General features: G+C 39.0%; 1 protein-coding gene across 1 annotated transcript; it reads right to left on the reverse strand.

The window, feature by feature from the left end:
• Positions 1 to 15,701: 15,701 nt before the first annotated feature.
• Positions 15,702 to 52,816, reverse strand: slc6a11b (solute carrier family 6 member 11b). The gene is made up of 15 exons (XM_084736843.1): positions 52,515 to 52,816; positions 51,455 to 51,682; positions 50,435 to 50,569; positions 50,000 to 50,140; positions 49,402 to 49,483; positions 43,963 to 44,095; positions 38,572 to 38,706; positions 29,408 to 29,511; positions 28,848 to 28,972; positions 27,694 to 27,806; positions 26,979 to 27,116; positions 23,231 to 23,333; positions 22,473 to 22,573; positions 21,941 to 22,111; positions 15,702 to 19,236 (listed from the first exon to the last, which is right to left on the reverse strand). The coding sequence occupies exons 2-15, from the start codon at positions 51,663 to 51,665 to the stop codon at positions 19,093 to 19,095; spliced, it is 1,836 nt and encodes a 611-aa protein (XP_084592969.1). The 5' UTR covers positions 51,666 to 51,682; positions 52,515 to 52,816; the 3' UTR covers positions 15,702 to 19,092.
• Positions 52,817 to 62,521: the final 9,705 nt, after the last annotated feature.

Raw genomic sequence — 62,521 nt, forward strand, 5'->3', positions numbered from 1 at the left:
TAAAAAGCACATTATGGGTGCACATTTATACAACAAATCAAACCAGTTTGGTGAAGTAAAGCCAATTACCAAAAGCGTCTACATTTTCATGCAAGCGTCTACCAGCATATATCCAAACAACAATGACATTGAGCAATGTCTTTTCAATGGGCAACTCTTCTTGTGTGTGATACACTGCCTGAACTATATGTAACCCTTTGGCACTTACCATGACATGCTGACCTGAGCAGTGTATTGAGAAGAAGGACATGTTGGCTGTAATTCTGATTTATAAAGGAGCAGTGGACTTCGACAGTCTTTATATTAATATGGTGCAGAACATAGCTCAGTGTTTAAGAACACTGCCTCTCGCCATGGTCACATGAGAACATGGATATTTTTTGTTTTGTGGTTGAATTCAGAACAATCACATGTAGTACAAGATGTCATTGATATATTTAAAGATCCAGGAAACATTTAATCCCAAAATATTTCTATAAATAAATCTGTTTTTCAATCAGCCAACCTATCAGGTTTCTGAGCAATATCAGCTCTCACACAGAGAATAAATAAAATGGAGTTCAAATAAAACCATCAGATCAGAACGTTCATCAGAATCATTTTAATAAACATGACCTCTGTCATTCCACGTTCTCTGCATTGTTTTATTCTGTACTCTTGCATTTTAAAAGTTGACTTCATTTCATCATGCTGCCACTTTCTTATAGAATGTTGAAACTTTTTGAGTTTTTATAAAAGAGTTAAAGATTAATAAAGCTGCATTTTCTGCAGATTCCTCCTTTGCTGAGCTGTTCTTTCTTGCTTTTCTTGATCATAACTGAAAATAGGCTGGTAACCTGAGATGGTTATCATGGCAACATTCGGGTGGAAATGGGTCATGGTCCACCATGATCCTGTAAAAAAAAAAAAAAAAAAAACTCTAAGGCTTTACAATGCATCTTTACATCCATGCTTAGAAATATTCAGGCTTGGTGAGTATTGGATTACATGTGGCGGAGTTACACAATCCACCAAGCCTGGTAGCATTATTACTGCATCTTGAGGGAAATGGAATTTTTACAGTCTAAAAGGTAATTTATGTATTTTGTTAAGTATTTTATTAGTGTGCATCTAAGTTGAAAGTTTAAAATGTATTGGGTGCCTTACAATATAAAAATAAAAAGAGAGGTACAGGTTTACATTTTGCGAGGCCCCACAATGTCTGTCTCCATCTGCAATAACAACTATTTGTACAAACCTGGTTTCAACTGTTGTCATCGATCAGGTTTCCCTGACAGACACATAGATGCCATTTAAGCAGTAAGAGGTGGGCAATGGTGGCACTACAAGTAAAAAGAAATCTGGAAAAAAAAGTGTGATGAGTGGAAAGAATGATCGTAAGATTTAACAGTAAAACAGTGGGAGAAAAGCCTGTGGAGCGGTACAATCAGCTCTGACAAACATAATATGATTTTAATTTGTACAACATTCATAGTGATTGTCAAATGTTAGTGACATTTTTTCTGATGTCAAAATGTCTTAACAAAACTAATGTTAGAGCTACATGGCCATAAGCATCTGATGTACTGTACATTGTATGATTCATTATTTAAAAGTTACTTGGACTAATAAAGAAGGTTCTAGAAATAAACCTAAAACCAACATTGATAGTGCGCATGCATCTATAATTATATATGAGACTATAAAATATATATTTATTTTGGTGTGACAGATTGAGCATTACTATGCACTGTCTGTATACTGTATATATACTAATCAAGAGACATTGAATCAAATTCTACTGTAGAACTGTTTTCTTCCCTATCATAACAAGCTCCATGGTTTTGTGTAAATTAGACTCCTTAACAACATTTAAAGAGACCAGGCCCAGAGGAATAAGCATTGTTCTCCCCAGCCTTCACTGAAGCACCACAGAGCTGGTGTCCCATCTAACCAGTGACCCATTCAACCAGTCAACATTACTTGAGTGAAATTGGAAACGTTGTCATTGGCTGGTCCCTGAATGGAGACCTATTAACACTGAGCGTGTGCATGTATGTGTGAATGTTGTGGATGGAGCGTGGTGGGGGTGGATGTATGAATGTGAGTGGTACGGTAGCTGGGTATGTATGTGGTGACTGGTGTGCATATGAATAAATGTGTGGTGTGTCGGCAAAATTGCTTTGTAAATTAAGCTGTTGTTTCTGTTTGCTTGCTTCCTTTTTGTGTGTATATAAACGGTATGTAGATATATGCTATACTGTATGTGTGTGTGTGTGTGTGTGTCTTACAAATGACACCTGCACAGCTGAAGAAGAGTTTTCCAAGGTCAGGGATAAATCAACAGAAATTACACAGCTGCCAAAACCTATTACTGCAGAACCATGCAACACAGGGCCTACCCAATGGGCATAGACCACTCATTGAGTGTACTAAGCAAACACACATGAACACACACGTGTGCATGTGTGTGTGTGTGTGTGTGTGTGTCTGTGTGTGCACAAACTAACACACAGTACAAAGCGGACAAATTCATAATCACACACTAGAACACACAGGCATGGTAACTATAACACATTTCATGTCTGTGCTCATCATTTGTAGCTAATATATTGTCTTCATGCCTCACAGTGTTTATTGTGTAACTCTCTGCCTGGGGATCTCAGGCAGCCGAACTCAGTGACCTCTTTTAAGTTTCTTCTTAAAACTCACTTTTATCTTATGGTGCATTCTTAACTCATGGTATCTGTTGTAATTATTTAAATTATTTTGTCTTTACTTTCATGATTTTTTACACTTTGAAACTTGAAAGGCGGTATATAAATACAATTATTATTATTATTATAGATCTAATTTTCTCAGTCAGATAGTGCTCTCTTCATTTCCCTACGTGATTCAAACTAACAACTGAAATATAAAATATAATTGATTCTCCTCTCTAACCTTAGAAGTTGAGATGAAATGAAAAAGGTATTTTTAGCCCTTCTTGATCATATATTTGCAGAATATTGTTCTATATTCTGCAAATATATGCAAAAACAACCCTTGTATTTTGCTGATCAAATCATGGAAAACCCAATCATGTTTTCTTCCCGTAACACAAAATTTCAACCAATAATATCATGACATCCACCTGCCAGTCTTCAACTTTGAGCAGTGCAGAGCTAAGGATAATCGTTTTAGCTAGCAACAGTATGGTTCGTCTGTGTGTTTTCTAAGCTGTTCACCACCTCAAAACTTGTTAGCTATGTTGATGTAACGTTAGCTACATGGAGCATGATGGACTGGGGGCCAGACATCACTGATTAACGTCACTGTTTGAAAGCACAACCTAGAAAAACTTCACATTACTCATCTTAAATGACTGTCATTATATCATATCATCATATTTTATGGAGGAAATGTTTTATCTCTGATGTCCTCCAGCTGCTCGGCTTCAACTCTTTATTACAGCTTCTGCTAACTTACCTGACATTAGTGGGCAACAGAGCCTGGCACAGCAGCCTCCCAGCCTCCAGACCAACAGGGAATACAGTACCAAGGTCATTTATGGAGTTTCCTGATGAAAAGGTGACTTTACTTGCTGCTGAAGTAGCTAACTGCTAACTGCTGTTAGCTCAGTTGTAATGTTGCAATGTAGCTAAGTTAGCTGACTCAGTCCCAGGGTGCCAAGAGCCAAAACTGGCCTGCAAACCATCTTTGTACTGTAAGCAAATCCCCTATTCCCTGTTAGCAAATCTCCGTCTGTCTCAGAGACAGTATTTGGTCCCAGTCTCATTGTGTTTCCTGAGATCTCCCAGTCCAGCAACAGTCAGCTAGGTTAATGAACCACTGTCTAGCTGCATGGCTTGGGGGCCATTGAGTTAATGCTTATTCAGCACTATTGACCATAGCAACTAGTCCCTCCGATTTCCCTCTAATTTCCCTTTCATATGGACTTAGAAGAACAACCAAGACAAATCTAATTCAGTACTGATGGACTATGAAAACCTTTAAGTAAAGTTAAATTTACTTAAAGTGGATCTCAACCAAGCATTAGACAAACAAAGCTTTCTAAAAGGTGTTCAGCCCCACGGCCATGCTTCCTCTGACCCACCTCAATTCTCTCCTTCTTACCTTCACACAAAGCTGAGTTTGACCTTTCAGAACAGCCACTTAGCCATTTCACGGTCATTTATCCATGCTAGCTGCACACAGGTAGAAAATCAAGGACCAGCTTTTGCAGCAGATACCCATATCAAACTATGAAATTGTGAGGATGGTGACAAAGCAGCAAACACTACATAGGTGAAGAGATAAGGGTAATGAAAACATGAGCGTTCAACCCTCTGTATGGTACTCAAGGCTTGCAGAAAAAGTGGTATTTGCACGACTGTGTACAGACAGACGTTAAACTGATAAAGCAATGGTTCAAACAGAAATTCAGCTGCTTGACTCCCTGACTGAATTTATATACGTTTTAGGTGAACAGTCTTCATCAGGCATCTTCATACAACACATAACAATAAGCCTGCAGATGTATACATGCACACAGAGAACAATCAGGCAGTCCTAGCAATCAAGTAATCAACAAACCCAGCAGCCAAAACACCTAGAAGGTCACAGAGAAAGAAAATACATTAACAAGGCTAATTAAGGCAAATTCCCTTCAATTCTAGCTGTTAAAAATTTTAAAACAATTATCAGTGGGTAATTGAAAAAAGTAAGAAAAACAATACGCTCACAAAACAAAACAAAAAAAAAAAACCCAATTACTCCACAGAAAAGAAGCTAATATTGAATACACCTCTGGACAAAAAATAGGATAGATTGTAAAAATTCACTCAAAAATCTTTGAATGAAAATAATTTAATCAAAACAATTGCTTTATTTCAGTATTAAGATATTCTATTGCTCCAACTTAATGTACTTGGGTTACTTAACTAGGGTTGGATCCGACTTAATTCCATAGGGATGGTCAAACTAATTCTTCAGTAGTAAAATGATACTAGTAAATGAAGAATCCAGGTAAATCAAGTTGGCCCAATTGCTTAATGATGCAAGAAAGCCATTTAATCACATGAAAACAATTTCTCTTTCACTTTTTTACCTTTATTTATTTTCAGTGGTATTTACAGATACATTTCTGTTCCCCTGAGCTTTCTATTTAACATACAACATTTAACTTTACATGCTTTTACATGCACGCAACAAAAGCTCATTGTTTAGACTCTACTAACCACAAAAATCCTAGAGGATCCTTAACATCTATTTCAGGCAATTTATACAAAAACGCTACTGGTAACCAGAGTTATCTAATGTGCTAAAGTGGCACCAAAGTGAGATTGGAAAATTCATCCAAATAAATATCCAAAACTGCTGCTACTGCTGAAACTAGTCACTGGGTCACCACTTTGCTTGGTTAATAAACACTTCCTGATTACATTAAAGACGCTGGTAATGATGCTGATGGATGATGGTAATGCAGAGTTTTTCAGGCTACACTTCATTTGCTGCCAAGTGAAGAGGAGAGGGAGGATGATGGGGAGAAAGAAAGATGCCAGGAGTGTCCTCGGGCGTCTTCTCCTTTGACCCATGCACTGAGAACTGAAAGAAGGTGCCGAGTCGGGTCCCATTTGACATCCTTACCCCTGCAACGCAACCCCCCCAAACACACACACACACGCTCACATAACTGTAATGTGTGTTGCACTGTCATTATACAGAGAAAATGTTGACATGTGGGTCAAGGTTCACCATGCAGTGTAATAGCTTTTCATTGACTGTTTATAATGTCAGTGAAAATGAATGTGTCATTTAGGAAACAAATACAGGCAGCATAGGAGAAGCAGATGAAAGAACAGTGTAATTATTTGAATAATCCAGTACATTATGTCAGAGTATTTTAAATGGTTCCACAGTCATAGTACATCTGCATGTGCCTTCGATATTCCAAGACAATGTCCTGGAATATTTGTTATCTCTCAGTGTGCAGAAACCACATTGTGCCTTTTCATGAATCGTTTTAAATGTAGAGCACCAACACGTCCTCATACCTACATTGTCATGTATGTATGAGGACGTGGTGAATACACTGAGCGCAAAATGTACAACCTCAATTCACAAAAACATGGGACGTCATGTAAAATGTAAATAAAAACAGAATGCAATGATTTGCAATGTTCAAAAAACACCTGTGTGTAACATTTCACAGGTAAACAGGTTAATTGGTAATAGCTGGTAGTATGGGTCATCCTCCAAAGGCTCAGTCATTCACATGTACGGGTGGGGTCAGGTTCACCACTTTATGAAAAACTTTGTGGGCGAACAGTCCAACAGTTTAAGAACATTTCTTAATGCACAGTTGAAAGGAACTTCAATTTTACTATCTACAATCCATAATATTCTTAGAAGATTCAGAGAATCTGCAGAAATCTCTGCACATGAGGTTCAAGACCAAAAACCAATGTCCATGACTTTTGACCTCTCTGGCAGCATTGGATTAAAAACCGATATAAATCTATAAAGGATATTATACTACAGGGGCTTGAAAACAGGAAACAACACCTGTATGCCAAGACACATTGTGCATGTGATACACTGAAAATGTGTGGTGCGTTATGAAACGCAAAATAAGACAACAGAGACCCTGGACTGTTGAGCAACTGAAGTCATTTATCAAGCCTACCTCTATCCCAACCTTTTTGGAACATGTTGGAGACATCAAATTCAATATGAGTGTATATTTACAAAATGACAATAAAGTCTATTAGTCTGAACATTAAATACCTCGTCTTTGTACTGTATTTAATTATATATAGGTATAAAGGATTTGAAAGTCATTGCATTGTGTTTTTATTTATGTTTTACACAACATTTCAGCTTTTTTGGAGTTGGGGTTGTACATATGCCAGACACGGAGCAAGATTTGAATTTTCTCTTTTTGTTTCTTTTCAGCATTTTAAAGCTGCAGCAGGCAACAATTCAAAGCCTTCTGTCTGTCTATATGCTGCTTTGTTTGACTCCGTTAAGCCCCTCCTACCAAAAGCACAAGTTCGAACAGCAGAAGTACTCGCCTACCCTGCGAAACCTCACGCCACAAAGGGCTTAGTCTACACAGCTGAGTCTCACCAAGACCCTGGTCCCTCTCACCACAAGTTGTCCTCTGAAATCCTTGCCTCCGGCACATTGTGGCCCTGGGGCAGAGCGCTCCAGGCTTCAGAGGCAGCTGCAATGCCGTCTGATCATGGCATGAGAGGCTAGTACACAACAGACACATATGCACCACTGCCCTCCTCTGAAGTTGTTTTCCACTCTTTGTCATCATGTCTCTCTGCCACTTGTTGATACAAGCACCATAGCATTGAACATAATAAGCCTGAATCTTTGTGTGGAGCTGGGACGTGTTCACAGACGTTTTGTATATGTGCAGAGGTCTAGTGATTCTACAGTCTACATGAATTACGGTATGCTGAAAGGTTATTATAGAATTTTGACAATTTTGAGTTGCTGAAAGAAGCAGAGAGCAAACTAAAACTTCACATCCTTTCAGAACTTCTCCTCAAAAACACTTGCTCAGTTTGGAAAGGATTGCAACGTACTATGCGATCTTAAATTGCTATGTGGTGACCACCAGAGAGGTGCGGTCTAAGATAACCCTCTATAGGATGAACGATGCCCTTGACAAGATACTGTGGGATGAACAAACAGGATTACACAAGTAATCTTGTTATAGCAGGACTCTCCAGTGTTATAATGGGGTATATTTTATTTACTCTGATTGATTTTGAAATCTTTGATTGATTTGATAGATTGGGTCATGCTCTTGAGTCATTATGGGGGCATTATACATGCTTTGTACAATGGAAGAGAAATGACAGAACCTTTTGAAATGAAGACCCGGTTCAAGAAGAATGTATTGTTTCTCCTTTCTTTCTTGTGAATTTAGATTAGATTCATAGTCAAGTGAATGGCTAAAACAGGACCGGGATTCTCATAACTCTCCTAGAAAACTTGACGACCTTGACTTAGCTGATAATTTTCACGCAGTACCACTGCCGTACAAGATCACACACACATGCGCCACTGTCTCTAGAAGTAGGCTATCAGGTCTGGCACTAAGACTCCCAGACTATGAGGATTAGTTCCCCAGACATTATCTGTGGAGGACACTGAACGGGTTCATGTAGCTAACTAAATTTGATGATCAAGCAATGAGTAGAAAAATGCAACCTTCCTTCTTCAAACCAGTCGTACACCTCTGCAGGTACAAAGCAGAAAATCTGGTAACAAGACTGACAAAGAAGCTTGCTGACAAACTCCAGGCAGTTATCAGCATGGAAACTTTTTTTTTGTTTGTTTGTTTTGTTTTTCAATATGTTTGTTTCATCTGTTTCTGGTATGTTATTTTTTGAAATTTTATGTTGCTCACATACAGAAAAGCTCTGGTAACAGTATAATCTCTCTCTTTTAAAGTCATATTTTAGCACTGATGATTTTAATTCTCTCATGGCCCACTTTTATGTATGGGTGCAAGAACAGAGAGGAATTGCCATGTTCCACCATATACCTCTTTTTCTCATTCTGTTTTCAAAACAAGATATCCACCAAATACAACTGATGGTATGTTTTGAAGGCTTGTAAATTACAAACAATACCTTATTTACAGACCAAATCCTGTATCCTATATAGAGACATTCAATAATGAGCTTGTTTTTCCAAAAATCAACATCATATACATTAACTTGATATTATTTGTCGGAAAGCAACAACGCTTGAAAGAAAGTCTTCTCAACAGCTGGAATTTTGAGATTTGTCTGTCCATTTCATACAAAGGACAATGGACATTGTTACCCTTTGTGACCTCTGAGTTTCCTGTCTGCTTCCTGCTCTCACACCAGGTAGAGAAACCATTTTCTCTGTGTTGCCTCCTTTCATTACACACCAGATTACTCTCACTCATGCCCCTCCCCTCTCCATTTCGTTTCCCCATCCTTCTCTTTCCTCTCGTTTTTGTCATTTCAGTTCACCACTATATTTCCCAATATTGGTCACCTACTTTCCATCTATCAGACTCTTATCTCTCTTTTTTTTTGATGAGGTTGAGTTCCTTATGATGAACATGATTTCAGCTCTCACTGAAAGAGATACATGCGTGTGCAGACAGTCATGACATGCATGTGCAAAGACATGTTCATGATGACACTGAGCTATTTCATTTTCGTTTCAGGGGAGAGAAGGTTGTCAGCATCAAGCGTGCAAGGATGAAATTTACCTGATAATACATGATGCCGTGTCATGCACGTGAGCATGCAAACCATTAATTCAGCAGTAATGACATAGAGACATGCGCACAAATGCTGCTTGAACAAACAAATACTTCACTGTGAGCAGAAAATGCAGTGCACAAACAGAAATACATGCACTCATGTTCTCACACCTACTCATAAAAAACATTTGCAGCCACATGCAGAAGCAATAGCACAAATGACAAAAATACACATTTTCACTGTGGTATTTTCACCTGGTGTTGAAGCTTGTTCAGTCATGGTAGTTTGGAATTTGCTGCCCCCTGCTGAAATTAAAAGAATAATCCAGCCTCATGTCACAGCAGCAGGGGATCAAAAGGGAACAAAAACTGATTAAATTTAGTGTCGAAGTGTGCAGTCTTTTTAAAGCACTGAACCAATACCACGACCTCTGACTGATTTTAGGCTCTGAGCCATAGTTTAATAAAAGCTGTATGCAGTATATGGGTTGTTCTGTGAACTCCTGTTTTATTTCTGCAGATTTGAGGCTATTCTTAATCACATTGTCACACTTTTTTTGATTCAGTCTTAACACAAAATGTCTCACAATAGTCTTATAGTGGTCTTGTGCATTCATTGACCTCTTATTAGAGTTTTCTGCTGCATTGGCAAGCCTTCAAAGGATTTTTTGATCACGCCCCTTTGGGGAAGAGGCAGAGCAGATGAGTCATATTCATCTATAGTAATTTGGCTACATCTTTTACAAATTATATGCAGTTATTAAGATATTCTATAAGTATGTGGTATAATGCAAAGTTACAAGTTAGAAACTTTTTTCTACCATTCTTCAAAGCTCTCTGTCTTTTCCAATCAGCTTCTGGTCTTCCTTCCGTCCTTTTATTTGGCCCTGTGACCCATCCATCCTCTCAGTTTGCTCTCTGCCTTTCAGTTCAGTATTTCCTTCCTTCTCATAATCATTTGGCTGCTCCTGTGTCCTGCCTCTGGGCACTTATCAGCAGTGCAGGATAACATTTGCATCAGAGTACAGCCAAGAACAACACACACATACTCATAAAGTCATCGTGTCAGTAGCAGAGACGTGTTATAATACCTGTATCGAGGCAGGAGGTTTGTTTTTTTTTGGTCAGACTTGGTACAAATGACATGAAGCGATACATAAATGTTATTTGCCAAGAAAACTAAACTGAGCGGACTTTAATGGCAGCTTAATTGCCACAACATTATGAATACACTGTGCTCCTTTAAGTAAATCTGCCTCACAGTTCCTCAGTGGTTATTTTTTCCCCCCAAAAGATAACTGTTAACTGTGTCATCTATATATTTACAGTGAAGAGATTTTTCTTATTTTCCTTCCTTGCTCCCTATCAAAAGATCAGGATAAAAATCTAGGTTGCTATGATCTTTAGGCAAGGCTGACTTTTGGCCATGGTGTGTTGTGTTTCTATCTTGGCTCTGTCCTGAAGCGTTGCCCCAGAACACTGTGCGTGAGTCAACTAATCTGTTATGCCTTCTCCATAACCGCAGGGAAGAATGCTGCTTCTCTCTTCTCTCTCTTACTGACTGTTCTTGTATCTGCTGTCTCGTATTTCCTCATCTGCCATGCAGCATCTGCATCAGTCTGTCTCGCCATCAGTTTTGTAAATTTGTGTCTGTTTTAGGCAGCCTGTTTGTGCTGTATGCACAATATAATTGTTACTGTATTGATACAATGGCATGTGTTTGTTTGCTTGTCTTTTATCTTGTTTGCCTCTCTGTCACCTGTCTTGCTCTGACTGCAAAGTTACTGCACGTGATTGTTTCTCTTCATGTTATTGTTACTGGGTGAATGACTGTGGTGTGTTTATCTGTATGCAAACCTCTGTTTTGAACATGATCATGAACTAAACCTGTATTCATAAATGTTGATATTAACATTGAAACAAATGAATCTATGGATTGTGAAAAGGTTACTCATTGTACAAAAATCATTGAGAATTCACATTCTTGTTAGCTGCTTTCAGCTAATTGTTTTCATCTATTGTAATCATCAATAGACTCACAAGTCAGTCTCTGAATGCTTCGCTCAATAGAGACTGAGGACAATCTCTCAGTTTGCATTGTTAAAATTGGATGGAAACAATTAGAGAGCTATAAAAAAAAAACTGCATTGCAGAACCAGTCCAAGAAAATGAGAAAAGAAGTACATTACATCACTATAGGACATTCTATGCTGCAGACTTTAGTGTCAATTCTATTGAAGCTTTTTGGAGATTCAATGTCAATCATGCTATTTGGAGACCAACGGCAAATGGATGAATGCACACATTTGAAAAACTCATTCAGTCTGTTATTCTCTGAAGGGTTTGTCATTTTTGAAAGAGGCAAGTCTTCATGAAAGGTCAAGCAACATAGATATGTTGGGTTTCAGTGTGCTTCCCCTATAGGCTTCTCTAGAGTTGGCATTAAAGTCTGGCACCAAGCAGAGCATTGAATGTTCTATAGTGACATAATTCCTTCTTTTTTAGTTTCCTGGAACCAGTCCAAAGTCTTTAGGGTCCTTCATATTGGGGTGGTGACACACAGAAGTTGTGTATAACTTTGGACAATATGTGAGAGCATTAAGGTGTGTCTTTCAAAAAATGTAAGGAGTGTAGGTCTGTCAGCAGTTGTACTGAACAGAGAATAGCTGTTTAGTCAACTACCTTGCATTTATAAATCTCAGATCATTGGTAGGTGAGGAGATCTCATATTCCCTGGTATCGAGAGACTATATAATCAAATGTACCATATGCTACCCCCAGACAAAGTTAGCAACTAGCTGTCTAATACCAGCAACAACAGTCAACAGTCCGGGGACTCTATTTGCGCTTCATAATGCACCACACTTTTTCACTGGGAGACAGGTGTGGACTGCAGGCAGGCCAGCCTAGTAGCTGAACTCTTTTACCATGAAGCCACAGTGTTGTAACATGTGCAGAGTGTGCCTTGGTATTGTCGTGCTGAAATAAGTAGGGTTGTCTCTGAAAAAAGATGTGAAAACGCTCTGAAATGTGGACTTGTCAGGCCACAGCACACTTTTCCACTCTGCGTCTGCCCATCTCATATGAGCTCAGGCCCCAGAGAAGTGTTCAGCATTTCTGGGTGTTGTTGATATATGGTTTTTGAGTCTTAACTTACCTTTGTAGACGCAGCAACAAACTTTAATATCCAGTGATGATACTGTCACCTGTTACCAGTTAACTTGTTTACGTTTCAAATAGGTGTTTTTTGAGCATTCCACAATTTTCCCAGTCATTTGTGTTGCAGGAATCAAATCCAGAACTAGAGGAGTTCAGTCAGGAGAGTGTAGGTCCCTTCCAGGCAACAAATTGTGAAGCACCTACTGCTATGCCACCCCAACTGGCAGATGCAACCCTTGGAGATTTGCAAGGTTCTGCCAACATTAACATGCACCTTCACATATGCTGTCACAAGCTGAAACATGATTTCAAACTGAAGCAGTTGTTGATCACTTGTGGCCTCTGGTGGCCAGAGAAAAAGACTGTGAAGTCAGCTGCCAATCATTGTATAAAACACAGCAGTCAAAAAATTTAATTACTTTACCTGTAAGTTTGAAGGAATTTAATAGAAGGTATTAAGTGTATTTATTTTTTGGCAAAACGGAAGTAATCACTATACATGTATGATTCAAGTGAAAATTGTCCAGTGAGAAACATACTGTCTTCACTTAGAGACTATTTTTACAGTGTACTGAGGACTGATAGAGAGCTGAATATTATGATGTCACAGTGAAGCTGACCTCAAATTCAGTTCATCTTTGAGTTCAAGTGGATGCTTGGACAAAGAAACAAAGAAATTCCCTCCATGCGCTCCTGAGATATCACCTTCATGAGAAGGAGATGGACATGAGGTCACAATGACCTTTGACCTTTGACCACAAAAATCAAATCAGTTTATCCTTATCCAAGAGGTCATTCGTGCCAAGTTTGAAGAAATTCCCTCAAGGCATTCTTGAGATATCACGTTCACAAGAATGGGATGAACTGAAAACATGTTGCCTGTGGCCACCGACATGAAGCCAAATAAAGAATGCTGAATCACAGAAGTCTTTGAGCCAACAGTCATGAATGTGCACAAAAAATTAGGCTGATAAGTCCAGTTTTATGCAACTGTTTATCTTATCTTATCCCGCCCTGTAAATCTTATGCACTGGACCTTTAAAAAACAATAACTTTTCTTAACAAGGTTAAAAAGTGCTTTTATAGAGAAAAGATGGTTTGGCATTTCCCTAATCTGCCTATCTTTCCGCCTGGTCTACTCAATCTGTAGCTTCCAGGAAAACGTCCATTAAACGTTGACAATCTGCCACCTGTCTTCTCTCCTGACAATCATCGGAAGAACTGGAATAAAACAGCCCTGCCTAGGGAAATTTATTCATAATGTATACAGTATGTGTCTGTCAGCCAACAGCAGTGTTTTAGATAAAGGTTTTAGATTAAGGCTTATCTCCGAAAAGAAAAAAATGAGAAAAGCAAGAAGTCATTTTACAGCATTTGAGAGAGAATGATTTTCTCGCTGACAGCCATTTAACCTTCACATTACTCTCTGAACGGGTTTTTGCTTGGCTGAAGAATCCAGAAACTTTCTCAGCTCATAAAGTGTTCTCAGAAGTTTTCATGCCACAGCAACGTGACACAACAATAAAAGAAGATTTTACTTCACACCATCTACCGGATCAAGTCAAGATGTCACCTCCGAATCAAAGGAAGTAAAGCTGATTTCTGAAGTGTGACAGTTGGATGTATGCACATGACTGCACACACACACTGAAACACACACCCAGAGGCCTATAGACACACTAGTAAGGGATTTCATCAAATCTGGGCTAAACTGATGTGGAGGTTCCTCAAACAAAGATCTTTTGGCATTCTGCCTTTAGTTGATGGTGACAGGACTGAGATAAAAATACCCCGGGTTAGCGTGAACAAATTGGTCAAGTGGAGTGATAATCATGTTGTTGAGATTAATACAACGAAAAGAGTTGGTTTACCATCTGACTCTCTTAACGTTTCTATTGTCATCCATAATGAAAAATCAAGCAGATATTCTCATACAAATGCTTGTGTGTAATGATTAACTATCTGTCATCCTGGAAAGACCACACTGAATTTGTCTGCAAAAAGACAAAATAAACACCTCACTTTCTCCGCTGCCTTAGGTCTTTTGAGGCAAGTAGACACATTCGTCATTTGTTTATTTCTTTTACTTTATGATTATTAGTGTGCGACAGTGTTTTAATTCTACATGGTACAGCTCCTCCACTAAATGAAAATCTGCTCAAAGATTGTCAGGCAACCCTTTGAGATATTTTATGAATCAGCCGGCCATGATAACATATTAAGGCTGGCCAACAACATTGTCTGTGACTTCAACCATGTCCTGAGCAGTGAAATTGTTATAATCAAACCTGAGATACAGAATCTACGATTTAATAAGGTTAGAATGAGTCACTCTTTTGTAAACCAGTCAGTCCTAAAATTAAGTATGGAGCTTAATCCCAGATCAAAGGGCCCACAATATTGTCTTCTGTCATTGTGATGTTACGTTAAATGTATGTATCTTTGTCTGTCTTATTTTTTCGACTGTTCTGTGATGTTACAAATGCAGCTTGTGTGATGCAAGAAAAAAATCAAATTTGATCTAAATATACTTAATTTATTTATTTATGTATTATTTATTTCTCTGACAACTTTTTATCTTGACTCCCTACATTTTAACACACAGATGTGTACTTTCTACTCCTTACATTTTCCTTACAAACCAGGCTTGTCTATTTAGTTTTAATTCTTTTGAGAGGAATTATTGATTATTTTGCATCATTGTGCGCCACTTTCCCGACTTAAATGAATGGGACAATGACGTATAGAAAAGCCAATTCCTTGGTGTATCCATCAGTGCATATCACACATGACAGACGTAACAAGATGAAAACAACATAGAAGATGTAACAAAACAAATAAGACAAGAGAGGGAGACTTGACTGTAGAGAAAAGGTGATAGTTGGTAGAAATGTCCTTCAGAGGGTGACTTTCTGCTTTTATACTTTAAGTACATTTCAGAGCCTGTACTTTCTCACTTCCACTTGAGTTAAGAAGTTGAATCAGTGCTTCTACTTGCTTAAGTTTTTTTTTTTTTTTTTTTGCACAAGTTATCTGTACTTCTACCTGAGTACAGAATGTGTGTACTTTTGCCACCTCTGCATATTTTTCTGCTTCATATTACTGTATCAGATTTGGTAAAATGCTGTCTTATCTTATCTGATCTTGTCATTTTATCTATTAAGTGTCATCTCAAATATAGCTGTCAGAACCCCTTCAAAGGACTCTCAGAAGGAAATGTCAATATCTAGGAGTATTTCTTCCCTTCATCAGGATAACAGCAGTGTTAAATTGTGTGAATTAAGTTCAATAAAAAAGACCACAGCCAAATCTCCACTTTCCTTTATAATATTTATTCTTAAAAATGAGTAAGCAGAAAGTTCATGTGTCCTGTGAATACCAAAATGTGTGTAGAACAGTACAGAACAGTAAAACACCTTTCATTATATTTCTATAACAAGATCTTTTGAGCGGCATATCAAAAGTCAAAACAAAGGACGTTTTCTTTTTTAATACAGCAATTCTTTTAAAACATCTTTCATCTCAAGAAATAGACCACATATTTTCTAGAAAGAGATGTAAAAATATACATCAACATGATCAGTGTTAAACAGCAGGCTATAATTTCTTTTCTGATGCACACGACTATTTTAGCTTTGCACAAACATCAGTGAGGAGGTGATAATGTCATAATGCAACCACACCAGAGGGACCAATCACATGTTTAAGAGGATGTCACAGCTTAGACAGGAGGGGCGTCAGTCACTAATCACTTCCTCGATTTCCCTCATTACTTCCTCGATCACGCACTTCCTCAGCTCATCAATCCCTTATTTTTTTCTTCCCCTGCTTTCTTCGCCTCCTCCTGAAAAACTGTAAAGAGGGAAATTTGAGCGTCATCCCCTCAGATGCATTCCTCTGATTGCATTTTCATCAGGAAACAAGGACAGAGGGAAGAAAGGAGGGGAAGTGAGAAAGTTGGACAAAGCGAGGAAGGGAGGTAGGACGACTCGAGTCATTCGAGTGAGGCTGTAATGGACTGAGATTGATCTGAACAATGAGACCAGCTCATTGACTCTCACCACAATTACATGGATGACAGGGACAGACTGCTTTCAACCCCTGTGGTGGCTCAGACAGTGAAAATAAAAGATCTGTTGTTTTTTTTTCCAGTGAGGTTTAACGCTTTACAATGTCAGGAGAAAGGTCACAGAAACACTAATCAATAGCAGGACTATTGCTGATGCATCGGTCCAAATACAAAGCATTCAGCAGCATCACGGTTTCGTACAAGGTCCGTGTCATTGCTCAAGCTCTCCACATGATGACGAGTAAGAAAGAAGTGGAAAAAAAAATTGACAGAAGCGGACAAGCAGAGGTTGAAGATGAGACGGAAGGACAGCGGGAGAAAAAGAGAGAACGGGACATGGGGGAAGAATAAAAAGAACGGGGATAAGAAGACAGATGGGTTTTGAAATGCTCATCTGATGGGCGTCCATCTTCTCCTCTACAGGCGGAGCAGGAAATAAAAATGCAGGGGTGGAAGCACGTCTGTCTGTCACTCTGTGTTAGGCTCAGCATAATTACTGTGAAATGACAGATACCCACGACTTATAGGAGGGCAGCTAGAGGAGAGAGGGGGAGAGGTGTGTTTTTAGACTCAGCCTGCGAGTCACTCACTGCTATTTGCAGGCATGTGACGATCTGCAGCTCAAAACTAGAGATGTAACATCAAAGATCTATAAAACTGAGGGCTTTCACAGAGTGTTTAAAGGCATAATATGCAGCATTTTCCTTTAAAAAAAAAGCAATGTATACACTCATATAAACATAATCCTCTAAATCATTACTTATGACCCTCTAGACGTGTGGAGTGGTGGCACTGTTGTGCAGCCCACATACAGGATACATATTTTCAGATTGGGCTCTATGAAAATGTAGCAACAACAGTGAAATCCCTGTCTCTGTCTCTTTTGCTCTGCTCTCTGTCTGTGAGAGCTGCAGAAAGAGTTTTACACATGTCTTGGCTGTATTCACACGCAAAAAAGTGTTCTGCAGAGGTGTAGGCCTGTTTATTTGGGCTTTAGATTTTTTGCCCCGCTTTACCAGATGAATAAAGGCTTGACGCCTCCATCTGTAATTGCGATTCTTCTGCTCCTTTTTCATAGACAAGCGTCGCTTTGCTCAACTTGGTCTGAGTCTGTGTGTCAGCCCGGCACAGAAGTCTGCACTCACGTGGAGGTGTGTATTCACTGATGATGTGCTCATCTTTAGTTGAGCATCTGTAAAATGATGGATAAACATTTTATTTCTGGGAAGTTTTTCGCAAAGACAAGTTTGATGTAATTTTGTTATCTAAACGCTTTTATTAACGAAGCAGCAAAATCAGAAAATGTTGGGTTTTCTTCAGCAACTTAACACAGCTCCTATCCAGCTGAAAGTGAATATGATACTATAAAATAAGGAAGATAGCTGAAAGTAGAAACAGGGACACGGGAGAGAAACTAAACTTCAAACTACAGAGATTTGCTTAGAGGCTACAATAGTATTGAGAGCTGGCACATACTTTTAAAATTGTCTTTTTCTCTGTTGAGTCTTTCTTTCCAGCGCACATCAGAAAAATAACTGAAAGGCAAACTCGTCTACCGGCAATGGGAAAAGGGTTACCCTCCTTTTTTTTGAGCAGCTTTAGGCACGTCTAAAAACATGCATATACACGCTAATATCGGTGAAAAAATTGTTTACGTCTCTTGCCCTCTCTCTTTTTTGTTGAGCTGGGGAAGAGGAGCCAACAAAAATGCTGCATATTCTACCTTTAAACTCTCTAAACTATTTATTTGGCCTTCAGCATTACCTTCCAGCAGAGACATCTATTTCAAAAGAGCAGTGCCATGGAAGTCAGCAAACCTCCAATACATGCTAACACAATGATCAATAATCAAATGATATCATTCAATTACATCCAGTAAGCTGAGTCTTTGCATCTGTTGCTAAGTGACAACATTGAATTCAAGTAAATAAGAATCACTGAAGGCCTAAAACGCATTCCACGGCCCTCACAGTCACAGCTGGTTCAGATAACATCCAAGATGTGGCAAAATTCTTTATATACAGCTTTTACTTGCAGGAGTGTTCAGGGTATGCCCTCCTATAGCCTCAGTACTACTAACATACACTGCAGTATCCTCTCTTAACACACAGAACTATGTAGAATGGTCCCCAAGCTGCTACATCTTAGATAGTCACATTTGGGTACCTAGTACCTAATAGAGAGGCACAGCACTTTGCCAATAAATGTACAGTGTAAGCCTTTTACAACACAACACATTGGTATTGCTCTAAAGGCCTATACACGAGTGTGACCAGTACTGACAAGGTACCAGGACAAGTTTTAACCATATATTGTATGTCATCATTTAAAATATTAATGGTTAAAAAAAAGAAAGAAACAGCTGCTTTAGTCACAATGTTAACTGAAAACAACAGTGTTATCAAAGTTTGTGCAAAACAGAAGCAGACTACATAATCATGTGATAACTTTTCCTTTTTTTTTTCTTTTTTTTTTACAAAACAAAAATAACGCTCCGAGTCATTTGTTTCGTCTCCTGTTGTGTGTGGCGGTAGGTAATGTTGATGTTGTTGTTGTTGTTGTTGTTTGCTGTGGTTTTCGTTTGTTGGACTTATTGTGTAGGTGGCAGGCAGCTTGGTTGGTCGGTCAGGCAGTCGGTTTAGAAATGCGTCTCCTTCTCTGAGATGGTGGAGATTTTCCCATCAACCTTAAGTTTGGCATCATTGGCAGCATAAGGACTGAGGGCAGCGAGTTTCCCTCTCATTTTCAAGTCCTTGCTGGGAGTCGTCAGCTTCTTCATTCTCTGCAGAGAGCATAATAAGAGAGACAAAAGGTTATCTCTCATTGTTCCACCACAATGCCACTTCTAATAGCAGCATTAAGCAGATACAGCTTATGCATATAATCATCATCTTTGAAGGACCTAACAAAGCATCAACAAACATTGATCCAACAATGAAATGCCTGTGCCAGCAATTGCATTTGCAAAGACATTAGACTGAAGGGTTATTACATCCACCAAGGTGGTCATGTCTTTGGTACCACCTGTCTGTTTGTCAGCAGAAATCTGGAAAAACTATACTTGATGGAAAGGTGTAGCAGACAGAATCCATTAAATTTTGGAGTGGATCCAAATCACAAGGTGGTGGGTAATAACACTGCAAGACAGGGCAGTTGGCCTTAGCATAAGAAATGGCATACATCTTAAAATCCAGTAGATGGTAGTAAGGTGCAATAGTAGCCAATACTATCATAGCCAATTGTAGTTAAATGTTGACTCCATATTATAATCCTTAATTTGAACAAGGTTATAGCCCAATGGGAGCACCGTAGTGATGCGAACACCAATTCTTTTAAGTAATCTGTTATATAAGCTACACTTATAGGTGCCAGATAAAACCGACAGAAGGGTGGGACAGGAAGAAAAAGGTCCAAAAGAAAAATATCCACCTACTACTTCACCTTCCACAGACAGTGCCATGGGTTTATCAGTACACAGCAGTTAAGCAACTGATATTTGGTCACATCTAGAAGGGAAACCCAGACTCACGAAAGTCTTGCAAGAGTGATCATTTTAACCCGAATCATAATCTTTCCCCAACCCTTCCCAAGTGCTTTCTGTCCCTAAACCTTCCCAGATTCATTCTCACATTATAGAACAATGCATACAAATCTCAAGAGAGTTTTGCAAATCCAGGGCTCTGTTCCAGATACGACCCTGATGTTTCACAGCCATGGTCGGAACCATAAATTCTAATTGTCAAAAACCTCAGTCAAATAAAGGATCAATGAGTCATGCGGACTAGACTAACACATTCAACTCTGCCCCTGCACTCTCTGCTACTATGGGATGGAGAGGAGGAATGGCAGGTTAAGAAGAAGGATGCATTTTGGCAACTTTGCTAACAAGAAAGATGGCATCCCCCCTCAAATTATCTACTGGGTACCAGTAATCCTCTGGGGTAGCCTTCACTTGGAGTTGCTCAAGCTTCATACAGAAAGCAGTGTTATGGCAGTGTTAGTTTACCCAACCATTTAAAGACACACAAATCATGCAACCAATTATAATCTTACACATCTTAATGTGAATTTAATTCTCTGCAATAAGCCACCACAGATTTTAAGGAAAAGTGTTCAAACTTAATGCTGTCACAATATATTGGTATTAAAAACATGCAGATATGACTGAATTAATGTCATGCATTGGCATTTTTTGTCAGTTATCTTGGCACTATGATTTGTACACTACCCTAGCTTATCATTTGCCATGTGGAATTCATTCAAGACTCATGATTCATGACCAAAACATCACTGATATCATTCCTCTACATTTCATCATGCCTCAGGTCTGCCAAAGCCCAGAGGCCACCACCGATCATCTCACATCAGCAACCTGCTATTTGTTTATTTGATCCTCCCTCGAGCAATGATGGAAGATCATCCAACTGTGTCACTGTCCCTCTGAGAACGACAGATGGGAGAGATACAACAGCTGGATTCTTTTCACTCATCTCCTTCATACAAGGGTGCAGGTGATAAACAGTGCAGCGCTTCCAAGTACAAAACAGCGCTCCCTTGAATAACAGTCATTCATATTGTTCTGCTCTTTTGGTTTTTACTGCTAAAAATAAAAGTCTTATCAAAATTATTATTCTATTAAAACATCTGGTCACACTGAGCGTTGTTGTTTTGAAAAAGGGAAAGATCTGCTTTCTATTAGGAGTTTGTCTTTGTATGATCTCCCTAATATTTTGCTTGTGATGATGTCATTTGCTTGTTGGGATCTACAGTCAGAGTAGCCCTGGGGTGCAAACCTGTATCATCCACATGCTTGCATTTTGACCATGTCTGCCACAGGGGGAGATTTGTGAAAATGATCTGCTAGATTCACTGAAAGCACAAAGGAAGGTTTTCTACATCATAACACTACGCTGTTGCACTTCTTGCACCATTTATCTGGCAGAAACAAATTTTTTTATGGTCTTTCTATTCATCTAAGACAAAGATAAACACTTAATCCATGCAACAAAACTTTAATTATGACAATGTTTCGATCTGTTGTCATTATTAAACTTTTGTGTCATGGAGTGAGTGTGCTTTTTTCTTTGATGCTGTTTATGACAGCCCTACACCTATGTGATGTGCCTTTAACTCTCCCTCTAGTTCTTTTAATCTGTCTAAACCAAGATAAAATATTTGCCTTTTGAAGAAGAAAAAGCAATTTCGCATTTTGATAGGGAGCAAATATTGCTTTTCAAAGCTGAAAGTTACAGGGTTTAGTTGGATGCTTGTGATCATCAAGAGCACTGCTTCATTAATTAAAAAAAAATACTGCTATATAAAGGTATTACAGTTGATATGACAATGAAAATTATGGCATGAGCCATTCAGCTACTAACTTGTGATGTAAGAATAAGAATATTATGCAAAAATTAGGAAAATACTTTGTTACCACCTGTAAAATACTGCAGCATAATTGTAAGATTTGTCCTTGTGTGTATTTGTACCTCAGAGAAGGTGCCAGGAGTCTTCCAGATCATCCAGATCATCCCCAGAGGGATGCAGACCATCGAGGACATGGCCATGAACCAGCCGATACCGTAGCCCCAGTCAGGGTAGGTGTACACGTTGTTGTACTTCAGCGGTTTGTATTTAATCAGGAAGAACAGGAAAATTCCCTACAATGGACAAAAAAATGACACTGTATTTGTAAATGCTTACATAATGAGAAAGAAATGAATAAAGGGCACATACTTTGAATACAGGGAAAGTATGGTGCTGTAGTAAATAAAGTATTAATGCATATGAAAATAATCGAAACAAACATTCTCCTAAATTCAGATACCAATCAGAGCTTTCTATGCAGTTTTTCCAGTGTTTTTGCAGTAAACTCTGGTGGAACCGGCTTTATGAAAACAGCTACAGGATACAACCGAATGTTTCTGCCCTTCATTACTACCATGCTCATCTACTTGATATGTTGTTTGGCATCGTTGATGCTTCTGCTGTTCTTGCTTTTGTGTCTGCAGTGAGACTCACAGCACAGATGCCCGGGGTCAGGATCATCCAGCACCACTTGATGAAGAAGACAGGTTTGTAGCCAATCATGTCCTCGATGTTTAGGTAGAATCTGTCGCTACCTGAAAAGCAAATAAGTGTCACTCTGAGTTTCTGCACGTAAAATCAAAATAATGAAGCGATTGATGTATTTTGACAGCATATGGCTGTTGACTAGATGTGAATAAAATGTCTGAAACTGTTTTTGAAGGCAGACAAAATCATTCTGCTTTGCCACATATGAAATATTCATAACTTAATTAATATAACTGGGTTTCCTGTATTCTTAAATTAGACAATAATGTAATCCCAAAAATGAAAAACAGAACCTTTTTCTCTTTAATTTGCCTGTCATGTCTTAACTTGGCATGAAATGTCAATTGAAAGACAACATGTTAGACAGAAAAAAGGCAGCATGTCTGAACTGCAACCTCGTACACAGCTGTAATGCAATAATACTGTTTGTAATATCTCGGTAAAGAGGTTTGTGTGCCTTGTGTAACACAAAGTGAATGATGCATGTGTTTGAGCTCAGCCTCCAGCAGGGGGCAGAGAAGAAATATGATTGCAGCAAGGAGGGTAAAAGTGTAGGACATGATGTTTGTGTAACAGCCTGTTTTTCTGTCCTGAAATGTGTGACAGCTGTTCATTTGATAAAAGACAGACGACTGTTATCTGAAGTAACAAGAGAAAGGAATGAAAAACAGAGATCTGTATTTAAGATGAGACATTTATCTTACCGTACACCCAGCCAATACATATGGACTCAAATATGGCCACAAACAGCAAACACATCCCGCTGGCAGCATACGAGTCAAACAGCTGGAAGACGTACATCCCTCCCTGATAGGACGAGACAGGTGTCAGTTTTCTGCCACAGCCTCTATATGAGCATCAGACTCAGTAACATCACATCAGATATAAAATGAATCACGTGTGCTTTGATTTGGTTGTCAGGGACTGATGTCACTCTAAACAGCAACTCTGCACTGATATTTCTTATTTATACCTTATACAAAATGAGGATTTGCGCCATAATTTGCAGCAGTGATTGACTAAAGAAGTTCCAGTATAAAGTTTTTAATAAAACATTTATGCAGTATGTTTTGCTTTTTTGTTTTTTGTTGTTCATATTATCTCTTTAGAGGGCTATTTATACCCCAACTACACACTGTGTGCTTCAATGGTCCATTATGGCTCTGATACAACAACAACATTTCAAAGTGGTGAAGCCTAATGTATCAGAACAACTTCAGCCAACAGCATTATCTTTTTGTTGTTGTTGATGTTGTTGTTGTTGTTCATTGTAGGCCACTGCATCTTGGATATTAAAGGGGTGGTCATCAGTTCCCACTGATTCCAGCCTCTGTGCTAAGCTAAACTAACTGGCTGTTAGTTTTAGCTTTGGACAGACAGATATGGGAGTGGTATCAACAGTGGTGGAAAGTAAATAACTACATTTATTTGTACTGTACATGGACTGTACTTGAGTACAATTTTGAGGTATTTTTTACTTGTGCATTTCCATTTGATTGTACAGATCTGATTATTAATATATATTATAATCACAAATAGTGATGTATTATGACGATGATTGTTACCAGTAGAATAAAAGGTAATTAAAATGAAACCAGCTGCTACAATAAAGTGATTTTTAAATTAAACATTAAAGAGTTTTTTTTTTTTTTTTTTTTTGAGCACTCTTACTTTTGGTACTTCAAGTACATTTCATATTTGTATTAGTATTGAAACAGTGTTGTATTTTCCTTCCCTAATTCATTTTTTAAAGGTGTTTCTCATGTTATTTCATCTCTATCAGACTTGTACTGTTTTGTTGTCTAGTACTCTTACTGCTGCACTGATCTGCTCTTCTGAACCTATACATTTCATTGTACTGTTATCCCTGTGTTAACCTACATATGACTAAAAAAACTTTTACTTAGCTAAAACTTTACTTGTAATCGAGTATTTCTTTGGCATAACATTGGTACATTTACTTAAGTAAGAAATTTCAGTGCTTCTTCCTGAGATGTCAAACTATTCCTTTATAAATCTCCACTGTTACAGTATCAGTGGTGGTGCTAATATTTTATCATCCTCTCTACCAACCCTACCCCTCCACTCAAGACAGCTTATCTGTTCTTTCTGCTTCCACTAAAAGGTTCGTCATAAATAAAATCTCACATGAATCTGAGAGTGGGGTTACATCACATCTCTAAACGACTCGTAAACAGCCAAGAATATCATGAAAATGTCTCAATAGGGGCCTTTATGCCCCTACTTCAGCCTCGTGTTGGACTGAACTCCCAGAGGACCTTTTGAACTGTGATTTAATCCTACTCTGGGCTTCTTGTGACATTTTATTCATGATGTCTCTTTAGCGGCAGAAAGGACTTAAGTGTCTAGAGTGCAAGTAGTGCTGAAAGACGAGTGAAAGCAGAGGGTAATGACAGGGAATGACAGACAGAGGTCAGGTCATCGGACAATGCGGCAGTCTATAAAGGACGAAAAACTGAGAAAGTACTGTACTTCAATATTGCATTAAAATTCTTTCCCCCTGTTTCATGGCCATTATGAGCCTCTGGAGAACAGTGCAGCACGTTTTACAGTGAATGGAAAGCAGTGCACACATGGACACATGAAAAGCTTTTAGTGGATGAAAGACTGTCTTGATAGTGTGAGGAACCAGATCAAGATGAAAGGTCTTAAAAGCACAGCAGAGCTGGTGACATGAATACAGCTCGAGATGGACAACTTGACCACAGACTTTTAGGACTGAAAACTCGTCTAGTGGAACAGATCTGTGGGTCATTCACAGAAGGCAGTGATCACATGATGCACTCTGGATCAACCTTTACTCTAACAGATACACATTTTTTTATCATATGGACTATTGACCATTAATCTAGAAAATACCTGGGTGGGTCTCATCTCAGATTTGTAAATAGGTGGTGGTGGTAACGATGCTGCTGGTTCTGATGATGATGATGATGATGATGATGGGCATGATGATGATGATGACAGTAATGATGACATGTCTACATATTAAACAAAAACAAACATGATGTGAAGGTAAAAACTGTATAATCTCCAACGGTGATCTGAGTAGTATGTGTTGTAGACTGAAGTTAAGTAAACCTTGACAGTATATTTTATGTACTATGTCTTGTATGTAAAAAGCTTAGGGCTGCACACTTATTGCTAAAATGCGAGTCACGATTTTTCTCCCTAAGAAATAACACAATTCTCTCACAATTCTCTCAAATAATTCTTATTTTTTCAGCAAAAACAGTAATTTCACCTTTACCCCCTGTCTCGCCCATAAGCGAGTCAGATGTGTTTCTCACTCACATGTCTCACACATCAGAAATGCTTTCATATTATCTCTACAGACTGTCTGTACCAGCTCCGTGTTTGTTGTGTCCCGGCTGCATCTGACTGACATAAACACGAGCTGAAGCGTTTATTTAAATTTTAAGCCTATTTTTTCTGCACTACCCGTGTAAACACAAGGCTGTCGCCCAGTAAAATGGTACCGATTATGTATTTTATCCACATTTTGTAACCTAGGCAGAGCAGAGTCTGCTCTACAGCCCGAGAGCGGCTCACTCTGCTCTGGTTTAATCTCACAGACTCTCCCATCATTTTACCCCATAGCTGGTGAGCAAGACACAGAAGCTTTGTTGACTTTTTCTGCAGTGTTTACGTTGGCAAACTGTACATTTACTGCCAACAGACAACTTTACTGCTAAAATTTAATGCCTCTGCGTTAATCACTGGAACAATTCTCTGCCCTGAACGCAGTCACTGGCACACCTTTTTTCTTTGTCCGTTTTGCTCATCCACGCCCATATAAAAAGACGCTTCGGTGTGTTCTGAACAAGGTCGTAATGCAAGCGTGATGCTGACACAACGTTTGCAGTCTAGACAGCGGGTTACATGCTCAAGTAAAAAACATGTGAGATGCTTGCTGTCCAGATAGGACTTTAAACAGACGACATAAAACAGTGTTTCCTCTACTGCCACCAACCTCCCAAAAGAAACAAACAAATTATTACATTTATTTTGTCTATTTGAATTAGAAATTATATCACATTGATGTATGAATTGAGATTGTGATTTTTGTTTGTTCATGAGTGTGTTCAATAGTTGCAGGTGACTGAAACAAACTGGGTTCATCCTCCCTGTTAAAAGTTAACAAATTGCCTACTGGTTATAACAATGCAGTGCATTTGCAGAAACAAAATGATTTTGTCATTTGGTAGTAGATATGAGAGTGGTATCATCAATGATAGTTTGGTGAACTTTCTACTTCTTTTGCTTTATTTATCTTGTTTCTCATGAATATGTCTTCTTGTTTACCCAGTAAATAACTACTTAAAAAAAAAGATTGTAAACAACTCTCTCTTGCAGCACTGTTTATATACAAGGCTTAAAAACGCAACATGTGTTGCATTTAATTCTTTAATTATATAAGCTGAGTGTTACCTCTGTACACATAATGAGTCCGATGAGAAAGGAGGCTATAGACATGCCCAGAATCAGCAGCTCTCTGCGGTAGCCTCTCCTGAAGGTCTCTGGGTACATGTCCACCACGGCCGTCACTAAACTCTCCACACACACAAACTGCAAAATTAAAAAAAGATGATCAATCATTTTTTCAGTGTATGCCAAGACAATATTATATTATAGACAACATAATCACTCAAAAAATGAGTCTTGGCTCTAATAAACACGAATAAATATTTTTAAGTAAAATGTAACTGAAGTACATAAATCAAAAGTTTATTTATCCAAAAAGGAAATATAATGTGAATATGCTTCAAATCACATCCCACCACATCAGTATTGATGACATTTGATCTCTCTACTATTTGTTTAAACACTGTGTGACTCTAAGCCCCATTTAGAGTTAAATAAATTATAAAACAGCTTAACTAAATTCACAGTTAAAGAACAGGTCGGTACATAATCATACTTTTTGCAGAAGAATAAAAACAAGATGTTACATTTTCAAGTATGGGCAATCCTGATACATAATTCTATGTGTTTAATTCACACATACTATTATACAAAGACTAAAGAGTCATTTGAGCCAACAAGCCAGTCTTCCCCTGATTTATTTACTTGCATATATTTAACAAAAGGTCAAACCTTGTAATTTCTTCTATAATGTCAGTATTCTCGCAGCAGTAGTCCTCACCTGACTGTCCAGACCGAGGAAGATGAGCATCATGAAGAAGAGACAGGCCCAAAGTGGAGACAGAGGCATCATAGTAACAGCCTTGGGATATGCAATGAATGCAAGACCAGGACCTGAATCATAACAACAATTCTTCAGAACAGTTCTTATTGTTACTATTAGACATTATTCTGTGTTTAGTTTATATCTCTGATATGCTTTTGTGCCATCCTTCCCAATATTTCTATTTTTTGCTCTCCTGTTAAAATATTTTTTGTTTGCTTTTTTCATGGCTGCATAATGTGCATGTCCCTAAAGGGAAAATTCACTGCTCTTCATGTAGGTATCTAGTCAGTGTTGATGGTAAATGTAGCCAATTGAAGCATTAACCAAGCATTAACCAAGAAAGCTGAGGTCTCCCGCTGCCAAATCTGTTGTTCCTCTTCCTATTCTCCCTTTAATTATAGGGACATGATTTGACCTGATTATTGCTTGTATTATTATATATTATGCTCCTTTTATCGCTGGCAAATTGTTATGATATAAACAGGATTATTCCATTTATAAACATATTATCAAAAAAGAAAAACACAAAAGCTACTAAACCTCCCATAGGCACTAGGTCAATATAGCTTGTGATAATTATCATATCCATCAATTTCACTCTTTAAAAAAACTGTATAAAAATACTGTAAGTGCAGTGAAGCAAAGGTGGCACAATATCTGCTCTGTGAGAACATGAATGAGATGAACTCAGATGAGACACTGCTGTGAAATAAGACTGATTGGTTTTGAAATAAAAGGTGGCACACCTTATGTAACACTGACATTTGGTGACAGACTGTTAGAGACGCATTATTTAAAACATTAACTTCTGTCCTCACCATGCACCAAAACAAACATTTCAAATCTCTCACTCTGTCACATTCACTAAATCATTTATACTGACTTGAATAAATCATAATGCGGTGGTCTAAGAGCCTAGGTGAAGAGTGTGGAGTTATATAACCGCTCATGTTTATCCATTTTAGCACAATATGGTGGATGGCTGCACAAAGATTCAGACAAGCCTCCTCTAGTCGAATATCCACAGTATCTGCTTTAGATCTAGTATATGGCCATGAGGTGGTACCTATTCATTTGTGTATTAAGAGACATGTCTATTATTCTCTCACCTGATTCTGCCACAGCTTCAATGGGAACATTTTGCTCATAGGCCATGAAGCCCAGCACAGAGAAGATAGCAAAACCTGCTACAAAGCTGGTGCCGCTGTTCAGACAACACAGCATGATGCAGTCCCTGAGGAGAAAGAGAAGGACATCACACTTACTGTAAGAGCTGTCACCGGACCTAACACCGGAGACAACACAGACTTTCTGCCTCATACAGACTCATGGACAGACATGACACAACTCAAATAATACAGAATGTGCCAATCCATCCATTCATATCGAATGATTTACTTTAATTTTGCATTCTTATATTCTTTATGTTGACACATATACAGTGATTTATCAATCTACTAGTATCCACATTCTTATCTGAAGTTTGATATTATACATACATGGCTATGTGCCACGTATCACACTGCAGAAACTTGAGATACGTATATTATGGATTTTTTTAAACCAGAACTGTCATTGCTATTTTATATTTACAATCTTTCTTACTTTGTACTGCAGCTGCTGCACAATGGTTTGCCTCCTTATCTTACCTTATCTCATCTTATCTTACCTGTAGCAGTTATTGTCATAGGCATTGTAACTTCCCAGAGCAGTGAGACAACCCAAGCAGATGGCATAGGAAAAGAAGATCTGGGTTCCCGCGTCCACCCATACCTGAAGGAAAAGCGGGTATACAAACGTACAGTAAATATACAGATGGGTGAAATCTTTCAGATAACATGCAGAGTATACGTCAAAGTCCAATTTTGCATGTAGGTGATGCACTGGTCCTTCCCACAAACATCTAAGGAGAGCAGATCCATAGTTAGGTGACCTTTGTTGTCATCTACAGTCTCTGTCACACACAAGGTTTAGGAAAATATCATGGTTGGGCTGTAACTGGTATGTTACATTACACCAGTGAACATTATGAAGCTTATACTTTAAAGAAGGTTGATGTTGGTTTCACACAGGACATAAACCCCTGTTTCTTGGATGAAAGTCCCCTGTTTGTTTGAGCCATCCAACAACCCCACTTCCTGCATATATGGACTTTCACACTCTCGATACTACATCACCTGATTTTTTTTTTAATGGGAAGGATTTATGCATGCAAACATGGACTTTGGCAAATTAACTGCATGCCCTTTCATAGTCTAAAGTCGTGGTATCTGTACACAGATGGAAGAGAACGGGCTGGCTGTTCAAGCAGGATAAGATCTGGTGACTGTGACGGCTATAGCATATAAGACACATCACTTTCATACTCACCAATCCTGTTACCACATTATCTTCATCATTCTCTTGATCCACCTTACAGTTTCATTTCCATTTCATAATTTTTTTCTCAGCATATTGTCACTGACTACATATAAGTTCTCTGTAAGATTTTTTAAATGAATTAAATCACAGAATGACAATGAGTAGAAAAGGCATCTCCCATTTAAAAGAGATTAGCATGATATGTCAAGAGGTGATTTTTTTTTTTAATCTTCTCTATTGAAACCCCAATTTCTTTTGTTACCCCTCGTCTACCTGATTTTCATCATCTGAGTGGCTTTGTAATGAAATTATGTCTCAGCTCCATCGATTTCTTTCTTCTCTAAAAGAGATACAGTGGAGCAGCATGAATCATGGATTACCATCCTAAAAGTAGATACCGAGTCTTCCAGTGCCTAAAAATTCATATTATACTTTACTAACTCCATTCCTGCCTACTATTTGGTGGGGATTAACAAAGGACAGCTACAGTATGATATACAGTTTACTTAAATATTACATTTTTGCCAGTCTAATTCAAACCACCACCAAACATCTATGGAAAGGATTACCTTAACATTAGCACTTGCTGACTTTGATGACCTTTCCCCTGATGCCACCATGAGGTTGACATTTACAGGTTTAACTGACATGACTCAACAACTATTACATACAGTTGTAGATTGCCATAAAATCTGGGACAGACATTCATGCTCCCCTCAGTGTGAATTGTAATAATGTTGGTGATTCCCCTGACATCTCATTTAGCACTAACATCATGTAAAATTTAGATTATCTCCTGTTAATGACCAGACACCTGCAGAACTAATGACATTCACATCAGCCTCAACTGTTCTTTAAGTTTAGTGTAGGGGGACAATATTTCAGACCAGAATGGGGGACGAGGAAGGAGTAAGTTTCCTGAAGCTCTTTAGAAAAGACCAACTGTCCCTTGAGCATGACAGCTCACCGTTGGCGTTCTGACAGGTTCTGTCTGCAGAAGCAGCAAGCCTCATAACCTGTGATGCTTGTCTATGTCTTATAGGCTAGCAACAGCCTTGAAATCAGTGTTGAGTCCACACACATGGTGCATCATTTATGTTTCTATAATAAGCTAGGTAATGATGAGTGGGACCAAACATAATAAATGTCTTTGCAAGTGCTGAAAACAATAATATTGAATATTATTTTGAATGTGATGAAAAATGGGACAATTTGTTGGCAAGTTTTGAAAACTGAAACATTTTAGTGTTTTACAGATATTTGTTGGGAGCTGGCTTCAAACTGGGACCATCCAGAATGAACCGGTACATCTGTTCACTGATGTTTAGAGCTGATAAGGAAACATTACCATGCCAATGTTATACCTATGCAATGTTAGCATGTTAGCATTTTTATTGCTAGCGTGCTAAAGTTAGCATTTAGCTCAAAGCACTGGTGGGCCAATCAAACAAGCAATTATTTTTTCTAGATCTGGTTTCAAAGAGTATCAAATGCAAGTATTGTTTGATACTACCTGGTATTGACCTACTTCTATTGAAACCTTAAAGGTACTGAGTATCAGTGCCCAGCCCTAGTAATTGTTTGTTACACTGAAATGTCTGTGAGTAAATTCCTATGCAGGGGTGCTGTTGTATAGCAGCATATAGCATATAGTATAGTTTGTTAAAAAAGAGAAATTTCCTATGACCATTAAGTTTTTAACTTTCTCTAGCAGCTGATTCTAGATTGGTCCTTGTTTCAGTGCACAATAATTAACTGTTATGTGCAATTAGGTTTATTGTTAGTAAATGGTGATGGTGATAAGTACAGATGAAGTATTATGTTTGTATTACCTTCTTTATCCCAGCCAAATATACTGTATATTTAGGTATAATGTGGGAATGAGTCCCAGCATTTTGATTCATGAGGTTCATGTGGATTTACACCTGTAGGATTCTTCACTGAGGCAGCAGTAAAATGTGCATCATGAAACTAGTTTGTAGTGCAGCCGCACAGGAGTCCAAAACCCACAGGATAGCATGGAGTGCTAGCGAATTCAAACTTAATGCAGCATGGCTCTTTGAAAACTCTCTCACATCACCATTCAGCCACTAATCTCATTTCCCCACCGAGAAACAATTAACAAACGCACGGTCTTCGCTCCCTCCTGGGAGTAACCACGGTAACTTCTGTGACCTCACAAACACAGGACTGTTCCTGTGGAAGAACAGGCCTTTCTCTCCTAATGTTCATTAATGTTCCCTTTAGTTTGCCCTCGGCTGATGGCCGCACAGCGCAGGGAAACCTTAAAGGCCCAGGCTCAGAGAGAATCACTTGTTGATGTTGTGCCTAATTTAGCCAGCTTGTGTTTGGTTATGTTGAGACTGTGGCTCCAGGAAACGTTTCTACTGTCTGAAAGCGGGACGCTATTAGCTGTAAGATGCTGTTCTTCTCATGTAAACGTTCCACTCCTGGTGCTTCTCACATCCTACGCTTGTTATTAATGAGATCTATAGGTGTTAGATATTTACTGTATATGTGTAGTGCAGCATTAAAATATTTAACTCAAATGAATCAATTAGATTTAACTTGCCCACCTTAGAGCATTTATAGTCATTGTATATTATAAATATAATTTTATCTTTACTGAATAATCTCATTGCACAGATGGTGCAGGCCTACAACAGCGAGTCAGTGACGGATGTTCTTAACTTCTACTAAACAGTCTTATTTTTAACGTTCACAACATAAAATTATCAGTTTCATCTGATTTCACAGAAAATCTGAGGCAGTAGCAGGCATTAAGAACAGCTATAGAGCAATATCCTACATATGGTGTCCAGAATTTGTGCTACGTCCCTACATCTGCTCCTTGTTACTTACTGAAAAATCCAAAAAGCTATGAATATGCAAATAGTTTTTTCATTTCAAAAGTTTAACTTAAACTCTCAGAACTAAGGTGAGCAAAGAGAAACTGGCCACATTTGCCAGATGTATTTTGTATCAGGCTTGTACCAGTTTTAGGATTTGAAACAGAATAAGGTTCAACATCTGGGCAGACATTTAGTAAAACAGGTCACCTCATTTTACAAAGGTGCACATCTCATGTAATAACTTTGTCTCTTTAGCTTTTTTAGGATTAATTTTTAATGTGCTCTGAAGATTTGTGCTGATAGAATAAATTGACCTTAAAAATCAGTTTCTGTAGCTGGAAATATTTTGTAGGTACTGTACTTTGTCTCTTTCTTACTTGTATCACTGCTATCATTGTTGGAAAGTGCAAAAGTTAAATCAAGGCACATATTCTGGGATGTGATTGTAAAGTATAGGGTGTCAATGAGTTACTCTGTGGATTTTCCCTAAGGTATTTTGAGTATTTTACAGATTATTAGAAATAGGGTATTAGCCAGTATAAGCAATATTGTGCAGAATTTTGTTTATTCATATTGTCGGTGATCATTACATTGGCTATTTATGGAAAACCCTTTACCTCAGCTGACCCTATAACTTTCTTGTTCAATTCTAGTATGAACTGACATGTTCTTATTCTTTTTAGCATCATCCTGGCTTTCAATTAAAGATTCAACAATCACATGACTACTTGTATGTGAAAATATTTGCTCATGAGGACAGTCCCATCCTCTGTAGTTCCCCTGAACCCATGAGAAGATAGAGGTGTGGCTTTTCATCCCACACTTCACTGTTTTGATTTACTCTCACTTCCCTCAAAGTGATGTTTTCAGCAAAAAAGCTCTAAGAAACACTGAAAATTACATGCTCGGACCAAACAACAGACAAACAAAGTTAGCAAACAACAGATGAAAGTGAAGCCTTTAGCAGCTAAAGAGCCAAGTATTTTCTCAGAAGTTGGTAGAAACTGAAAACAGAGTGAATATTGGACTCATATTCACCAGGCTGAGACAATTCAAAACCAATGTTAATGAATGAATGAATGAATGAATGAATGCTACTGATGCTATGACCTTGATCTCAATGATATTGCCTGATTAAATAAAACTTATATGTATCTGCTGAATGTATAAATAGGAAACTTTTTGGTAAAACATTTCTCATATGAAATTTTATGAGATGAATATAATTTTGTGCTGTTTCAGCTCAAGTTTTTAACTCAACAACAAACCCTGGACGGACTACCTGTACCTAAACATGAAAGCTTTTAAAACATATATTGAGTAGGCCAGTCACAAATAATTGTCATGCTTATGTCTGACTCTTTTTTTGACAATGAAGTACCACACAACAACACCAACATCATCCTGGGCCTTGCTGTTTTAGACAATATGAAAAGAACATATTTTGATGCTGGAAATGAGGAGGGAAATCAAAGTTAGACAGTAGGTCTGACTAGCGAGATGATGTCTTTGGCACATACCAACACAAATAACACAAAATAACACAGTTGTCGTGCATGGAAAGATAACAAGAAAGGATGGTGAGTATGAGAGTGTGAGAAGTGTGGGGAGGAGGGGTGATGCACGGTGCAGGGAGGAGGGTGAGAATGAGGGAGACAGCCGGGAGAGTAAGGTATAGGAAAGTAGAGAATGGGGGAGGCATGATGAAGTTCAGGGGTGTAAAAAGAGCGGGTGACAGCCACACACACACTCCACGCCGCCTAGTGAACAGAACAGAGGCCTGATTGTCCCTCGAGGAAGCTAATTTAACATTGGTGTCAGAAGTAATGTCTTCCTTTGCCAAACAGCAGCGCTTCTTTATCACCCTCCTTTACTCTCTCTGTGCCTCTGTTTGTGTCTTTGTTTTTCTCACTCATTCACCATCTGTCTTTGTCATGCCCTCTCTTTTTCTAACTTTACTTAAGTCACAGATCTAACACTGGACAACAGCTGGAGAGCCGACTACATAAAATCTAAAAAGTATTAAATCAAACACCAAGTTATAGGCTTACTCTTTTGTATTTAAATGCATGGCTGTAAATATGAAATAGAGTTAATAGCAATAGAGTAATGTTTTAGGATTTATTGAGTCTTTTATATAAAGCAGTATATAAGGTATGCATATAAGATGATGGCAATATACTGTATGTTCATAACACATTTTCTCACCACAAGGAGTTGCTTTTCAACAAGTTGTGTGAAACAGACTGGCTCGTCTGTCGGTACAGTCACAGACCGACTGAATTTCTACTGAGGAAACATGCTGTTATCACATCCACGGCGTCTCACTCCATGGATGAAAGTGATCAACTTTGATGCAGTTCACAGGAATAAAAGTGGCAGATTTAATGCTCAAAATTCATAGCAACTTTTGAAACTATAAATTCTGGATTTTAGTCAAAAGACGGCTCTCATTTCTAGCCTTCAATAGTTGCTTTTGCCTGCTAAAATGACAACTGTCGCCATTTCTAATTAGGCTAGCTAATTAGGCTATGTTTGCTCTATGAGTTGATTATAAATGCCATCTCCAACTGACTTTTTGTTGATTTTTTATCACTTTATTACCTACGTAATGTACTATACTATAACCTGTTTTAACCAATTTGTAGTTTATTAGTTAAAATTAAACCCTAACCACTTGCACCCTACTGTAACCATGTATTTGCCTGAACCTGAGCCTATGGTTAATTAAAATCTATGACAATCAGCCAACAGTCTGTTGTTTAAATGAACAAAGGTACCTGTTGACAATGAGCTTACGACACAGTTTAATAACTCCTACTATAGCCTATTAAGATTAAGTAGCAGTGGCATACAGTTAACATATAAAAAATAAGGATGCAATGTTTTTTAATTTTGAGCCTAAGGTTTCCTGAAATGCCGATATGTTGTCAAAAGTGTGAGAAGAAAGCATGCTACCCATTATGCAAGCATGAAAATATTACACAAAGGAGGCATGGTTAGAAAACAGGCACTTGTATCACGCTGAAGTAGTGCGATAGCGAACGCTTGCATTCAACTGACCATTTGCTAAGTCTCAACCTGTAGTTAATGTTGCTACACCTGTCAAGCTTTTTGCTCTCACACAAAATACAATGTATACAGTTGATGACAATGGAAGATTTTTTGATTTTTGAAACAACAGGTTCTTGAATTCAAACAAAAACAGGCTTCCATATAGCCAATGACAGTCTCTTTTGCATGGCCTGTTCGTTAGCGAACTCGCTAGTTATGTTTAGCTCCATGGGTTTGTTGAAAACACTGTCTCCAGCTGAATTATTTAGTTAGTTACAGCTCACTCTTTTTAAAACAAGAATCTTGTAAAAGGTGTCTAAATGTGCACCTCAAGACTGCATACATGATATTGAGAAAATCCCTTCCTTAAAATTGTGTTCTTTTGTTTTTGGTTTCTGGCAAGGCTAAAAAAAAACGTAAACAGATCTGCCAAGCCAAGTTACAGTTGCTAAAATGTGATTAGCCAATCACTAATGAACGTTCAATTCTGAACACATGTCAGAAAATCTATCTATCTATCTATCTATCCATCTATCTATCTATCTATCTATCTATCTATCTATCTATCTATCTATCTATCTATCTATCTATCTATCTATCTATCTATCTATCTATCTATCTATCTATCTATCTATCTATCTATCTTGTTTTCTTTTCATCTATCTCGATTCACGTTGTCATGACACCCCATCCACTGACATTTTCTCGTGCACTGTTGCTTAGCGACCCGAGCTGTCTGCCTTTTCCAGACGAGGTCAAGGAGTCTGCTTGATGTGAGTGTGTCTCTCTCCGTCTGTATGAGTTATGTTAATGCAACACCTCTATTAGCCCCAAATCCTGATCTCTCAACCTCTCCAGGCTCTGAAAGCTTGCTATTTATCCGACACTTGATCATCTCATCACCGGCTTGAAGTGTCAGCTCTGCTACGATCGTGACTCTATATTAAGCCACAGTAGTTTCACTGCCACTAGAGAGGGAAGTACAAATGAAGCCAAATGATTATAACTATGTGTAATACTTGCCTATTTTTAGTCTTTTGTCACAAGAAAGGTACCAGTAAACCATTTGATAAACAGCTTCTCTCTGCATAAAATGACCAAACACGCAGCTGTTTTGTGTATACTGTTACACGAGAAGTGTTTGTGCTACAATATAATGCATGAAAAATGACAGGTGTAAAAAAAAAATCCCTCATCATATTACAGTAATAACAACACCACCTGTCCCCCTGGCAGTGACTCAGCTGCAGACAGGTGGATGTGAGGCAGGGGTATAAATTCATTCCCATCAGTGTAGTCTCTTGAACCCCTCCTGATTTACTTTGGCACCTTCTTTCTTTCATAGATAAACTGACAAAAACAGTCACTGTTTTAGCACAGTGCAACCAGACTGAGAGTTAAATTTTTTCTGGTTCAAATTTCAAAGACTTATGTATTAAGTACAGCATTTACATGTCTCACAGGGGTCCTTGATGTGAAGCATCTCAAAAAATCCTTTCAGGGACCAGAATATGCCACCAGCAGCAAGACAGGTAAAAGCACAGTGTAGACTAGAGTTGTATTTGTCTACATGATATATGCCATCTACAGGCAAGGACAGTAACAGACTGTGCATCCTTGACAATTGCTGTTTTTTGTTCTTTTTCATAGCTGCAATATGTGCGAGTGACTGAGGATTTACATTTAAATCATAAAATTGAAAAGGGTTTTTTGTAAACATGAGCACATTTTCTGCTGGATGCTGAGAACGGGGGTAAATGTACACTGGTTTTAGTGACACGGTAGCCCATTTTCAATCAAATTAGCTCCGGTTCTTGACCCAGTTCCATTCAAGATTTTTGGAAGCTTGGTGTTATTTAGCGAACCAGCCCACATTTCCACCAGATTTAAGTGGAACCATTGTAATCAAGCATCATTATCAACAGAGGGCACCGCACAATGATGGCAGAATATGACACACTTTGGTTCCTGAGGAAAACCTACTCTTTGGTTCCAGCTGGGAAATCAGTTTTTCAGGTTCTGAACCAAATTATTTTTTAATGGGAATCCTCAGCACATCTAAAAATTAGATGCAATACAGAACAGGGCTGGTTGCACGTTGACAAGGCCTATGTGTGTGCCCTCTGACCTCCATGTCTGCCCCTCTTTACTTGAAGGAGTTGGGATCCTAAAACAGATAACAGCATCTCCACTTTAAATCTCCTGCTGTAAAACTAACTGCCTGCAGGTGGAACAAGTGTTAAAATAGCCAGAGCTGTTACTTTTCTTGTCCATAGGTGGCAGCATCAATAGACATACTGTATAGAAGTAGATGCCACATTGGCCTCTGGATTGTACATAAATATTACCACCACATTGAAAATGGCAAGACTGAACCTGTGAACAAACATGGCATGTAGACGCATGTAAAAACAAATCTTACTCCATGTAGATTATAAACCCTGAAATATAATGGCAGTGATGTTGACGTAGCACAACAAGTCAAAGTGGTCGATGTGGTGTCTCAGTGTAATACATCTATGGCAACATCTAAGTGGCACTTGTGGTACAGCGTGGCCGAGCCTACCTGAGGGTCAGAGAGACGTGAAATGTCTGGGTAGAGGTAGAACTTGATGCCGTCGAAAGCTCCTGGCAGCGTCACTCCTCTGATCAGCAGGATCAACAGCATCACGTAAGGAAATGTAGCCGTCACGTACACAACCTGCAGGTATAAACATGCAGAGATTTGGAATATTAATTTATGCACAGATCACAGTTGACATTGAGTCACTGTCAGAACTTTAAGAAGTAGTTGCTTACATAACTTGATAAGATGCGTAGAAAATCAAATCAAAGTGAAGTTTTGCAAAGAAAAACCTGCCAACAAAAGTCACAATGTTGGGCTCCAACCAACACGGCCGCCTCTTCATCCGCCCATATTTTAAAAGTGCTTCACAACTTCAGGACAGATTTTGGATCAATTGGACTGAAAGAATCCTCAAGAGGAAAAAAGGTTGTAGTTTTGTGCCATCCTTACAGCTCAATAATGACAAACCACTTCTCAGACCTTAAGGTGAGGGGACATGACAGTGATCGAACCACACATGTCCACACAGGAAGAGAAAGATGAGTGGGAAGATAAGTGAGAAAGATGAAAACTAGGGATAGAAGTGTGACTGACATTCTTGCTATTGCACACTCACACACACAAACAAATATGTGACACTGTTAAGTTTTATTCAAGACCAAACCAACTACAACACCTACTGGCTGTAAAAGTACGCTCTTCTTAAACAAACGTGGCTAATGTTGCAACTGCGGGAACCATTGTAAGTGCCACAAACAGCAGGGGTCATAGACTTTGGTAAGGGTTAATTTACATCAGTCTGCTTTACACAAAAGTATATACATCTTTTTCTGACTTTCCTATGATTCTTGATGTTTTTTTGTGAAAAGCTTGATAGTTTCCTGTACTTTTCTCTCCTCAAACTCCTGAATGAATGAGTCTTTGTTACAACTACTCACAACTTTGTGCAAAGTTCTCACAAGTGATCAGTAAATGCACTCATTGCTTTGTTCTGGGTGGTCAGCCAAAAAAGGTTGAATGTCTGGTCAAGTTTTTAAACTAATCTTTGGTATATTGTATTTGGTGTAACACACTAAACAACAAGTCTACAGGAGACATTTGACTGATTATCTATTGACCTTCAACTCAGCAGAAAACAGGTTCTGTTGAAGTTTTGTCATTCATCATTACATGTTTATTATTACAAAATTAATGAATTAATTTAACCACTTCACAATGGAAGAAGGAAGCGTTGCATGGCTCTGATGGTTGATCCCACAGGTTAGATGGACAGGTCAAAGTGCAAAAACAAGAGCCAAGAAGATGTGCTTGATATTAAGTTATGGAGACAACCGTGGAAACTGAACAAGGCACGCTCTCTCTGTCTTAAGACCTACAATCGACACTCATTGGTCTGACTGATTGCCTATATGCTTGAAGAATAAATTTATAATATCACTTCACCTGAAGTGCCTGTTTTTTTCCCATGGTTGTCTGCACCATTTAATATCAAGCAAAACTACTTGGATCTTTTTTTACTTGTTTTAACCAATTTGTAGCTGATAGCATCACAACAGTAAACTTAACCGTGTTCTGTCATAAACCATGTATTTGCCTGAACTTGAGTCCAACGTTAATTAAAGTTGCTGACAGTCAACCAACTGTCTGATAGTAATAATTTGACTGTCTGCTGACGATCAAATGATGACACAGTTTTCTATCTACTGATATACAATGATACCAAGATCCGCTAGCAGTACAGTTAACATGTAAAAATGAGGACCTCCATGATGGCCTTAAATATATCTATAAATGACATATTCACAGTGTCAGAAATACATTTACTGGACTCATTCGCCAAACAGTTTCTTTTGTGTCTTCCATCCAGTGAACCAGTCTATCTCATAGCATCTATCATATAGCATTTAACATTTTGACATAATATAAATTACAATTAAATCATATTAAATTTCAATTAACAGCATAATTGGGGTGGGTGATCTGGCCAAAAGATAATATCACAATCTACTTAACGGCAATCCACAATCTAAAATGCAATCTTTGGTTTTTTTTTTTCAGTTTTGAAATGCCCTGTAGATAAAAGCCAGGCTTTAAATAGCAAATACATTTCTTAATTGCATTGAAGATGCTACACAGGCTTCAAAAAAGTGGTGAGTGAGTTTAATTTGAAATTGTAAACAGAGGGCAAACATAATAACATAATCATGAAATGACACTTTAAGTAACTCACAACTTAACAGCATTGTTTAAAATAGTTAGGAAGAGCTAAATAAGTCATTCATCTAGTCAGGAGAGCCATCTAGTCTGCTACATCACTATATTAGTTTGTTCATGTAGTGAGTCCACTAGTCAATTAGATTATGTAAAGTTACATTAAACGGTGCAATCTCTTTGGTTTGCCTTAAAGTAGATACTAGGATCTTTAGATTACAATCTCATTCTAAACTGTCAGATTGTCCACCCCTGATTAGTAAATGATAATTAAATTACAGTAAGTGTGTGTCTGTTAGGACTCACTTGGTAGGATATCCTGCAGAGAATTATAATCAGCTTGACAATAGTAAACATCACATACCTTCAGTACAGTAGCTAGCACTTGCTAACCATCAAACTAACACTCCTTTTTTTTATTGAACTATTCAGGTTTCGCAGAATTGTGCTCGACATCTCAAGACTCTTAGAAACCCCTTGAACAAAGACCCTGGCCTCTTGGAAGGCAGAGGCGGGCAACATACATCCCCTGGCTTGCTGGCATCCAGTCAAAGTCCAATTGAGGACAGAACAGGACAGAACAGAGCCGGGCCAGGAGACTGAAAAGAAAAGAGGGCTCCTCTGGCCCTGTCTCTTAAACAGGAGAAGCCCAGAGGAGTGATGCTGGCAGTGTGGGAAAATGTGCTTTTCATTGAAGCACGAACAGGAGAGCACACACACACACAACTTCATTCACAACATTAAAATGGGTGTACAGATACTACAGATACAGATAAAGTGGACCATTCATACAAACCAGCCTAAGCACACACTCATAAACGCATGCACACTCCGATTACAATCCTGGTCACATTACTGTACAACTGCGAGCAGCAGTTTCATGAATGGGAACCCCTTTTTTCAGGGCAATGAAGTTCAGAGAAGTTCAGTTCGCTGTTACAGTGCTGGAACAAGTGGAACTGATTTAAAATGCCTGATTTTGCCCTGCAGTGTTCAGAAATGAAAAATCTGGGGCTGGATTACAGAAACTTTCTAAGTTAAGTCTTAAGATAGGTGGAGTGGAAGCTTATCAACGTTTATGCATGTTACCTAGCAACCAACTGTTGGTTTGTTATCACTGAAACATACATTGACAACACTTTAGTTATCACATACCTTTAGCTACTGATAGCTGAGAGCATAGTTAGTCACTGTTGCCATCTAGAGGCGCCGGCATTACTGTGGCACATTGTCTGTCACTCTCGGTGTCTATTGGTCGTGTCTAGAAAGGAACTCAAGATTGATCTCTTGCGAGATTTTCTCTTGGTTTCAAAATGACCATTGGTGCAAGATCTTTCACTGGTCTGGGGTTCCCTTCTAGTCTGCTGTGGCCTGCTGACAGTGTCAGTATGGATACTTGGATTGCCCTCTGGATGGCAATATTAATGATCTTCAAATTTTACATAGTAGTTAGACGTTGGTTATGACAATAGCCAGAAACAGATATTGGAGAATTAGAGATAAAAAACATACCTGTACTAGCTAGCTTGCTTAATTAAATTATGAAAAAATATGAATTCATATTTCTTATAGGTATTCATGAATTCAGGTATTAAAGATTTTCAGGAACAAAGCCTTTTCTGTTAATATTCTTGATCCACTTTCTAACTCCCAGGGAATCTATGTAAAGTATACAGTCTCAGACAGGGGCATAAAGTCTTATGTATTTTGCTTTCTGTTTTTTTTCCAAAGTTGAAGTTTGTCACTACTGCTGGAGCAACCGAGAAGAAGTGTTCATCTGCAACGATTTTTTCCTAAATCAGGTCGTAACCCTAATAACCACGGTTTCTAAACAGTTAAGATAGGATCTGCAAGTTTCTGTGATACAGCCCCTGCTTTGCTGAACATCCTTCATCTTCAAAAGCTGAATCAAAAGTTTAAAAATAAATGAAATTCTAGTGTAGGAATCCATGAGACATAATGAGACTGTCCACTCTAAGCTCTGCTAATCCTAGCGTGGCCTACAACAGGGAAAGTGTGGGAAAAGTTGTCTCCTGCCACGCAGATCCCTCCTTCAATTTGTCAAATAAAACGATCACACATCCTAAACCTTCTCTCCCTCTTTTCTCTCCATCTCTCCGGAGATGAAAAGGACAAATGTTCAATCTCTCCATGAACTTTTGATGCTCCACATGCTCCTTCCAGCTCACCACGGGTAAACATTTAAGCCACCACAAATTTACTGGTCAAACTTGCCCCTGCCTTGTCGTAAATCTAACAGGAGGGCTTAAATGTGAGAATGGCTGGCAAACACGGCCAACAAAAGCAAACAGCTTAGCAGAGTCGGAACTGAATGGGCTGTAGGGTCTGTGGAGAAGAAAGCACCTCTCTCTCTTGCAACAAGCGAGCTGTGGTTAATTTCTCATCGCAGGAGAGAGGGAGAGAGGCGGAGGCTGAGGATACACTCTGCATGCTCCTCATGAACGCTCTCCTTTCCTCCAGTGAATACAGGAATCAATCTTGGACCGGCTGCTAAAGCCCAGCCATGAAGAAGCCTTCTCCCCTCTTACTTCACAGCCACACAAAAGACACTTCAGGGAGATATAGGCATCACCGCCTAGTTGTTTTTTTTCCCCCCGTCATGTAGAATGAGCCCATTAATTTTTCCACACACACCTCTCTTTCTTCCCTCTCTTTTTTTCGCTCCATCTCTATCCCTCTATGCATTCTGGCTCACTGAATCAGAGAGGAGTTTGTTAAAGGGTGCTGAGCGCCCAAAGTAAGGTGCAGAGTCCTCCTCAAGGCTGCTAGAGGAGCCTTGAGGAGGACATTAAAATGGAAAGGGGAGAAAGGTAGAGGTGGGTGGTGCACACAACCCCTTTATACACTATTTGCAAGGCGGGAATGTGAGGGAGTTGTTTTGAGGACAAGATGGGGGAAGTGCTTCATCTCGTGGCTGTTTCAGAGGAAATTAAAACAGCATAAAATAAAATCTGGCAGTAAAAGCAAAGTAGCATGTGCAGGTATTCCTGCATGTATATATTCAAATACGAATGGCTCCATCATGAGTTGCATGGTATGATAAAAGCATTACAAATACAGTTTTCACATGTTAATCGTGTGAACATGCTTTGCATGTGGCACACGCTCTGTGCGTTGCAAACACACACATAATAGTGTACATGCATTACTATGTCTCACCTTGCCAGTTGACTTGGGTCCCTTCCAGATGCAGAAGTAGCAGATGAACCAGGCCAGGGCCAGACACATGGCCAGCTCCCAGCGCATTCCCCCCATGTGCTCAATACCATCTGATATCTTCAGTACTCTGCGTCTGATTTTGGCACAGAGAATAGAGACGATTACTGGTGTACAGTTTGATTTAATTCAATACTCTGTGTGACATGCAGAAAAAGTAAAGAAGCGTTGAACATGAAGAGCGGAGCCTCTGCAGACTTTCCGAGATCAGCCGTCAAGCATTTAGTTGTTGCTCTTACTCAGGGTGATGAAGTGCTAACTGATAAATAAGTTATATCTCAGAGGGAGGATGATAAAAAATAAATATTTGCTTGTGGTTGTTCATTATTAATAGTAATGTCATATTCGCTGGTTAACCATAGTTGCTAGGAATATCAATTAATGCATTCCTTAAGACCACATAGTTTCCTCCTCTTCAACTTGAACACTGTCACGCTAGTTTGGATACTACAGGTCTATTCTGACAACTTCCAAGTATGTGCAAACAAATCTTTACACTACCTCACATTTGCTTTGATCACTTATATTGTGTTTTATTGTAGAGCAGTAACTGAAGTCCGTAGTTAATTGCTCAGTAACTGAGGATGAGATTGTCTTATCGCACAGTGCCATCCTTACCAAACCATGCATTCACTTTCTGTGGTGATGTAGAGAGCAAAATGACATGGAGGACACTACCCAGCACTACAGGCTGCCTTTATCCGTACTCTGTGATTCACTCTTAAACTTCCTCCTTCTGTACATGATGCTCCCCTCCTTCTCTCCTCTTCTCTCTTCTCTTCCTCAGGTGCTCCTGATCGGGTGATGGGTGGGCAGCACTGCCTCTTCTATTTAAAGCAGCTGGAGAAGGAACTCTCTCTCTCTCTCCCAGACGAAGCAGCCTTCCCCATTTTAAGGCTTTTGTTACTTTGATCCTTATTTTGAGTGTATTTCTTCTCTTTTTTAGGATGGTGGTCTGGTAGTCTAGTTTTTTCTTTGATTTTTGTTTGCTAGTTTAGTTTAATTCTTCAGATAGTTTGGGAGGAAGGAAGGAAGGAGGAAGTTTTGGGTCCTACGGTCCACTGCATGCCGGAACAGGCTTCCTCCTTCTTTTTGTTCTTATTGGCCAGGCCTCCTGATTCCCATAGTTAAATCATGGTACTATTTGTGAAATAAAAAAAACTTTTGCTTTTGAACTAAATCCTTGGGTACAGGGTCCTCTCTTTGTATGTTGCTGGTCGCACGTTTGATCGTCCTGCTGATAACCTGGACACCAGCAGCTGAGGATGCAACTACAAGGTAATAAGACTGTAAATCTGCAACCAGCAACTGTGTAATTACTTTTGTGTGAAACAATGCAGTCTTGACATGATGATGGCATGGTAACACTCTTCCCACTTGTAGCCCTGCTGCCTTCATCTGTCATCTGATAACTGGGGGTGAGGAAAGAAGAGCTCTTCCAGCTATGAGACCTCTCTTCTGCTGAGACGCCTCTGCTTGACCTATGAGTCGGCTTCCCATAGGTATTAAAGTTGTGGAGGAGCACATCATCCTCCTGATGCGTCAACTCTGTCTTAAAATCAATGTGGTCAACATGCTGAGGGATCACATCAGATTGGCAAAAGAGATACCAAGCACCTTCACCGATGCACTGTTAATGCACCAAGATGAACCTCCATAATGAAGGCAGACAGCAGCATTGTGGCTTTGACAAAATAGTCATACATTAAGTCATACCACAAAGATACTGCAGGTGACGTGTTGGTTTTTATCCTGCGACACTTTAAGCTGTTGTCGAGCATCAGGGATGTGCTGGTGAGACAACTGCACTGCAGTGGCTGACTTCAACAGGCAGGAAGAAGTCTCATTTGCTCTGGTTTGCTCCACCTTTATGGCCATGAACCACTTAAAATGCTAAATCTTCCTTCGCTGAAAGCCCTCTATGCCAAAATGTTTGTGGCTAAATAATGTCCACAGTCAGACCACTACCTGATGAATCAACCACAACACCTCGAGCCAGATCTGGTCCTATTTCAGCAGAACACTGTGGCCACTGTGGTAATCCTTGGATTAAAAAGACAATTGAGGAAGAGACTGTGAGCACCACGATCAAGAAAACTGCTTTAGGCATTTATTACTTCACCTCACCTCCTTGATTAGTGATTACCTGTCAAGCTGCTGTCAGCACTGTGGATCACACATATAAACTAGCTGGTGGCACTACCTCAACTGACCAACTGAATTCACACATCAGAGAAGCCTGTCCTTAAGTTGTTGGGTTTGTGGAGCTCAGTAGGCAGATGGCAGCCATATTTACAACTAAAAAGAAGGTTTGAATCAGATGGTCTTATTGCCTCGATGCAGTTTATTTGTTTGTTTATTTATTTTGGAACTGCACTGCAGAGTCCAAAAGAAAATTCCCAACGGGTACAAAAAAGTATATCTTGAAATTGATTTTGAAATGGATATTTTCAGCTTGCTACTCAGCAGCAGTGAGTTATAGAGGAGAATCTAATTATGGGCTTGCAGTGTATTACTGTAAAGCCAAGTAATTCAGTTCAAACCTCAAGTGGATCCATTTTTTTTAATGGCTGAATGTGAGCGTGTCAGAGGGAAAGGTTAGCAGTAAGTTGTCTATCTGGCAGTAAATGTACAGTATAGGTTACAGTGTGTCTGTTAATAAGCGCTGCAGCTTTTTAAGACCAAGAAAAGTCTCATCTGTTGCTTCTCAACTGCTGGAAAAGAGAAGGGGGTTAGCCCTGCCTACATTTAAGAATACTGTCGGCAGTGGAAACACAAAATAGATCTAGGGATTAGATACATGTATGTACGGGTTTCGAGGGTACTGTGCCAAAAGAAAACCCAGCTTAATAGCATAGGCCAACTAAAATGTTCTTTCATGTGATCTGCCAACAGGTGTAGGAGTGTAGGCACCGGATACAGGGCATGTTATCAGTGATTATGACATCATAGCTTGTCGGCGGCGGTGAATAAACAGTGTGTTTCCTGTTTGTTGAAGCATAGCCAGGCAACAGCATTGATGGAGGATGAGAAGCGAGGTTCAGGGCCACATGGTGCTGCCAAATCTTTGCCACCGAGTTCACCCCCGGAGCTCCTGACCAGCCATTGATCATGGTGACATGTTCTTGGTGGCCGGCCACAGGCTAGGTCCAACACAGCCCCCCTGTCCCTCCTTGGTCAGCCGAAAGGGCAAGATGTGAACGCTAATGTGTGTAAATATACTCGTGTGTGCTCTCAAAAGTAGGTAAATTTGTTTTAATACGGGTGCATAGTGCAGCATATTTCTACAGTGTGACTTTTATGCGTATTGTGAGTCTGAGTATGATAGAGTAGGTGTGGAGACTTCTAAGGTAAAGGATAATAACTGGTTGTTTTAAAGGGTTCAGTCTGATTCAAACTAGAGTTAAGCAAACAGAAGCTTCCACCTCACTTGTTCTCAGCCTAAGGGTCCCGACCCACACTTGGGGTTGCAAAGGCATCTTGGGGTGGGAGTCACGATGCCTTCTTGTTTTTAATGGGTGGAAAATTTCTTTTAAAAATATACAATAGGCTTTTATCTCAGTATTTCACTCACTTCTGTGAAGAAAACAAAATTAAATTGTTATCTTTAAAGTTTAGATTAAATTTTAAGATATACACTTACAAGAAAGGATAAGGATAACAGGATAAGGGCACAGTGAAGACCTGAACACAAGCTATATTCACAGAGCTTTCACTCTGTGCTAAACACCTCGTCCTACATTAGAAAACTACTCAGTTAAAACAACCAAAGAGCTAATAGAAAAATGACCAATTGTCGGGGAGAGAAAAACACTGAATTTGTCAAAAACAAGCTTATTAACTCCAAAGCATTGCTATAAATTTAAAAATTACATAATAGAGGGAGAGAACTGTATATAAAGATCCTAAAAATATCAGGAAAACTCATCTCTGGTGCAATTATCAGCTCAAAATTCATCCACATCATTTATTTTACAAAACATCCTGCAGTTATTAGTTTCACTACTTAAGTCAGTTGTACAGTTTATCAGTTCTTCTGCACTGTTACTGTTATGAATTGAATAAAATATAAAATATCTATTAAATAAGTCACTTAGTCAGGGGTCGTCAGTTCACTCAATTATACAAAAGGGGTCACATAAGGAAAAGGTTGATAGCTGCCGCTCAAACTGTTCATATAAACTCAGTGTAACCAACTTAGTGTTTGAGTATTTGTGCTAGTTTTACCCAAAAAAAAGTGGTTAATTTTCCTTTACTCATTTGTGAATTTTTATAATGTAAGAAATAACACATTATTGGATCCTCAAGGTAAGGAGAATCCAAGAGGCTGAAGATTTTTTCAAGTCTTCAACATGCATGCATCATCATATCTTGTGGTCATTCTTTTTTCCTGGATCATTAAAATGGCCGGTTTGTTACTGATATACTGGTAATATTACTGCAATTATTTACTAAATTAATTACAACTGTACAGATGATTTGTTCCTTTGTCAGTCTTCTATTTGACTCGCTTTAAAAGATATGAGCTTTGTATTTTAAAGTGTAAAGACGGGATGGTAAAACAATGCAAAATTATTTTGGAGCACCAACATAAAGATCCACAGATGGCAAAATACAACTTGTTTAACCTACTGCTCTGATGTTTGTTTATGCTGTAAATACAGTACAAAACATGTCAGTGTGTCTTGGCTCAGATTAAACAAAGCCTGGTCGGTGGCTATTTCTTGCCAGCAGCATGGTGGTTGGCTCATTGGCCTTCAAGCATGTCTCTCTCTGGGGTTAGGTGCATGTTGCTCGCTCAAATCTGACGTTTCCATCACAGTTGCACAAATCACTTAAGTTTGATTTAGACACAAAACACATATCACAATTCTAATTTGACCATTTAGCGGCAATATTTAGTTTAAAAAATGAGGACTGAACCAGTAGTGTAAACACAGCCACTGGCAGCGAGACAGGAAGTGTGGTCAGCATTACACACTGACAAGGTCTGATCTGCTGCCACACACATGGCTCTAGCTGGGAGACAGCTGGCCTACCAGGGCCTGTTGACACACAAATATGAAAAGAGCTGACTAATTATTGGGGGAAAGGTTAGGGGGGTCAGTGAAACAGTCTGGAGCTGTCAGAACCTCAGAATTTCAACATTATGGTGGATAATGACAGAATGCCTGAAGTGACAAAGCAATTCCTCATTGTGTTACAGGACGAACTATGAGACCATTAATTCTTTACATACACAGAGAAGAAAACGTCATCATAGTATCCTCTGCAGTGGGACTTTGCACACACAAACAGAGCATTATGTCTCACATAATGTCTAATGAACATGGCAGAACACGAAGATGGTGTTGAAGAAGTAGCAATAAAAAATTTACTCACTCCCAGAACTCGATCACCGGAGACGTTGCGTTGGGGTTTGTAATGTTGGTGGCATTTTCTCCATAGTAGTCAACACAGTTCTCTGTGGACACACAATGATGAACAGTTGTCACAATACCAGAATTTTAATGTTTCATGCAATACTAGTATTAAAAAATTATACTCAATACCTCTTTTGGTACCACTTCAAAAAGAAAAAAATCCTCAGCACACAAAATCAGATACTTGTTTTTCTTTTTTTAATTAATAACCTGCACAAAGTGCCAGTAAAAAGTTACTGAACACTAGTTTTGTTGCAAACCAAATTTCAGGCAGGACAGTTAATACTAACTTGAACTGAGGTCTTGAATACTTGAAAACTTGAAAACTCTGGTGCCGTCGATACTATAATCGTCACATACTGTATTGTTTTATTATGTGATATTCAAAAAGTACTGAAGTATTGACACTTTTGATGACCTCATAATGATGTGTTATTTCTTTTACTACTGTAGATATAAGTACAAATACAGCATTGCACAGTGAATCCTCCAAGATATTTTGTTTTCTCCAGAGGCAAAAACAATGCACATGATTATTCACTGTTGCCTCCTCCTACCTGTATTCCAGTAGTGCCCACAGCCGGCCCACGGCAGCTCAGTGGTGAAGCAGTTGAAGAGGTAGAAGATGGCCCAGGCAAGGATCACTACATAGTACACGTTTAGATGAGCTTCAATCACCTGCGTTGCATAGCCAATACCTGGAAAGAGTTACAGATAAAGGAAAGGGAAAAAAATGCAGGTTACTGGCTGGATCTTATTGCAACCTGCAAGTATTCACAGCTGCAGGGAGACAGAAGAAGACAGTAGCTTGTGGAGGTGCTACAACAGATGCATTTGGTAAAAAAAAAAAAAAAAAAAAAAAAACTCAAGATCATGATGGAAACAAATGTTATATAATAGTAGCGAGAATCAAATTTCATCAACCCGACTACTTTGCCTCTGTGATGTTCCCATCTTATATTTAATTATTAAAATCCTGAGTGTTTTCTCACCCTCAAATAGCGGGCAGACTTTCCTCCAGCAGGTGATGCCTCCCTCGCTGGTGAACTGACCCAGGGCAGTCTCCAGGAAAAACACCGGGATACCGCAGCACACAAAGAAGATGACATACGGGACGAAGAACGCACCTTAACACACACAGAAGAAGATATGTACAGAACATGAACACCACTCGATCGATACCAGAATTAAAAGTTAGACAGCGTAACAGTTTAAAAAAATGATGACTTGTTCTGACTTTAAAAGAAGTGTGTAGGGAGCAATTGACAAAAATCAGATAAAAGCGCTCACTCTGATGCCACACTTATAGTACAAGATAACCTTTTCATGCTGTGCTGTCTAATAGTGCCTAATGAGGGAGCCCACCATCATTATTGACATGATTCTGCATAATGGATGAAATAATAAAGGACATCCCATCTTGATACTTACTTCTGATGCTTCAAAATTCCTACATTTTCTTTGGTGCGGTAGAAGAGTACAGTACTTGTCTCACGTCTTTTGCTCATAAATGTTTTTTATTTTATTAATTATATTCTGTCATATAGAGATGATATTTGAATATTTTTGTTTCCTTTCTATCCATTGGTACCTGTTTTAACTCTGATTTACTGCAAGGGAACAGTTCAACCCAAAATCAAACATTTTTTAATTTTAATTCTATTGTAGAGGGAAAATAGTTCTTCCATGAAAATGTTTACAACAAGGTCTGTGGATTATCTTGGTTGAACAGGTCATGACTTCTATAAATCACTTGGCTTGCGGCGCTTTGAGCACCATAAGTGCCACCTAGTACAATTATATTCGTGAGAAGGCAGACATCTTTATAGTAGGTATCTCCAAAACTCTGCAACTCACACCAAAACTATCTAGATGGATAAATAGCACTACAGGTAAGAGGAAAAATATGTATTTTTTATTTTGGGGTGAGCTGTTACTTGAATGTCCACCAATTTTCTAACACAAATCCTCTCCTACCACCTTGATTGTTCAGATAAGAGAAGCTTTCTTACCTCCTCCATTCTTGTAGCAGAGGTAAGGGAACCTCCAGACGTTACCCAGCCCGATGATTTCTCCAGCCACAGACAGGACGAACTCGATCTTGTTGTTCCAGTGGCCCCTCTCATTGTACTCCCCGTTGTCTAGGCTGGAGCTGGACCCTTCCGGGTCTCTGCCATCCTCTGGTTTACCGTTTATAACGGGCCCGCTCTTCTCAGCTGTCATGACGCTCCAGCAGCCCGCTGGGAGAGAGAGAGAGACAAAAACACAGTAGATTTTAAAAAGGTGACCTCATAACAGAAAACTTTAAATGGATTCAGTGACTTTTTCTGTATCTTTCCTGAATGGGACTGTTCCATTAATGCAAAACCACGCCCATTGAATGGTCCACGTACACTTGTGTATGTGAAGGTTCAAATCAGTCCAATTAATTTTCACTTATTATGTAACTGCATGGCGCTTTAATCAGTCATGAACATAACTAAAACAGGAGCAGCATGGAAACATGTGTACTTATTAGCTATTAATTCAGTTTAAAGGAATTTCACTGATAAACATAAAGTAGAAAAGACATTTCTGTTGTTCAACCACAATGTGGACACTTGCGAATGTGCAGATAAAAAAACAAGCTTTCAGTGAACTGCAACTGTCTTTTTGTAATATCATTTAAAATTGCATTTAGCATCAAAAGAACCAGTCTTGACATCACTGTCTTATCATTTTAAACAGCATTTAGCATAACAAAATAACACAAAACTGTCTTCTTCTGCTTGATATTGCTGTAATACCACTGTAAACAACATTTAGCATAAGAAAACAACTTAAAAACGTGTTGAATGCAGTGACAGCATACTTAAACCTCAGCCTGCCCAAATCACTCAACATTATCTACTTACTGTGAGTAAGTTAGCAGTCTGTTAAGAAGTTAGAATCACTCAATCAAAGTCGAACAGCAAAGAACAGACAATGGAAAAGCAAAAAAGGTGGTCGTAGGATGATATTTCGTGTAAGTATGACGCAGAGATGATGACACAAATAAAACTTGAAGAGATGTAACATGTTGACTCTACTCACCAGTGTCCTATGGAACAGTGGCAAACCTCCTTTTGGCTCCCGCGATGATGCGCACTAACAATCGCCTTTACAAAACACACGGGATGGTTTAGCCTGATCAGGGGGGTGAAAAAAAAAACACAGGAGAGAGAGAGAGAGGGTAAAAAGAGAAAGCGATCTGGATCCGCGTTGACTGAAGTGGTTTTGTTAAGTCTCTCTAGTCTATATAAAGAAGATCCCAGGCGTTGCAGAGGGACGGTAGATCTTGCTCCAGGCGATGGATAACCTGCGACTGCGCTCCCACTCTCCAAGCGGTCCACTCTCAAGCGCCTCGACTTGGATAAAAGCCATGTGGTAACCAATCTAGCTCTCACATCAGCGTTACCACGGCGCACAGAGAGCAGGGTGACACGGGGAGACGAGCAAAACACGAGAGAAAAGTTAGGATGGTGTAAGTTTAAGCATTAGATGAGAATTTTATCTAAAATAATCGACAATATCTATATCGAGTACTTTATTACATGTTTATTAGGCTACATTCCATCAATTATGTGGTATCCACACTAGAATATAAAAATAACCAGATTTAAAATGCATCTTTGTGCTGGTGTATTTTTATATGTTTACCTCATATAAAGCCTTTTTTTTTTTTTTTTTGCCATCCTCTTGAGTAGAATGGAGGTTTTGTTTTCATGGATTTTTCCTATTACTATTCAGTTTCAGATTGAATTCCTTTTTTAATTTAAATCTGGCACACATACAGAATGTAATGTGTAAAATTGCATGAAAGGCATTTATCTATAGTGGGTCTCAGTGGTTAATACTGATTCAGCTTCAGAAGAATTAACTTTTCTGATTTTTTTTTTTTTTCAAACCTGTTCTCCAATATCTGCCTTGAAATCTCTTTGAACATTTGACACATTTGACCAGATTATATGATGCCAACATTATTTAAGTTGTAAATTAAGCAACCAGTCACCAAACACTGATGATAACAGTTTGAAAGACAAGAATCAACAAATTTAAGACCTGCTGCTTCATATGTAAACAACCCCTTGAGTGCACATGAATGGGCAGATAGTTTTGCTTGCTGGTAAGTTGCAAGCGGACCAGTAGAGCGCTACACATGTAGCTAAAAACAATGACAATTATTTGGATGGCAAATTAACAAAGTTACATGATTCACTGTCAGAATTTAATTTCCCTTTAGAAGTTTGCCTTCACTTCAACTTCAAAACAAGATTGATATCATATGGACTGTGTCATCTACAGGAGCATATACCATCCTTTTTCATAACTCGAGGTAATTCGACAGTTATGATATTATGACTGATAATCTAAATCATCTATGCATAATATGAATGGAATCTTGAGTTCCAGAGCCTCATAGTTGAGCTCTATATTATGTAGTATCTATCTATCATTGCACCCATTATCACTTACAGGCGTTATTAATACTCCTGACTGGATAGATTAGACCAAATTTTATTTCCTGTGGTTTAGCCAGCAGGATATGTTGGAAGACAGCTACAGACATCGCTGGATATACATGTACATGCAACCAAGTGTTGCTACATAAGTTAATAGATAATTATATGTTGACCACTTTATATAATAGTATGATTTTAAAAAACAGGTCGTGAACACAAATTTCAATTAAATTCAATTTTAATTACATTTCAATTAAGTAATTTCAGTAATTATAATTGCTTTATCAATTTGAAAAGGCAATTAGTTACATCTGCTTATCGTCAAAAGTAATAGAATTACAAGTAACACATTACATTGTACTGGTATAAATCACTTCGTCCTGTCAATGTGTGAATGGATTGTAATGTAACTTGGAAAATTAGACTTTCCCTTGACTTTCTCAGTTGCCTACAACAGCCTGTGGACTCGAAACGTTTTTTTGTCCAGGAATGTTAAAGGTGAGGTGTGATATTTCTTCTCACTCCTGAGTGCCTTTTCTTTTTTCAGCTCCTCTACAGCAGCAACAGTGTGCAACACCAGCTGACATTAGCTTAGAAATGGAGTCTAATGTCAACCAATGACTGGCACCCAACAAAACACAACCCTAATTTTATTTACCTCATCTATCAACATAATGCCAGTCAATCATGTTCAGTTTTGCATCAGGTCGTTGTTTTGGCCAGTGCCCAGGATGCTCACTCACTAGTGTCATTAATAACCCAGGTTTTCTGAAAATTCCACCTAGCACCTTTACTGTACAGCCAGTGGGTTTACATTTAAACTCAAACTTATTCATATTATAACAAAAGAATGATATGGGAAAAAAATATAATAGGCCACTATATCAGCATGATTATCATCAGAGAATATTACAGACTACAGAGAATATATATCTTTATCAGATATAGATCAGTAGATATGTATCAGAAAACCATAGTACTATAATGTCAACCATAATCAGTTTTGAGGTTGGTTTGCCCACCAGTAAGCATTTACAAGTTTATTTTTCAACTGTAAAATGTCTCAACCTTTAGGTTGTCAATGTCAAAAATCATGTCAATTTCCTTTAATAGCTATGGCAAAGAGATTCTTATCAAAAATGTTTTTGTTAAATAAATTGATATAATCAAATACAATATAAAGTATCAGTCTCAAAACCATAGTAGGCATCAGTCTACATCAACATTTACGTTACAACATTAAAATTACATAAAAAGTCCTCGATGCACAATGAAAGGCTAAATACTTTTATCCCATTCACCTGAGGTGTTTGTTGGTTGAGGACTTGTGGGAAGTCAAGTCTCGAGCTTCAAAGAGGCAGTGACCTCGTTTGATTTATGAATTGATGTCAACAGTCTGGTCCCCTTTGTCAGAGCAGTTGCTCCTGGGGCTTTGCTCGCAGCATACCAACTCACACCTCTTTGTCCTCTCCAGAAGTCACTCTGCACCCGAGCAAACAATATGAAAGGACTTCCTCCTTTAAACACATTGGATTGCTGTTGTTACCAGCTAATGATGAATGATCAGCCTGTCATAAAGTCTTAATAACCCATGCTGCTTGAAGAACAATTATTCCGTATAGGCTTAAAAGAGGTTTGTAGGGTTTGTTCATACACAAGTTGATTGCCTGGTTTCCAGGCGTGATAGACTTGGTGCACTAGGAACTCCCCTGACTCTAAAAGCCTGACCTAGTCTCTAAGAATCCCTTCACGCAAGGGTCACTCGTCATTAGAAGCTTAAAGGAAGTGCCCTGCATAAAAAGTATGGCCACCCAAAGCGGCTGGCAAACACTCACTGTGCTTTTCAGGCAGAGTCAAGTCCTTTATTTATGTTGCCCTGTACAACATTATCAGAGGGAGAATGCTTGATGAGGATGAAAGTTTGATAATTTCTTGCAGGTACAGGGGTGCCTCAGAGGCTCATGTTCCTGATTTCATGCTTCTTTGCTCTTTGGTATGAAGTGTCAGATTTATTCCTCTAAAAGGTGCTGCATGTAGCTGCAGAGAGGATTGATACAAGTACACAAAAATAACTTTTGACCTCTTCTAATGCAGTAGCAGATGGCACTCTCAAACTTTAGGAAGGTCAAGAGTGAGATGTGATAGAGATTGCCTCCAGAAGACGTGTTAGAAATATAAAACCTTTCACTCCTGCACTGGATGGTCTATTGACAAGATGGCTACAGGTCATTCTCTTCAACCCATTATGCTTCTGGCCTACTGACTCCAGATCAAGCAAGATGCTTCAAAGTGACTGGCCCCCTCGGGACCACAAACTGGTTGTTTCATTGGTTGTTGGAGTCAGGAGGAACAGAGTCACTTTGCTATCCATTAGGAGACTGGAAAAAAAGAGTTGTTGCTAGGATACCTATCATCAGTCTTTTATAAGGTGCTACAAATGAGAGTGAAAATAAGCTAACAGGTTAGATAGGTGGAGTATAGAATTGGAGGGAACACGAGAATAAAACAAGCAGAATGATAGTAAGGAGAAAAGCAGAATTAAAAATGAAGGACGGTGAGAGGCGAGTGAATAAAGCTGCCTGTCGGCATCTCTCTCGCCCTCTTCTCACATGATGTTATGTAACAGTTTTTTTTTCATAGTTTTGTGAATGCTGCTCAATTTGTCTCTGAATCTCAAGCAAATATCTTTTCACTCCGCTGAAAAGTGGTTCAAATAGGTTCACGCAGTTGCTCTTTTCACAGAAAATTTCTGTATCTCAATCACAAACTGTAACAACAAACTCAGCGGCACTATGTTTTCTTTTTACTTGTTGTCTTACATTGTTCAGCATTAGCAAGGACTACAAAAGCAGAAAAGAACAGAATCTATGGACTGCACAAAACCAGAAGCCAGCCACAAGCTGCACAAATCCACTTGATGCTTATAGAATATAGTTTAAAATGTATTCAAACACTCATTATTTACCAGTACAGGAACACAAGAACACATTGCAAACTCTAACCAAAAATATAATTTCTATTTTGCAACAGCAACTTCAATAAACACTGGGAAATGTGGGACATCTCTACAATATTTAAGTACGACGCCTTGTTTTATCTGCCCTGTTAGATATTGAGTTAATACAAACTCAACACATCCTGTATCTATTTCAAATTAAAAGCCCTCTAGTGTTTCAGTGGACAGTGCAAGTTTGTTACGAGGTGGTGAGAAACTTGATATTACATTGAGCAAATCTGATCACTGATATGCATGTACAATTAAATAAATACAGTTCATATACATTTTAAATTCATGATTGCTGTGTCATGATGCTTGTTTTGTACATTTGGGTCCTGGGGATAGATCAAAGCTGGTCTCAAGCTGAAAAAGTCCAGGAAAACTGGGCCTGAAATTTCTTGTTATAACAGTGTCTAACATAGTTGTAGGAATTACTGTATTTTTTATTTTGCAGAGTGCAGCCATTAACAAGAACTTTGCATATTTTAGATGATAACAAAAGACTGAATTTCTGAAGGAAATATATATTTGCATTGAAAATTACTGAACTAACCCTTTAAAACATGTAAGTCACACAACACAACAACACAAACAAATTAACTGATAGAGGCAGCAGATGAGTAATTTCTGTGTTCTGCAAGGTATAATTACAGTTTTTCCCAGTGGAGTCTGGTGGCTTTGGAAAGAGCAATATTTGGCTTATATTATGGCGGTTTCTGCCTGCAGCGCTACATTTGCTCAGGGCAAGTGGCCTGGGAGCTGAAGAATGGAGGGTTGGACAGAGGCGGAGCAGGAGAACTCAGGCAGGCAGCCTGGAGGCAAGTATGATGGAAGGAGCAGGTCTGGAGGGTAACCAGAAGGCAGGGCCAAAGGGTGGAGTTGCTCAGGAGGCTGACCAAACGCCAGAACAGATGGGACTGCTCAAGCGGTTGATCAGACGATGGGAATGATGGCCTGGATAGCTCTGGATGGTGACCTGGAGGCTGGCCATGAACACGGGCCAGCTGTGGAGGACAGGCATGAGTACAACCAGACAGGAAGTGTACCACTGGAGGACAAGAATAAGGACGACCAGACAGATGGAGCCACTCTGGAGCCTGACCAGGAGACTGGCAGTGTAGACACGGGAACACGACACCTGTAGCACAGGCACCTAAGACTGCCGCAGCTCAGGACGAGTGGACTTTTGCAGCACAGGTATAGGAGACTGCTGCAGCATGGGAACCAGGAAGGGCTGTAGCTTGGGAACAGGAAAGTGTGGTGAATGCAGGTGGTGGCTGCGGCCCAGTTGGAGCAGTTGAGATGAAGGCCAACTTTGAACCAAAAGTTGTGTCAACCGACCCAGGGGCTCAAGAGACGTTGGCTGACTCAGGAACTGTCTTAGCGTTGGCCAACATGGGGACTGGAGAGATACTGGCTGAGGTACTAAACAGCAAAACGTCTATGTCACTGAGCAACGAAGCCTCCAGGACACTGGGCAGCTGAGGCTCTGGGATGCTGAGTAGCCAAGGCTCTGGGGCATTGGGCAGCTGAAGCTCTGCAGTGTTGGCCAGCTGTGGCCAAAGGATGCTGGGAAACTGTGATCTGGGACACTGGGCTGCTGGGAAGCATGATGTTGGTGACTGCAGTGTTTCTTACTGGAGGGCTTCCACGAAGGTGGTTCCAGCACAGAATCAGCCAGAGAACTGGCTGTCTCTATGTTAGCTTACTGGTTAACTGGCTGGAGGCTAGCAGTCTGGGTGTGGTCTGGATTTAGAGCAAGATCTTGTAGGGGCCACAGAGGAGATGCCTGGGAATCATAGCAGACTGGTGGCTAGTCAATTCAGGAGCTGGAGCTGGCAGGAGGCTAGCTGACTCAGGATAAGCAGATAGTAGTATAGTCAGCTCAGGAAAGGAAGGTTGCAGGCTCACACACCTAAGCCCAATCGACTGCTGAGATGAGGGGGATGGTGTCCAGGAGAGATCAGAGATCTTGTAGGAAGAAGTGATGAGGAGCAGAGGGAAACACAGAACACAAAGAAATAATACTGAGGTAGGCCAAGGCCGTCAAAGTACAAGTCTGAGCATTTAAAGGGAATGAAATGTCAGTTGAAGCCAAAGAGATGACTAAAATCAAAATGTCAATTGATCCAGATAAACCTATGTCACTTGTTTGTAACCACTGAAGGCATTTGAATTAACACTTATTGAATAATATAGTAGTTGGAATAACATGTATAAGCAGTTTAAACACTCCCAAATGCAACCTGCTGTATATCCAAGTTAAAAATTAGAGCATGTGACTTTTTAAAAAAGTTATTTGGACACGGAGGCAGTACAACTGACTCTGAATGACAGACTGCCTCCAATGTCACTACAGTCATGTGTCATGTCATGGTGTCACTGTTAAACTCTGAGAAGATAGGAGCTTTTTAGTTTTAAATTTCAACCAAGTTGTGCTGGAAGGTATCCAGTTTGTGAAGACTTAGATTTTTAAACAAAGATATAGCAGTATATCATCAACATACAATGGCAGTCAATTTTGTAAAGTCAAATAATACAACCAATGTAAAGCATATAATGAAAGATATACTTATCTAATATAATCATGCTATATGCTATCAGTACCAAAACATGTAATTGAAGATGGAGTTAGCTGGTTGGAGATGATTTGGAGAACGTTTGTAAATTGTGATTGTCATGTTTTCTTTTGTTTTTTGCTCTCAGAAAAAAAAAAAAAAAGTCAGATTTAATACATTAAGCTTATCTATAATGTATATGCTGGTTTTAATGATTTTTTTTTTGTTCTGTGGAGTTCTGTGGAGTATCTGTCATTCTCTTAGCAGTTCACCAGCTGGCATAGCTGTAACTAGTAGAGCACAGCAATAATAGTAATATAGCTGTACTACAAACTGAACACTATAAACAAGTGAATCCTCTAAAGTCCTGCCATTTTTCCCGCACCTTTTTTGTACATACATGAGTTTAATCAATTAATTAATTTAGTCTGTAAGAGGGTGAAATATAGGTGCCAAAACCATTTTCATCAGGAAAGACTGTAATAACCTTTTCAAAAGAGGGGGTTAAGGAGGCATCAAGACATTTATTTGTCTTTTTGCACAGACATATACTGTTTTTATTCCACATATACTGTTTTATATTGGAGTTTTTTTTATACTGATCTCTTTTATCTTTTTTATCATCTACCTCAATCATCTTGTTTTTGCACAGACCTTTATACTGTTTTTATAGTGTTGTATACTGCACACACTGCTTTAAACTGTTTTAAACTGGTTATACTACACAGACCTTTATCCTTTTTTAGCACATTTTATTACATTGTCTACCTTAGTCAGCTTGTTCTTTTCTTTTCTTGTACGTATCTGTATTTCTTTCATTATTTTTAAGAATTTAATTCCATTGATAATTTGTTTATTTCTGCACATGACACGAATATGTGGCAGTTTGTATCTGCATCTGAGTCCTTTATTCCATATATTGTGCAAACAGGAAAAGTCATAATTTTATTCAGGAATATCAGTGATTGAGTTTAATAGATGGACCCAACAGACAGCTAGCTCTGCTGAGACCTGGAGTCGGTGAGCTGAAGGTGGGTTGTCTCAATAACACACTGAAATGAAAGGTGACAAAATGATTGGTTAACTGACACCCTCAGTCAGCTGTTTGAGCTGGAAGTGGAAAAGGAAAAACAGATAGAGTAACCATCACGTTAGTCTTCTTGATTGAACTTTTGCTGAGCTTTTGAATGGAACAGTCATTCCTCGGAAAATCTACACTCTTGATATGCTTGGCATGTTTGGAACCGTGCCCACTCGAAGGAAGAACCCAAACTGACAAACAAAAGACAAAGTCATAACTTTGGCCAGATCTGCCATTCAGTGCCTCGCGATGCTAATGCTTTGCCAAGTGTATAAACCTGCAGTTCAATGGAGACACCACCCCACATCTTCATATCAACAGCAATTTGTTTGAGCAATTCAACAAGACGCCCCTAGAACATTTAAACACGGGTCACTTCACTGAGAAAGCTTTAGACCGCATTGATGCACAATTTTGACCAACAACAAAAAGAAACTGCAAGGGAAAGTGAAGAGAAAAGAAGCTAGGGGAAATGCAAGACAAAGAGCCCAGCGCAACAGATCCCAAACTCAGGTTCAACAAACTAGCTGCGGCCAATCCACTGCATCTATTCAGTCCATTTGAATCCAGCGTTCCTTTTATCCCCGTGCGACAATTAGTCTGGTGTCCGACAAAAGGTAGTATTTACATTCACAACAATAGTGTGACAGTATCAGATAATAGTATGAGGCTGTGATAATTAAGGTTGAGTCACAAACATACGCGTGGGCACACATACACACACACACACTCATACACACACACACACACACACATACACACACTCTGTGACCCCACCTTACTGCTTTCCTCAGAGAGTCCAATAGCTTTCTCCGCTTGGCAAGAGGGGAGCGTTGAGTAGCTACCAACCAGGCCACCCAGTAGTGAATGAGACCTGCCAGCAACACCCACGGGCACATGCCAATGGAGCTGAGAAGGCTGATATTGGTATGCTGAATATTAATACTATTAGAGACTAGCGCTGGTGTAACAGCATGTACTTTAATAAAGTAGCAACAAGGAAAAAACACATTTTCTTTGCAAGTTGAGTCTCTTCCCCACACAGCTTTAAACTGTTTTCAGTGCAGGTTATAATGAGACATAAAAATATATATATTATTTGGTTTAATTTGATAAATACTGATATAAAAAGTGGAATCAGAGTTCTCCCTGATTTGAAATGGATCTCCCGCAGTGGTTTTTGGCACAGGCAAGTACATTTTTATATCATGAGAATTTTGTTTTGTCTTAGTTTATTTAAAGCAATGTTAAGTCTTAGTTCACATCACTGAATATTTGACACTCAACAAGTCATTAATTAATGCAAGAGTGTGAGTGGTATGAGTAATTAATGCTGCAGAGGGAGGTAGCTCTTCATCTTCTTCGTTTGTTTTGGCTGAGTCAAGCAGTCAGCTTCACCAGTTTGTTCTGTTCTTCTGCTGAGTTGTTGACAAACTATCTGTTGGACTCTCTGAACGGTCACACTGACAAGATCTTCCTTCTGGATGTGGCAGAAGGGATAAACAAGGCAAAACAAAAGGCTAATAACCATGCAATGTGACATAACTGTGCCGTGCAGAAGCCGCACTTTAGAAAAGTTAAAATCACTGTACGTCACAGGGATGTTTTCACCTCTACGCAGGGTTGAAGGTGGGAAAAACCATGCTAGGAATTAATCAGTCACCAAACTTTTTGTACCAACAAACTTGGCCTGGTCACCTGTAGACCTACATTTGTGCACTTAGAGCTACATCATATAGTGCTAATTTTAGATTTAGATTTTCTTTTCCCTGTGGCACATCACAGAGAAGACACATACATTCACATTAGCTTGATAGAAAATTATGCAACAAACATGAACTGACAAGTTTTCAAACTATAGAAGCAGAAATGTTTGTCACAGAACCTCTAACCTCAGTTAGAACTATTAAACTGCATTAGATTTATTTTTTTTAGTGACTGTCACATTGTCAAGAAAATCT

This window comes from Lutjanus erythropterus, chromosome 2, assembly GCF_056507025.1.
Source record: "Lutjanus erythropterus isolate fLutEry1 chromosome 2, fLutEry1.hap2, whole genome shotgun sequence".
Classification (NCBI taxonomy): Eukaryota; Metazoa; Chordata; class Actinopteri; order Lutjaniformes; family Lutjanidae; genus Lutjanus; species Lutjanus erythropterus.

What these genes read in the sequence shown, in the direction of transcription:
- slc6a11b (XM_084736843.1), bottom strand. Translation starts at nt 51,665, where the DNA reads ATGACAGCTGAGAAGAGCGGGCCCGTTATAAACGGTAAACCAGAGGAT. An exon ending in ATGTATTGGCTGGGTGTACG is followed by an intron (nt 22,574 to 23,230) that starts GTAAGATAAATG and finishes TTTGCTTTTCAG; the next exon opens with GTAGCGACAGATTCTACCTA. An exon ending in CTCCTGGCACCTTCTCTGAG is followed by an intron (nt 19,237 to 21,940) that starts GTACAAATACAC and finishes TGCTCTCTGCAG; the next exon opens with AGAATGAAGAAGCTGACGAC.